This window comes from Saccostrea cucullata, unplaced genomic scaffold, assembly GCF_032062105.1.
Source record: "Saccostrea cucullata isolate Sc308-1 unplaced genomic scaffold, CSIRO_AGI_Scuc_v1 ctg6001, whole genome shotgun sequence".
NCBI classification, from domain to species: domain Eukaryota; kingdom Metazoa; phylum Mollusca; class Bivalvia; order Ostreida; family Ostreidae; genus Saccostrea; species Saccostrea cuccullata.
In genome coordinates, this window is record NW_026937515.1 from 12,162 (window position 1) to 79,844 (window position 67,683).

General features: G+C 33.8%; 5 protein-coding genes, 1 non-coding gene and 1 pseudogene across 7 annotated transcripts; 6 read left to right on the forward strand and 1 right to left on the reverse strand.

The window, feature by feature from the left end:
• The first annotated feature begins 12,555 nt into the window (after positions 1-12,555).
• On the forward strand, positions 12,556-20,920 carry LOC134248313 (uncharacterized protein DDB_G0279899-like). The gene is made up of 4 exons (XM_062730722.1): positions 12,556-12,663; positions 12,798-12,927; positions 19,994-20,016; positions 20,123-20,920. The coding sequence occupies exons 1-4, from the start codon at positions 12,556-12,558 to the stop codon at positions 20,918-20,920; spliced, it is 1,059 nt and encodes a 352-aa protein (XP_062586706.1).
• A 4,294-nt stretch (positions 20,921-25,214) lies between these two features.
• LOC134248314 (inverted formin-2-like) lies at positions 25,215-29,825 on the forward strand (annotated as a pseudogene).
• Positions 29,826-32,830: 3,005 nt separating this feature from the next.
• Positions 32,831-41,399, forward strand: LOC134248317 (inverted formin-2-like). Of its 2 annotated transcripts, XM_062730726.1 has the most exons (11): positions 32,831-32,951; positions 33,133-33,212; positions 33,296-33,693; positions 36,762-36,889; positions 37,869-38,033; positions 38,173-38,430; positions 38,608-38,792; positions 39,013-39,133; positions 39,407-39,571; positions 39,922-39,970; positions 41,174-41,363. In XM_062730726.1, the coding sequence occupies exons 1-11, from the start codon at positions 32,889-32,891 to the stop codon at positions 41,239-41,241; spliced, it is 1,680 nt and encodes a 559-aa protein (XP_062586710.1). In that variant the 5' UTR covers positions 32,831-32,888; the 3' UTR covers positions 41,242-41,363. The 2 variants fall into 2 exon arrangements, with proteins under 2 accessions (XP_062586710.1, XP_062586711.1); XM_062730727.1 differs by lacking the exons at positions 39,013-39,133; positions 39,407-39,571; positions 39,922-39,970 and having other exon boundaries at positions 41,174-41,399.
• An 8,882-nt stretch (positions 41,400-50,281) lies between these two features.
• LOC134248315 (uncharacterized) lies at positions 50,282-51,049 on the forward strand. The gene has a single exon (XM_062730724.1). It carries the CDS (start codon positions 50,282-50,284, stop codon positions 51,047-51,049), a length of 768 nt encoding a protein of 255 aa, XP_062586708.1.
• Positions 51,050-52,508: 1,459 nt separating this feature from the next.
• On the reverse strand, positions 52,509-52,581 carry Trnak-cuu (transfer RNA lysine (anticodon CUU)). The gene has a single exon. It is a non-coding gene; the product is annotated as a tRNA-Lys (tRNA).
• Positions 52,582-54,787: 2,206 nt separating this feature from the next.
• On the forward strand, positions 54,788-56,530 carry LOC134248316 (E3 ubiquitin-protein ligase Trim36-like). The gene is made up of 2 exons (XM_062730725.1): positions 54,788-54,801; positions 54,905-56,530. Exon 2 carries the CDS (start codon positions 54,923-54,925, stop codon positions 56,528-56,530), a length of 1,608 nt encoding a protein of 535 aa, XP_062586709.1. The 5' UTR covers positions 54,788-54,801; positions 54,905-54,922.
• A 3,113-nt stretch (positions 56,531-59,643) lies between these two features.
• Positions 59,644-60,648, forward strand: LOC134248318 (uncharacterized). The gene is made up of 2 exons (XM_062730728.1): positions 59,644-59,801; positions 60,069-60,648. The coding sequence occupies exons 1-2, from the start codon at positions 59,787-59,789 to the stop codon at positions 60,630-60,632; spliced, it is 579 nt and encodes a 192-aa protein (XP_062586712.1). The 5' UTR covers positions 59,644-59,786; the 3' UTR covers positions 60,633-60,648.
• Positions 60,649-67,683: the final 7,035 nt, after the last annotated feature.

Sequence of the window (67,683 nt, forward strand, 5' to 3'; positions counted from 1 at the left end):
CAACGTTTAATATAAGTTTTTATTTAGTGATGGCCTTTTTACCTTGCTACGAGTTAAAGTTTGGATCCTTAGGCTGACACCTGAAAACCGAGGTCCTTTGTTGTGGTCGTCGTTGGAACGATAAACATCGATCCTTACAAGGGTACCAATAGCGCGAGTTTTAATTTAACACTTCCGGTGTTTTGCTTGTGACGATACTTTATTCAAGATAGGTTTGAAAAAAAAATGGAAAATGATATTGAATAAAAAATAAATACCATCAAAATTATGCATTTCTCAAACTACAGTTAATTGATTGGCTGATTGATTATATGTTGTTTTACAATTCAAAATTCGAGAATTTTTACTCGTAAAGAGACTTCACCATAAATACCGGCGAAGGGTTTCAAATTTTGACCTGTACTCGGCACTCACTCATGTCCACTGAGCAATCAATGATCTTTTGCCAACTTTATGGTTTAAGGTCTCATCCGAAGGACCCGCAGCTTTCACTTCAAAGTGTCGAGGAATGACAAAATCATCGATTTCAGTCGCGGCCACTCTCGACCTTCCGACCACGGAGCGAGCGCTCTACCTACTGAGCTACCGTGACGGTTATCCATATACAGTATTAAAAACTGGAATGTCATTTTTTAAAATATTTTTGATAAATTCTTCATATTAATAAAATATTTACCCCATTTTTAGCTGAGTATGCTTTGCGTATACAACAAAACTTCCGTCTTCTCAAAGAGGAACTTCCAGTAACTAGAGATGCTAAAATAATGGTGGATCAGATGTATAGCTTCCTGGACGATACAAACATTTCTGATATCTATTACTTTACCGGTGCAAGAAGACAGATATCTAAACTGCTGAAAATTCTTTTGCTGAAAGGGAAAATTGCATGCAAGGAACTCTTCAGGGTCATGGAGGTAGATTTAAAGAGAGAAGATCTGCTCAGCAAAATGGTGGGAAAAAGTGTTGATCTGATAAAGAGAGGTACATTTTTTGAAATTTTGTCCACCGCTTTTGCGAAGGCAAGGAGACATTTAAAAATCGCCATCATCTGTCAGTCTGTCCATCTGTTACAAAACCTTAAACATTGGTCATATATTTTGAATAAGAAGAGATAGGACTTTCATATTACAAATGTGTATAATCTGCGACAAAACATTTCTTTCTCACTTCTATTAAGGTCTCTCGTCTTCTACGGAAGACCTTGTGTTTCTTTTTTTCAGTTTTAGTAATGTTTTTGTCATCTACGGAAGACTTAGTTATTCTTATTTCTTTGTCTTTTTCATTTCTTTTTTATTATTAAGATCTTCTGTATGAGCGAACGATCTTGTTATTTTCAGATTTCTTTCCAATATTTTTATAAAGGTTTTCTGTTTTACATTATTACCATAATGTTTTCAACGAAAGACCTTATTATCATTGTATTCTTTTCATTTTTATTAAGGTCTTTCGTCTTTGTCGAAAACCTTTTGGGGATTCTAATGTTTCATATTATTAAGGTCGTCCGTTTTCACGAAAGACCTTATAGGTATTCTACTGTTAAAGTCACCCGTCCTCATGGATATGTTTCTTATTAAGGTCTTCGTCTTCTTTTTTCCTTTAGAAAATAATGTCCACAAATTTTTCTTATTTTCACATATAGTAAAGTTGTCACATAAAGATACAAATTGAAAGAAATTGAATTTGCTCAAATCTGTACTTAGATTGGAAGCTAGCCTAGCTCTAGTTTGTTTGAAAAACCGTATTTATTACACCCCCGCTTGAAAAGTACAGTAATCGGTATGTCCGTCCGCCTGTCTGTCACGCTTTGGAGTACCCATTTCTTATCCGCAACTCCTCCTATACCACTGAATGAAATTTAATGAAACTTTCACGGAATCTATATTACATACGTATTGCCATTGTGCATCTTCTATTTTACTTTTTGATCCGACACGTATTTTAGGTTTTCCATAGCAAACATGGGTATGCCATGACGTAAGATATGACGGCCTCTGAATTACATTAGATACCACGAGTTACTATTCTTTACACGTTACCGAAAACAATAGAGCAAATCATGTACATTAAGAGAGGCGGGGGTATCATTTAGTGAGCTCATTGCTCTCTAATTTGTACCTCTAATTTGATATATTTTAAAACTTTCGTCCCTTATCATTAATTAAACTTACTTTTGTATATTCCTTCAAGTTTTTGAATGTCACACACACTCACTCAGTCGTCCTTAGACGACCAACGACTTGACCACGCCAGTTCTTCCTATCAGCCATTAGGGAAGCTAGCTCATTTATATCCCTTGTCTTTGTGTCACGCTTTAGTGTGTCTAAAAACGTGGCCTTGGGTCTACCTCTCCTACGGCGTCCGTGATTTGGCTCCCACAGTACCAAAGATTGAGCGCTGAGCTCTGGATGACGGAAGCAATGCCCAGCTAGCTGCAATCTCCTGGAGGCTATCTTATCACTGACCTTTGGGAGGTTACCATATAGGAACTCATTGGGAATCTGGCTTGACCAGTGAATGTCTAGAACCTTACGGAGCATGCGTGTGTAGGTTCCGTCTAGCGACTTCTCCTGGGCTACAGTCAGGGTCCAGCTCTCACAGCCATGCAGCAGAATTGACTCGATTGTGGCTATAAAGAAACGCAACTTGAGATCACTTCGCAATGTTGAGCGCCATATTCTGGACATCTTGTTCAGAGCCTGCCAGGCTAGTGCTTTCCGGACAGCTATGTCCTTTTCTGAACTTTCGACCCAGGAACCAAGATATTTAAAATTTTCTACCCATTCGATTTCAGTGCCATCTAAGGTTTTGAGTGGAGTAGGGTTATCAGTATTGAAGGGGAGGACTTTAGTCTTCTTGGCATTGATACATAGCCCAACTTTCTTACACTCCCTCTCTACTCTAGATAACAGTTCCTGTGCTTGGACAATTTCATCTGATAGTAAGGAAATGTCGTCAGCAAAATCAAGATCAGTAAGAACTTGTTTTGGGTGTCTTCTGGATTTTCTAGGCAGTATGGTTAAACCCAATTCCTCTTCATTTCCAGAGATGGCTTTTGTCGGGCATAGTCCAGTACTATGATAAATACATACCGATTACTGTACTTTTCAAGCGGGGGTATAATAAATACGGTTTTTCAAACAAACTAGAGCTATGCTAGCTTCCAATCTAAGTACAGATTTGAGCAAATTCTATTTCTTTCATTTTGTATCTTTATGTGACAACTTTACTATTTGTGAAAATAAGAAAAATTTGTGGACATTATTTTCTAAAGGAAAAAAGAAGACGAAGACCTTAAGAAGAAACACACGATCTGTTTGAATGTGAATTGTGCTTTAATAATTTTGTAACTTTTAGATCTCTTACACCTAAATATATAAGACTTATAAGCAAATATACTTTGGTAAAATCTAATTTAAAAAGTTTGTTTTGAATATATTTCTATTTAGACAATTTTTAACATACATTGTATTTAAAATTTAGAAAACAGTTTGTGGATACAAATCTGATAAATATAGTTACATAGGATAGTTATAATTAATCATTTGCTAGAGAGAAGGTGAGAAACATTGTGATAAGAATTTTGCACACAATGCATTTTGTATTTATATAGGATATTGTAGCGAAAAATTATTACCTGATTAAATCACAAGCCTTTGACCTCTTGTCCTTAAATTTCTTCAATTAGATTCGCCTGTATTGGACTCTAATTTGAGAAGCCTTCAGATTACTTGTCTTGAAGAACATGAAGATTTTCTACTTGAGGAATTAGAACCTCTTGACCTCTCCGACATTTTGTTCGAGGAAAGCGCAATTGATATTCCTGATCATGACAGGATTACAGAATCAAGAAAAATTTCTAAACAAGTGGAACGTTTTCTAGAGACAGTGAAGAAAAACGAAAATAACTGCTTTTTCTTATTTTTATGTGCTCTGAAAAAGAATGGGTATTCTGAAGTTCTTGCGGAGCTTGCAAAGTCTTGCGCCAGGGCTAAAGGAGCTGGTAGGTATCTTCATATAAGTTTGTAGATATAAAATAAAAATGTAAATGCTTGAGCCGTATATGTCAGATACTTTAAATGGTGTTACTCAGCATATTCTGGGTTAGTCATTGTTAATGTATAATGAGTGAAAATTCACTATTTCCAGCAAAAATAAAATTTGAAACTCTTTTTGATATTGATTAAAAGGAAAATGTTGGGTTTTTTCAGAATCAAATACAAAGTTTGAATGGGGCGCATCACACTGTTTTACTGCAGTAGCTTCAGGTAAAGACATGTGAACGTTTTAAAAATTAAATAATTACGAAGGTCATTCAAAAAATACGTATACAATGTTCCTAATTATTACATTATTTTTACAAAGTTTAATATCGGCACATTTTTATATGTAAAAACATATATTTTATAGATTTGTGAAGTTTTATTCTATTTGATCGAATAGAACTCATGTTAGCCAATTTTAAAAAGCAACTTGTATTGTCACCACGGAGCACGGTTAAAACATTGTACATGTAACGTCAAATACAACGTCGAGAAAGTTTCTCAAACGCACTGTGCCTTTTCATTTTATACACAGTTTGTAGCGTATTCCTCATTCATTAAAACGAATCCATAACACATGACACCTAGTATGCTAACAATAATTCGAGTACCTTAAATAAGAGTGTTAATGTTTTCAAATTCTTTACCGTGTAACTTTGCTTTCTAATGTTCTGCAAAAGTGAAGCGCACATCACGTTTAAACACATTACTAACTCTTTTGATAAGCTTTTGAACTGTAATCTGTTTCTTTGCAGACCGCCCATCGTCTAATTCAAAATCTTTACCCCTCAAAAATTGTCTGTTCCATTATACGTATATACATTTTGTACACTAACACTGATGGATGTTAACATATCTTGCATGTAGGTTGTAAAACTAGTAATTTAATTTATAAGTTATACAAAACTTTTGCATATATAAAAACTTATTGTACCAATAAATGCTTAAATATTTATATCCACAAATTAACCAACAAATGACGAAAACTACATTACATATTATTATAACTTATGAAAGATCGCTAAGAAAAATTAGCTTCCATTCAATTAGTGTTGAAATATGTTTTTAAAAGCCGCTTTTTAGTTTTATTTTAGAACTCGATTTATAACTTTCATTTCTCCCTGTGATTTTTTCAGAAATTGTACAGAATAGGCCTGTGAATGTAAAACTAACATTGGAAGGCTCCACGGGAAGGCAGCTGGAACAAGTTCTTCATCAGCAGGTCCACTCAACACACACATGGATTCTTGAAGAGGCCATTACACATGGGCAAATGATGATTGAAGATATTTCCACTGGTTCTGTGGTCATACAGTTAAGGCCGATTACTGATCAAGCGGTGCAAACCTTGCTTAATGCCAGGGAAAACAATAGGCTGGTGGAGCTTATTCTGGGGATATTGAAAACTGTAAATTTTCAAAGTATTCAGACTTCAAAACCGCTAGAGGTCAGAATACAGGTTTCTTATGCACAATCAGCAGATTCTAGGCAGGGTAAATATATGAACAGAGCATTCAAAGTGCCAAAAATAAATAATTCAAAATGCAATTGCACAATATCTATTTTTACATTAAGCACATTTTACAGGGTTTAGCTAAAACATAAATAAATAATTATCACTCTTTGTCGTCTTCAGATATTTCTAGGGCCGAACTAATCAAAGAACGAATGAAAGCTTATAGGAATGAGCTGATCTCTGAGTTAGAACCCAAATCTTTAATTTCTGTGTTGGCAAAATCAGACTCATTTGCACAGTGTGCAATCCACTCTATACAAAATGCCCCAACTACTTCGGAATGCACAGAAAAACTTTTATCATTGATTGAGAATGGACATCCAAAGAACATAGAAGATTTTATTCTTGCATTGAAGGACAAGGGGTATTGTGAAATTGTGGAATTGATTGATCCCAAAGATAACCATAGCAAAGCTGGTAAGTGTCTAATATCTATCAGACCCTTTTTATTTAATTATCTCTCAAAGTATGGGCTAACTGATAAGGGAGCAGTACATTAATTCTTTGAAAATTTTCTTCTCTAACCTTGGGTATTAATCAAACTAAAAGAATACAGTTGTAAAGAGCAAGAATGCCTCTTCCGAAATTATGAATTTTATGCCCCCAGGGTCAGGGGTTCTGGTGTAAGGGCGGGTGCTGTATTGATTAGATAATGAAAATCGTTAATTCTTTAAAAATCTCCTCCTCTTCTCTTGGGTTTTAAATAAACTAAGTATATTACATAGCTGTAATGAGCAAGAATGCCTCATTCAAAATTGTGAATTTCATAGTCCCTGGGCCAGGGGTTCTGGTGCTTAGCTATAACAAATAAGGGTGAGTATTACAGTCTTTAAAAAAAAAAACTTCCTGGTCCCAGGGTGAAGGGCTTTTGTTTTTTCATGGGGGAGGGTCGATTAATAATAAAGTGAAATTTTTAATTCTTTGAAAAAAAGTCAACTTAGTGTAGATATATGCTGATGAAGGTCCTCTTCCAAGTATAGTTTGTGAAATCCATGACCCTGTGTCATGGGTTTTAGTGTTAAGTTGGGCTTGTATGTAGTTAAAATCCATATTTCTTTGAAAATCTCTGCTCCTTGGCATATCAAAAGCAAACAAAGTAAATGTTTTAATAATCAAGGATATTTTTACTAGATTTTTAATATCTGGACCATTTGGTCAAGTATTCTGGTCCTGGCCAGGGTTCTATAAATTTGTATTCTACTGATATAATGTAATCCCCTTTGCAATTCAGTTAAAATTTTTTATCTAAAAATATTGTATTTGAAATTTACAAAATAAGATAATTATGCGATCAATCTTATTGTATGACACGAAAACTTCTTTCATAGTTTAATGATAAGATAGACTTGTAAATAATAGATAAATAAAAGTGAGACAAAATTTACTAATTAAAATGTTCATCAAAGACCAAGAGAGGCCAATGTGAGATACTACTTACTAGTATTCTCTTGTTTTTATTTGCTTCAGTGTATGCATTTAATAATTTTACAAATCCTAGGAAGGTTCAACCCCCCAATCTGAGCATCCTCCTCTTTAAATCAATGTTTGTTTGTAAAGAAAGTATTAGTGAGTGCGCATTTTTTTTTTTAATTGAAGCATGGAGTTATGAGATTTAAAACCTTTTTTACGTTGAAATTTCTCTCGGCAAGTACATTTTAATCAGTACTATTTATTACAATAATGCGGTTACGGTCCGTGTAACTCTTAATCCAAATTTCTAAAATGATTTTGAGTTTCAGAATGTTAATATATTAGTTCAAATTTCTAACTTTCAAAAATTCAAACTGATTTGGTATATTGAAATCTAATATTTTAGTTCAAAAATCTAAATTTTCAATTTTCAAATTTCCAAACAGGTTTTAGAAATTTAATATTTTAGATTTTTACCTTAAAATCAATTAACACGAACCGGTTACGGCTATCTTGGGGTTGGAATCAAAACGATTAAAATCACGTTGTTGGATAGAAAAGGTTTTTGCTCTATTTTTCAAGGCACCCGAGTCACGCGGCTATCTGGTTTCGTCCGTCGTCGTGCGATGTACATTAACATTAACATTTGAACATTTTCAGCTTTCTCTCTGGAAGTTGAACCGATTTTGGTACATAGCATCTATGGGTAAAGGGGAACAAAACTTTTCACCAAAATTAATGCATTTTTTAAAAAATCTTCTTTACTCCTGGACATATCAAGTAGTCAAACTTCTTGCATGATTGTAATAGCATTGAGTTCTATACTAAAATTGTGAAATTCATGACCAAACTTGTGAAATTCATGGCCCCAGGTTTAAGTATTCTAGTAATAGGGCAGGGCTGCATAGGTTATTTTATAGTGAAAGTTCGTTATTTCTTTGAAAATCTCTGCTTGGTATTAAACAAACAACTTTATAATGAGGAAGTTGTCATTTCATTTCCGGAATTTTTAGTAATTATCAACTTTTCATTTCCGACATTTTTTTTTTTTTTTTTTGGTTTTCATTTTCTACATTTTTCAGATACTGCCTTTAGTAACAGATTTGAAGACTTTACCAATGAAAGAATTAAAAGAATACAAATCATAAATCAATCATTGAAATCCAATTTCTGAGTTTTGTAAAATTAATGAAACGACTGTGAAAATGCATGGAAATACCTAAATTAAAGATCGAATGATTGACTCAATGTTAACTCTGCGCAGATGTAAAGCAGAAAAAATAAGTTTTGTGTAGAGTAGTATGATAAATGCGTTATCAACCGCAGTAAAAATTCGATTAGAGTACATCAAGTGTCTTGGACATAAGTGCTGTCACTGACATTTATTTTAGTGCACATTAAATGAGGTGAAAAGGTTGTATGTTCATTGAACTCTTTTACCTAGACATAGTGCTACATATATGCATATATGTATGATAAATGATGTTTTCGTATATTTTTTATCAATATTTTGCTATAGATACTTTAAAATTTCATTTTCACTCAATAGGTTTACATTAAATTACAGCACAGGTAAATTCCGGGAATGAAAACAAAATATTGTCGGAAATAAAATTGAAAAAAATGTCAGAAATGCTAAGCAGGTTTCCGGAAATGAAATGCAGCGGTTTTCAAAATTGTGAATTACATAGCCACGGGATATGGATATTTCTGTATTTTTATTAGTTCATTTGATTGTAAAGTGTTTAAGATCATTTTTCGTACCGAAGAGATTTCATTTTATTTCAAATATTTTTTTTTTTTAGAAAATATCAGAAAGGCGATTACCTCTAATTATAAAGAAGTTCTGGATGAAATGCAAATCGCATTAGCGAGAGAAACTTTGTCTACGTGCATTGGGGACGTTGATACTATTCAAAAGAAAATATTACCAAAGAATGGAAAACGAAGGCAGAGAATGTCCCAATTCCTTCAGTTTATTCTACAAGAAGATCACAATGTAATTCAATTCGAAAAAATGCTGGAAAATAATGGATTAGAAAACTTACTGAAAGTGAAAGAAAAAACACATAGAGAGCATATAAATACGAAAGGCATACATGTAGGTAAGTGAAAAAAGACTAACTAAATTACAGAATGATCATTTCACTTGAAAGTAATCGTAAAAAATATATTTTCAATGCAAAAGGGTTATTAATAAACAATTGTTATACCTTAAAAAATTTGTTCCCATACAAATGTATACGAAAAACAATCTAACATTCGTAATGTTTTACTGAGCGGGTATAAAAATATCGATGTTTGACCGCTGAGTGAGATGTTGGACCGGTCGATGAGATGTTGGACCGTTTTCGTTACACAATGGGTGGAGCTCTATCTGGTATTAAACAGTGACGTATTAGAGGTTTATATCACAGAAAACACTACAAGATAGATGTATGTAAAAAATATATATATATCAAAGTACTGAGAGTACTGATAGGCGGAAGCATGATTGCAAGTTCTCAGGTGACCAATTTGACTTCCCTAATATTTTTGTTGTATTTTTTTTTCTCTCGCCTACTATTCATCATGTATTTGCATGTATTTAAAAAAATGAAAAGAAAATACCCAAGTCAACAAAAATAAGAAATGTCAAAATATACTTTCAAAAATAGTATTCGGTTCATTTTTGCCATCATGACAGTACAAGAACATTAATTCTGTTATGCTATCAAAAATATGTATCAAAACTTATGAAAAAATTTTTCCACAAGAAATATAATAAATTGATGTTAACTCACCTTCAGAAAAGTTTTTCTGGTTGTGCAGAGTTGAGTTTGCTGCTATTTAGAGGTGACACAGAGCAAATTCACGATTCAATCTTAATTATATCCTACTCTCTGTTAGCTGCCTCCGTAGGGACACATCTATTCAGGCTAAAATACAATGTAGTTAATTCTCATGCTTGTGTCTTAATTTCTGTCCAAATTTTACAGTTTTGGCCCATCCTTCAACACACATGTATGTATTTACATTAAATGAGATAGGATATATAAATGCATACACAGACTCGGCATGATAATTCCTCAAATAATTTCTCCCAGGCATGTAATCATGGTAATTAAAGAGTACACTCTCCAGTTTGTTCATCTTCGATAAGACCCGACCATAACAGCTATCATATTACGATAGCTAAAGCATGCATGCCTGCATAGGGAGGCGACAAGTTAAAACAATAAAAGATAAGGGTGACAATAAAAGATAGGCTAATCACACATCGTGAGTTACCTTGCTTATTTTGAAAAGAGGGCCTGTCACTTCCATTCAACCATTGTAAATCATTTGTGCTCCACGTGGGTTTGTTGACAGTAATTTCACGCTGAATCGTCTTGTGTTAGATTATTACGCGAATGTAGTACTTATATATAAATTAACAATTGATAAAAGGAGTGACATACCTCTTTTCTTCTATTTTATACAAGATTATTGAAAAAATTAGTTCCTCAGTAGCTATGTACCTGTCATTAATTCTGAAATATAATTACCTACTTGAACTATTTTGTCCCTCGTAGTATTTCTAAAGATCGCGTCAGGATCCCGTGCTAATCAAATGTTGAACCCGATTTGTTTAACGTAATGTGTTCTCTCAAATGTGAAACGTATCAGGAGTACTAAAATAACTGTTCGTTCTATTATTAGGCTATTATTTTTATTGGACTTTTTTACATTAATCAAAATAAAGTTTTCAAGTAAATTACGCTTAACACACGCTTTTTGATATGATAATAACGATAAAGATTGGGAAAGGGGTCGAATATGATTTAGCGGGTTGTGTGCCCTTAGTTTAAGATACATCCGTTTGGAGTACCATGAAACGGGGCAAACATCTTGAGAGGTCGAAAGGTCAACAATGAAAATGCAAAAGGCGGCTTCCGCCTAAAAATTAAAAGGTGTAACAAAACATTTATTGTGTTTATACTGTGTTCTCGGGCAAAATGCGTTTTGTCGACCCTTGAACAGAACTGTCTTCCTTCGGCTTAACGGCCTCAGGCGGACAGTTTGGTTCTTGGGACCGACAAAACGTATGTTCCCCTAGAACTCGGTTAACAAATGTATGATACAGTCTGGGTTGAGGGCAACATTAATTTTGTTAGCCCCTGGGGGATGAAATATTGATCGGCGTAAGGGGGCTACATAATCAATGTTGCAAGAAAACACAGTCAATAACTGTTTAGATACATTAAATACGATACAGAATTAAAGTTTCATATTCTTTTTTGTGAAGAAGAATGTCAAAACAAGACACAAAAATACCGAAAATGGTCAGTATTTTTTAAAGATTACAATTAACATGATTAACGTCTATTCAATCCTAATTGTACGTTTTGTTTCTGGTTATAGAGGTGAAAATTGCCGAGGATGCAGCTCGCTTATCAGGGGACGTTCTGTTTGAGTCCCTCCTAACACTTTTCCCCACTGGTAAGTCCTAACACTGGTCCTCTAAGTGACCTGTAAAATTAAACTCAAAGTATGTTCGATGTCTGTAAGTCTTTAAATAATAATAAAATATGATATTCAGATGATATTCAGATATCAATTACATATAAATTAAGATATTCTATCCACATGTTGTAAACACGATGCGCCAAAACGTCAAAACACGTGAAAAAAATCTGCGTCGAAGTTCACCGTCAGTCAGCAACGTCACATCTTTATGACGTGATTTCTGTTTAAGTACACATACCATAAGGCACTTTTGTCATGGGTCCAATCATATGTTGTACAAACATACAACCTGACATGGCGTCAGAAGGTGTCTACGCTCGGGTTCAGGTGGACAGGTGTACCGATTGTAAAAAACCGCCCGTGTGTACATACTCGACATGTGACACAAAAATATGTAGAAAACATATAGATATCCATATCGATATGGTTCACAAGTTATCAGAGAACGATAATAAAAAATGTTCTCAACATGTGAGAAACCCATTACAATATTTCTGTAGAAGTTGTCGTCTGCCTCTATGTGATAAATGTGTTAAATTGACGGAGAAAATGCTGCCCAATGAAAAAAGTTAAAAACTCTCTTGGAATTTCTTACGGAAGCAATATCAAGTGAAAAAATGGAATTGACAAAGTGCATAAAACCATTTTAGCAAAAGATTTTGGACAACATAGAAAAACAATTAAGAGAATTAACTTCTGTCTATGACAAGATGAAAAAGGATATCAAAATTTTTGCATGGGGAAATTGATGTTGAATTGACATTTTGCATACCGTCTAGGACGACAAAAAAATGAAAGATAAAGAAGACTTACTAAATCAAAAGGAAGCTTATTGAGAAAAAATGACGACATTAGCTCACACTATTTCGCAAAATGAAAAGTTAATTGGCTTTTAAAATGTAAAAGAAGTGGTGGATTTTAGATCTAGCACTGAGAGCTTTTATTCGAATCCTTGCCAAGTGAAGCTGCAGTAACCCTCTTTCCCATCAAATCTGAATGATCCAGAAATTCAAAAAAAAAAGCTTTGGCACTTTTTGGAGAGGTTCACTATACTTCTGATGAAAGTGGTACTCCTGATTTAGAATTGGACAAGGGATTAAAATGCAACTACTGGATCAGCCAGGTGTTTTAAAAGTCAACATAGTGCAGGAATCCAATATAGCAATGGCCAGCTTTTATGAGCCGTGTTTATCTGTTGCAACCAAAACGGTGACATTTGCACAGCTGACTATAAAAGAAAGAAGTTATTGTTGTGAGTCAATTTGGTGCCTTTCTGTATTCTTATAATGAAAGCACGACAACAACATACATTTATACATTTACTCCGTGTAATATGGTTACAGATCACCTGTGCAATTACCGATTTCGAAAATAACAATATCCATCTTTTGGACAGACAAGGACAACTTCTTCGATATCTTATCCCAGATACGGGGGTCAGCCGTCCTAAAGCCATTGCTATTGACAGTGGCGGTAAAATGTGGATTGGAGAAGAGAAGAGCGGAATCATTAAAGTCCTGCAGTATTTTAAATAACGTATATCAAGTATACTAAACTGAATGACTATATGTAGCATTTTTTTAGTCGTTCCTTAACAAACTGGGATATTTTTTTTATATATACGATTTAAATGTTTGATACATTTTAATAAAGAGGAAACTCCGACATTTTATTTCATAATTGGAATAAATGATGTCTCAGATTGCTGTAATATTTCACAATCTAACGATGTTATTGTACAGTTTTTTATGTGTTTGTGTATGTAAGATATCTCCTGATTGCAACTTCTTAATAAAAAAATTTTCCACTGTGTATTAAGTATGAGACTTATGTGCCACCTTTCTTGCAAGATCTTTTAATTGATTTGACATTATTTCAAAATTTGTGAAGTAGAGTTCCAGTCATAGAGCTTTAAATTTCGTTAAATAAACCTGGTCATTCGCCATGTTATTTTCATATCAACATTTTAATTGTACATGTACACACAGCTGAGACAAGTTGATATTGAATAAAATGCTTTAACTTCTGTACCTTTTGGAGATCAAGTCTTAAAGCTTCCATCTATCTTTCTGAATGCCCAAGGGTACCAACTAATATTAGTATTTATATGAAGCAGAATTCATTCAAAACTTCTACATTGAAGGAGGAATATTTACTGTGACCCCCAATTACACTTAAATACTTGTATATATTCGGCGTTTTATCTATAAAGAGTATTCATATGTTTACTCACATTAATTCGATAAATCCATTTAAGCTAAAACAAAATGAGTATGGAACTTCTGTTTCATTGGATATTGTCCTATAGAAGGCGTTGATAATAACCTTTTAAAAAACTTACGGATGAACGTGATGACTTCCACTATTCCATAGTACTCCCTTTGTTTGGTAATAAACCATTATTACCAGTTTGTGGAGTTTACGTCTCCACAATAATAAGATGATTAGGTATGAACTGGCATGATCTGCGTATTGACTTCTGAAACAAAGCAATTTACTGACAAATAAGTTGATGTATCAATATTCTTGGTTAAAATCAACATTTCGCAAATTTTATGGTTCATATAATGAACTCGTCAGAAAGTACAATTTATCATTATGTCAAATGCTGACTAACATTTCTCTTACAAATTGTTAGGCCCGCCTAGGCCATTATTTTTATACTGAATTATCTATGGATTTTCCCGTTAACCCGATCTTGACAAGGAGCACACAACAGGTATGGCCAGTCGATGGCGAATGCTTACGCCTCAATGGCACATGATCCAACCTGTGATTTTTTTTTATTGAAGTCCGAATTTGCTCTGCTCTTGATTTGTACATATTTATTAATCCACATTAAAGTATAGTTATTAAATATAGATTTCTATGTCTAAAAATAGTGTCTAAGTTGCTACCAAATATCTCATTGATATCTCCATCACAAAAAGGTACGCCGAAACGTGATGCTATAAATGTCAGGAATGCGACAGCATTTTGTGACCTTCTGAAAATTTAATATTTTTTAAATATACCAAAATATATCTATAAATTACAGGGCGTGTCTATGTTTAAGATCTATATTTCTATCGTCAGAGGTTCAATTCATGTTCTTTTTAAAGATTCATGTTATATGATGAAAATACTTCTATTCATGCGAAGATGTATTCATTACCTAAAATGACCTATTTGTATAATTTAGTATTAAATTATTGACATTTTTATTATTAAAATCCTTTCTTATTCTTATTTTATGAATTCAGATGTTTTTTTTAATTTTTATTTATTTGGTGATTTTTACGAACGTTGAAAAACACACAAAAATTATCATAGAATTCAAGTAATCTTATCTCATAGAGTAGAATGTTTTTGTGAGTTATAATTTTTAAAACAATGTTCAATAAAATACGAGATATATCAGATGTCAACACAAGAATGTAAAATGGGGTCGCTTCAATTTAAACTTGTATGAAAACTTTTTATTAGGTTTATATTTGAATTGACTTAAATAATCCAAAAAATTAATTTAGGGGAAATTTATTGCTTCCTATATTTTTCATTCTAAAACTTTTTCAGACCAGAATTGAACAAAAAGGGTAAAATAACAACTTTTTTCCAATTAGGTATTCTATTGTCAATTTGTAATTTTTTAAAACTATGATGCATATGCAATATGATAAGACCACGAAACGTTAACTAGCAAGATTGGAAATATACACCTTACTTCATTTCTATTTGTTAAAATCAAAACTTTTAATGAAAGACAAAGAAATGAGCGGGTACAATTCGACGGGGACAGCCTGGAACACATTGGATTGAAATTCTAGTTTGAAATTCATTTTCAATCCACCTGAGCTGTTTTCAAAAGCAAAGTGTGAATGTATGTTCCAAAAGACAAATACTTATAATTCCCCAAAATCATACATTTTCCCCTTCATATATTTCTTTAAAACGCTGGACAGAAAATCCTGATTTATATATCATTTTCAAACTATACCATTATTGACATTATTTGTCTTCTGGGTCAAATAAGTTATATTGTGTTTTCTAGCGCAGCTGAGGTGGATTGAAAATGAATTTCAAATTAGAATTCCAATCCAATGTTTTCTCGGCCGTCCGCATCGAATAGTACCCGCCCATTTCATTGTCTATCATTAAATGTATTGATTGTAAAAAATATTAGGGTAAAATATGCAATGAGTATTTTTTTTTTAAATCCAGTTTGGTGGGGTTTTTTTTATTCGCCCATTATTTCGATTGGCTTTTGAGCAGGATAAGTGTTCGTTATCTTTAAATTCATTTGCGCCATTTTAATCCAACAAAATCATTTTTAAATATATTCAAGTAACAGCTTTTTAAAAAAGCTTGCCTGACTATTTCAATAAATATCGGCATTAGGAGTGATATACCTTTTGAGCAATACTTTTGTGGGTTTAAAATATGTCCTTACTTTTTATTTTGAGAACCTTGAGTAAATGAAACTAACTTGTAGAAGAAGCATCTCTATATTACATAGTAAACAGTTGTATTTCTGTGGCGGGTTTTCTGCAAATAGGAGTTGCCCTTGGTTCTAGCACTGGGGTGCGCTCAAATGGACAACAGATTGAATTTTGCGCGGAATGACGTCATCAAACTTTGGAAAATCAGAAGACAGTATTTGAATTTTGGTCACGTGACCCTATCCTGGAAGGCGGGAAAACCCCGACTTTTAAATCACACATGTTTAGCCCTGAAGTCAAGTGCAAAATTAAAAAGTTACCCGAAGGGTATCATGTAACATATCCATTTGATGGTCTCGACGAGAAGTCAGCCCGGAGGTGGTCCAAGGTCATTGAGTACAAAATTAAAAACGTTGCCGGAGGGGTATCGTGTGACCTATCAAACGGAAGGTGTCGACGAGTAAAGTTTAGCCCTGGGGCATTCCGGGGTCATTGAGTGCAAATAAAAAAAGTAACCTGAAGAGTTGAGTGTGACATATCAAATGAAAGGTCTCGACCAGTAGAGTTTAGCCCGGGTGTGTTCCGGGGTCATTGAGTGCAAAATCAAAAAGTTACCTAAAGTTATCTTGAGTTATATCAAATGAAAGATCTTGACGAGGAGAGTTTAGCCCGGGGGTGTTCCGGGATCATCAAGTGCAAATTCAAAAAAGTTACCCAAAGAGTATCGTGTGACCTATCAAATGGAAGGTGTCGACGAGTAAAGTTCAGCCCGGGGATGTTCCGGGGTCAATGAATCAAAATCCAAAAGTTACATGAAGTGTTGAGTGTAATATGTTAAATAAAAGGTCTCGACGAGTAAAGGTAAGCCTGGGGTTGATCAAAATAACACATTGTTTTTGTCCATATTTTATTGCAAGACATGAAAAGTAACATTTTCTACATGAATCTGTATACATTTAATTTCAATGTAAACGATGATAATTGCACAAAATTATGCAGACATATCATCAGCATTTATCCAAGAATTATACTTCTCTGGCCAATACAGCCATTTGACAAAATATTGCTTGTTTGGTCCTCTTCCACGGGTCTTGAGGATCTTTTCAATCTCAAACGTATCCTCGTCTCTAACGTCCACTTTTTGGAGTTCCGTTCGATAGAATGTCCCCGTAATGGCATCGTCATTGTAGTCCTTGAGTTTGTACACTTGAATACCGTTCCTCAGAAAACGTCGAAACACGATAAAAATTTCACTAGACCACTTTTGATCGTGTTCAATGTCAAAAATGGATGATATTTTTAGGTCACCTGACTCACTCAGATGACCTATTGCTATCCGTATTCGTCCGTCGTCGTTCGTCGTGTGTAATGCGTCGTGAGTCGTGTGTTAACATTTAAACATTTTCAGCTTCTTCTCTGAAACCACTGAACCGATATCAACCAAATTTGGTATACAGCATTAATGGGTGAAGGGAAATGAAATTTGTAAATTTTATGGTCCCTGCCCTCCTGGGTCCTGAGGGGTGGGGCCAAAACCACAAAAATTGATGCAATCTTTAAAAATCTTCTTCTTTACTCCTGGACATCAAGCAGTCAAACTGTTGGTATGAATGTAATGAGCATTGAGTCCTCTACCAAAATTTATGGGGTAATTCATGGGGTTCTAGTGCTAGGGCGGGGCTATTATAGATTATATAGTGAAAATGCATTATTTCTTTGAAAACCTTCTTCGTTGCTCCTGGGTATTAAATAAATTAGATAAATACATGGTTATGATGAGCAAGAGTGCCTCTTCCAAAATTGTGAATTTTAATGGCCCAGGGGTCAGGGGTTTTGGTGGTAGGGCGGGGCTCTATTGATGATATAATGTATAAAAAATTAATTCTCTAAAAATCTTCTTCTTTGCTCCTGGGTATTAAATAAATTAACAAAGTACATAGTTATGACAAGTAAGAGTGCCTCTTTCAAAATTATGAATTTTATGGCCCCAGGGTCAGGGGTACTGGTGTTAGGACGGGGCTCTATTGATTATATAGTGAAAATCCATTAATTCTTTTAGAATCTTTTTCTCTGTTCCTGGGTATTAAGTAAATTAACAAAGTATATAGTTATGAAGAGCAACAGTGCTTCTTCCAAATTGTGAATTTTATGGCCCCAGGGTCAGGGGTTCTGGTGTAAGGACGGGGCTCTATTGATTATATAGTGAAAAAATTAATTCTCTGAAAATCTTCTTCTCTGCTCCTGTGTATTAAATAAACTAACAAACTACATAGTTATGATGAGCAAGAGTGCTTCATCTAAATTGTATGTTTAGTAAACTAAGTACATAGTTAAGAGGAGCAAGAGTGCCACTGTCAAAATTGTGAATTTTATGGCCCCAGGGTCAGGGATTCTGGTGTTAGGACGGGCCTATATTGATTATAAAGTGAAAATGCACCAATTCTTCCGAAATCTTCTGCTCCTGGGTATTAAATAAACTAACTAAGTACATAGTTATGATGAGTAAGAGTGCCTCTTTCAAAATTGTGAATTTTATGGTCCCAGTGTCAGGGGTTCTGGTGTTAGAGAGGGGCTTTATTGATTATATAGTGAACATGCATTAATTCTTTGAAAATCTTCTCTGCTCCTTGGTATTAAATTATCTAACTTAGTATATAATTTTAGTGAACAACCAAATTTGTGAATTTCATGGTCCCTTTGTAAGGGGTTGCGCCATTTAGTGTGAGGAGGGGGGGGGGGGCTTTTGATTATATAGTGAAAATACATTAATTCTTTGAATATATTTTCCTCAGCTCCAGGGTATTATGCCAATGATCTAAGTATATATATTTTTATAATGAAAAAAAGGTGCATCTAGCAAAATTTTTAATTTAATGCCCCCTGGCTCAGGAGGAGGGGGGGGGGTACATGGTCTGAAAATAAATTAATGCTTTGAAATCTGCTCTTTGGTATTATTCAACAATTTATGATGAAATAAAATTCATGATAAAATTTCCAATATTTGAAATATGTGGCCCCGGGGTCAGTGGTTCCTTTGGGATTGGTTGCATAACTGGTTTAAAGAGGAAGTGTACTTTTTCTTTGTTACTCTGATCTACCTCTGGGTATTTAGTAGCTAGAGTAAGAATGTTAAGTGTATAATTATTATACCCCCGCTTGAAAAGCGGGAGAGTATATAGTAATCGTTAATTCCGTCCGTCTGTACGTCTGTCCGTCTGTTACGCTTTAGGGTTCCCATCTCTTATTCACTAACTCCTCTTATACCACTGAGTGAAATTTAATGAAACTTTCACAGAATCTTTATTACATATTGCCATTGTGCACCTCCTATTTTACTTTTTGATCTGACACATATTTTTGGTGTCCCGGCCAAGGCAATACATGGACTTTGTCATCAGTTATAACGATATGGGAGGCGGGGGGTATTATTTAGTGAGCTCATTGCTCACAGTACCTCTAGTTACAATGGTGGTCTTTAAAAATTGTGAATTTCATGGCCTCTGGTTTAAAACAGGACCAAATTTAGTTGTTCGAAAGTTGTTACATGATACTAATGTGATCTATAAGGCCCGTGGGTCTCTTGTCGAAATTCGCACTTTATCACCCACTTTGAACTTGTAGGTACGCGCACTTCTTCTTCGTTGTATGATCTTACCAGTTCAGGTTCAGTGTCAATGGAGAAATACCGGGGTAAATCGACAAACGGCCCACTTTTCTGTGTGCAATAAATATACAATTTCTTCAATGGATGGCGCTGTAGCTCTCTGGTGTATCTTTTTTTTGGGAGAGCTACAGTTCTGCAGCTATTTTAGAAAGGGATGCTGATAAATTATTAATCTAGATTTAAACACCAAGCTACATTTCAAATTACCGATTATCATGATCAGTAAAGATTTCATACCGTATAAGTGGAAATTTTAGCGAGACGCAAATAAATTGGTATTTCATTTTTAGCGAGATGTAATTTTAGCGATTTCAAAATGCTCACTAATTAAGCAATTGCAAATGAAACGCAATTAATTTTTTAGCAATATTCAATTTAGCCAAAATTAAATTCTCGCTAAAAATTCTGCTAATACGGTATCTAGATAACATTTTCACGGACTTTCTTATTCATTCAGATTCATCCCGTCATCTGCTGAAGGTATGTACAAATTAGTAAAGTTCTTTTAGAGTCAACTTTACTTAAAATGTTTGATAATTGAAACAATATACATATGTATAATTATTTTCTTCAAATTCTTATACAGGACATTTATCACAATATGAGCAGGAATATAGGACTAGGGGCTCAGGCTGCCATGAACACTTGCGCCGACTGCAGTGAACCTTCTGTGTGTACATGTTCTTTATGTAACACCAAAATATGCAGACATCATTTGATTACCCACATGGACACAGTTCACTTCCTAGCTGATAATGATTCAGACAAAACAAAATGTTCTGTTCATTCCAAATATTTCCTGAAAACTTTCTGTAGAACTTGTCGTCTGCCACTTTGTGATGTCTGTGTGACAGATGGTGGCCATGTTTTTCACGAAAAAATTGACCTCGATGCTATCTTGGAATTTTTCAATGAAGTGATTTCCGATGAAAATCAAGAGTTAATAAGTTACATAAGGCCCTTTTATCAGAAGATACTTGACATCACAAACGAAAGGAAAAAAGGAGTTCCGTCTAACTATAAAAATGTGAAACATGAAATCAAACAGTTCGCTGAATCCTTACACAAAGAAATTGAGAGTGTAGTTCAGATATTGTATGCTGAAATGGATGAGAAAGAAAAGACTGAAACGAAACAATTGCAGGAACAGGATGATATTTATTCATTGAGAATAAGCAAAGTGGATGAAACTGTTTTACAAAACAGGCAATTAATGAGTTCCAACAATCCAATCGAATTAACGAAATTTAGCTCCAGTCTGGCTTATTTCCACGTAAATCCGAGTCAAGTTAAAGAAGAGTTGCCTAAGTTCTCTCCTATAACAAACAAAGAAGAAATTAAAGAAAAGTTATTTGGACTTTTTGGAGAGTTTTGTTCGATGTGACCGACAAACATGTGTCTGATTTAAAAGTGGAGAACGACGTCAATGCAGCAAAAGTGCAGCTTTTGGAGCAGCCAGGAGTTTTAGATATTCTCGAAAACGAATTTCCTCCTGATGCAAATAAAAATAAGTTGATTAATTTGTGTTGCATAGATTCCAAGAAAAGTTTGGTCGGCGGAAATGATTGTTTTCTTCACGTAATAGAGCTATATGACGAAGACAAAAGAGATCCAAAAAATTCAGTTAAAATGCGAAGGGGTTTATTTTGATCTCTCGTCAAAAGACGTGCTCTTTTATACAAGTAAAATGGACAAGACCGTGAAAAGACTAAAATCCCTTCATTCCTCAGGAAAAAATAATTTGTGACATGCAAAGCACATCCATGTTAGATGTGACATGCAGATCACATCCTTGCCATACAACTTCTGTTACATTAACCAATCAAACAAGGCGTGAATCTAAGAATTTTCACAATTTACCAAAATTAATCCTACCGGAAACCTCCAAATTAGTTGTCGAATTCAATACATAAAAACAATTATTATTCTAAAAAAAATTGTGCTGATTGTAAATACGGAAGATTAAGAAAAATTTAATTAATGAATACCTGTAAAATCTCATCTTTTAGGGGTTTGTGAGAAAAAAAGAAAATACGTGGTAAATTTATTATTTGTAAATGAGAAGCGTGAGTTTACAGTTTACAATTTCACCATGTGTTGCAGGACAATTTGTTCTTCAATATATTTTCACTTTTTCCAGCATCGATAGACATCATTTAAGCTTAACTTCTGGTCAAAATCTCAAAATATTCAAAAATTGTCGAGCTCCTTTAGATGGACGTGCAGAAGACATGAAACCAACATAAATTGAGTTTCCGGATGTGAATAACAATGCATAAAATAGCTCATATATAACTTGTATAAGTTCGTAAGAAAAAAAATTTTTAGTAAATATTGTTTTGGATACATTAATTACATATGACAAAACGATGTCTATTTTGATAGAACATCGGCATTATCACAAAATATGACAAAAGTAAATGATATCAGCATCCTCATCCTCGCAAGCCAGGGGTCCTGCCTGTTGACTCAGGACCTTCTATGGCTTGTGAGGATGAAGATGCTGCTATAATCTTATATACACGAATTTATTTACTTCGTTTCATTTTAATTTACTTTTATTTTTACTTCGTTTGATCACATTGAAAATTAAATTAAGATATGAGCCATGCATGGTACATGTATTTCTTTTGGAATATTTCCTATTTATTCGTTGTGAAAATTCTTTATGAATTCTAAAATCATTTAATTTTTGCGGCCGTTTTGACGCTTAATTAGCATCAATTTAAATTTGTAAATTTTGTATCACTTTAAAAGGGATCATTTTTCAATGGGGGTCAATTTTAAAAGGACTCGCATTTAAAATAATGACCCCTAGGGCTCTTTTTCTACAAAATAATTTTTCCACAGCGGGGGTCATTTTTGTCGTTGAAAAATGACCCTCCGCCAGTCATTATTCGATGGGGGTCATTATATACGCATATAATATAATTGTAAACCCAATAGCTGGATAATGTGACTGATACTTTATGGACTACTTGCCGATGAAGACCAGTTTTGGTGAGCACCAATTACCACTGGTCTACGACCAACGGCCGAGGAATGTGAATTCGGTATATATTAATAGGTTTAATATTCATATGTCGGAATATCATCACCCAATCATCGATTTTCGAGCTACAGATTGATTTCAATTAACCAGACCAAAAATTTGGAAACCCCTTTTTATTAAACGACTGACGACCGACTTTATAAACTGACCGCCGATGATTGGACGATAATCGAAGGTTTGTCGACGGATTGCTTCAATTGAAGAAATCGACAACCGACCAGAAAAATTATAACTTGGACCGATAGACAAAAGAATTAGTCGACCGACGAAAAAAAAGAGGTCAAAATTGGGCAAGAAAACGGTCGATGAACTGCTGAACGTCACCCGAAGAATCACATTTTTGCTTCAAATCCGTTGGCCGTTAGTCGTTTTTGGTAATGTGACTATATTTATAATGTCCTAATCAATACATTCTACCTAGTCTACACAACTTTTAACATCATTCAAAATATACATGTATTTATATCATTGAATAACTTTCCTCTTTTATTTCCAAGAAAACTTTTCTCATTATTTTTTTCCTTAATATTTTAACAGTCCTATTTAAAACATGCCGAATACTTGTTAACCATTGAAAAAAACAGGGCACCCCACTTTTCTGTCAATTAGCTATACTCAGTCAAATATTCAAATGTGAAAAAAAATGGAAGACGGTTATAATGGGAAATTCTTTAAAATCTATAAGTAATAGTTGCCATTTTACGATTTTCAATATGTGTTTAAAATATAAAAATATGCATATACATACGTAAATCTAAAGCTATTTTATTGCATTTTTAATTGCGTGTTCGTCTATTGTTGGTCAAAGAGAACATAAAGAAGAATAAGACAATGAGGTTCAAACACTCTGTTAGAAAGGGGTCATTTTTCAACTGGTCTCAATGTTTTAGGACGATAAAATGATCCCTAGGCCTACAATTTTTTTTCAAGGATGGAGGGGGGGGGTCATTTTTTTCCTTGAAAAATGACCACGGTCATTATTCTATGGGGGTCATTATTTGTTTTAACACAGGCATTGGGAGAGTCCCATTCAAGGTCCAATGCAAGCATTGAAACTCTCTTCAACTTCCAATGCAGGCATTGAATTCCCATTCAAGGACCAATATAGGCATTGGGAGACTCCCATTCAAAGACCAATGTAAGCACTGAACTCTCATTCAAGTACCAATGTAGACATTGAAACTCTCATTCAAGTAGCAAATGAGGCATTGAAACTCTCATTCAAGGTCCAATGCAGGCATTGAATTCCAAGTCAAGGACCAATGTAGGCATTGGGAGACTATCATTCAAGGTCCAATGCAGGCATTGAATTCTCATTCAAGGACAAAAGCATTGTAACTCTAATTCAAGGACCAATATAATCATTGGGAGACTCATTCAAGGTCCAGTGTAGGCATTGAACTCCCATTCAAGGACCAATGTAGGCATTAGGAGATTAAGGACCAATGCAAGGGTAGATAAGTGTGAATCCTCTGTATTTGGAAAACAGAACAAATAACATGAAATATATTTTTAACAGTATAAAATTATTTTTACAAAATTGAGAGACTTCGTAGTAAATGTACACATTAAGAGGTCCCGACCCTCTGCTATCAAATTTCACTCAGAAAATTTAATATTTCTAATGTTGATTTTCATGAACAACAATAACATAAGAGTCACATGGAAAATAGTTTGATGTAAGAAGCGCAGCTTATTTTTTCAGAAATGATTTTTATATCAGATCATGATATGAAGAAATTTCACCATAGAGAACAGAACCAGTAACGATTTATTATCATAACATTTAATTTGAAATATGAGGTGTATATGAAAATAAATTTTAGTATAATACCTATTAAAATCATGTCAGAAAACATCAGGAAGCGATGCTTCCTAAGTCAGAAAATTACAATGTTGTATGTGGTTGTAATAAAAAAAAACACATCTGTGAGGAAGAGTTATCTTTCTTCTAAAGATTTCTTCATATGAAAAAAAAAATGTCATACTTATAAAAATTCTGTATTAAGTACTTGAAACATTAAACCATTATTAAAATGGTCTTTTAAAAATACAACTTATTCAATTTAAAGTGCTTTTGAAGTAGGATTTAAATGTTTTATTGTTAAATATAATAAAACAATTAGTAAGAGATTGGCAAAAGAAATAGAAAGTAATGTTTCCAGCACAGGTTAGATTTCATCTAATTGACTACTCAGAGGTCTAAATTAGGAAACTCTGATTAAGAAAACTGTGAGTAGTATTTATATTTTGTACTCTGACTGTCTCTGATAGTTATCTGTCAAATCAGAGGGTCGGTACCCCTTAAGATACGAAATCAACAAAAGCGATCAAAAAAGATCCAAAACATAGCGTTAAGTGAAGTCATCCTTTAATTTGCCAGAAGAGAAATCACATTTCAGTTTAGAACCCACTGCGCTTTTATTATCAAAAACGGTGATAAGTATCGACAATGGGCTGGACATAAATATGTCCCTGCATAGCAGGTGGGTTCGAATCCTGGAGACCAGTCCTTCCGTATGATACCATACAAACCAAGGTCCTGTGTCACAGGTGTTGGCACACTCACTGCTCAATGACCCTAGAGTCAAATACAAGGCTAAATGTGAAGCTCTTCACCGCAAATATGAGTAAAAAGGAAAATCAAATAGAAAGACGTAAAGGGTGGGTTAATATCCCTGATTTGAATTGTTTCAATTGACATTTAAGTATAATTAATCGTTATCTTTAAATTTATATTTCATTTCATTTTGTGTAATTGAACAAGAAATGTTTTGAAACGTGCAGCAGTATGAAAAAAAGGAATTTGAAATCTCTCCTTTGAAAGAAAAAGGAAAATGGTTATCTGTAGTGAGTGGCACCATCTCTCCCACCACCTGGTGTGAGCGCACCTCAACCACCACCACCTCCCCCTGGTGGTATCCCACCTCCTCCTGCACCACCTGGTATTGGAGGAGCACCTCCACCACCACCTCCTCCTGGTGGCATACCTTTACCACCTGGTGCTCCTCCAACATTAGGTGGTGCCATAAAAGTTGCTGAGTCTCTACCACCACCTATAAGTACACCGGAGTCACATTGTAAACTCAAACACATCATGTGGAATATGTTACCAAACGCTGCATTCAAAAGTAAGTTCAAAGGATTAATAAGAGTTCTATCTGAAATTAAATACATTGACATTGAATTAACACATATTTCTTCTATATGAAAAAACATCATTACAGACATAACATTACATTTAAAAATATATAATTATGCTCACCGAAAGTTATTAAATCATGATGATTATTTTGGTGTCCGACAGAGGAAAGTATTTGGGGTAACGTGCTGAAAATGAAAGACAAAATAAAAGTTGATTATGCTGAACTGGAAAGATTGTTCGGCAACAAAGAAGTAGCCCTTATGAGATCATAGCTGCAAGTAGATTAGAACAAGTCACTTGTAAAGCGACTGTCTTCTTCAAATGAAGTAAGTTGGGATCTTCCTTAAGTTTCTAATTAAGACAATAAATTATGTACGTTGTTTATTAGAACGGTTTTTAAAATCATGACAAAAGATTAGATAAAATAAAAATAAATTGTTATCTGTCTTTGCAGGTTTCGCTTTTGGATCCAAAGAAAAGTATGAATGTCAACATCTTCCTAATCAATTCAGGAAATCTATAGAAGTTATCGTTGAGTTACTTGAATCTGGCGATCCTAGAGCCTTTGGAGTCGAAAAGCTGGAACAACTTGAGAAAGTTCTTCCCCAGACGGACGAGGTTATAAAAATCACAAATTTAAAATAATATAGGTGTAGTATCTTTGTTACATTTAATTAAAAGTGCAAGGAAGCAAAATAAATATAAATGCCTTTCTTTCTAAAAAAAAAAAAAAAACCAGATTGAGTTATTTCAACACTACGATGGAGACGTAGAAAAACTGGGAGAAGCTGAGAAATTTTACTATTATCTGATACAAATTTCAAATTTTAATTTTCGAATTGAAGCCATGATTCTTAAGGGCGACTTCAATGCACAGCTAGGAGCCATAAGGCCTAACTTTCAGGTTCTTCATACAATAAGCCGAAGACTGTTTGATAACCATGCACTCAAGACGTTCCTGAGATACGTTTTACACACTGGGAATTTTTTAAACAAGGCAATTTGTAATTCTAATGTACTTTTATATACCGTAAATCTGGAAATTTTTACGTCGATTTTATTTTGCGAATTCAGGTCAAAATGGTGTTGATTAATTTTTATGTTTCAAAATTTTGCGAATGACCGCTGCTTTGTTATCATTGTCTTATTGGTGATTTATTTTTAAGAAAAATATTTTTGCGAATGCAATGCACTCGCAAATTTGCTAAAAATTTATCTACAGCAAAAATTTCCAGATTTACGGTACCTTATAAACTCTGGTCTTCTTATCACATACTTATCTCTTTTGGTTCAACTAGAAATGTGCTCTTTTATATCATCACAACGACTCTAAAATATCTCCTAATCAAAAAAAAAAAAAAAAAACAGAAAAAACGTATAAGGCGCCGTTTTGGTATTTACTGGCAAAAGGTGATATCATTATTCGAATAGGTGATATTACTTATTCGAATTTTTGATATCACCTATTTATTTCATGTTGGTGATATCACCTATTTGAATAGGTTAAATCACTTTTTCGAATAGGTGATATCACATATTCGAATTGGTGATATCACTTATTGGAAATGAATAGGAGATATCACCCATTTGAATTTCTTAAAATAATAATGAATGCTCCCTATATAAGATACAGATTACTACTGGAACCAAGAAAGTTCGGGTTACGTAGTTTTCATGCATTTTTCACGATTTTTCTTATAGTATACATGACATATAAGTGAAATAAATTAATTTGTGAGCAAAACAAACTCTACAATTTCTATCGGGGTTGCTTAAAATTAAATGCTAAACTGTAATCCATTGTCTTCTAGAATGATGAGTTATAAAGCAAAAGTGAAAGCAAGATATAGGGGCCTATAGTCTTGGGAGCCGTTGTTATTTCATAAACAATTTGAGTAGGTGACATCACCTATTCAAAATGATATAGTGAAATGGTGATTTTCGAATAGGTGATATCACCTATTTAAATTAAATAGGTGATATCACTTATTCGAGTAAGTGATATCACCTATTCAAATAAGTGATAATCACCTTTTCGAATAGATTTAAAGCAATATGAGCTGCATTTTTGACATCGGAAATCTTTATAGCAAATTTGTGATTAACTAATTCAATGACAAACAAATAAATTATTTATAAACTTCTGTTGTTCATATTCGTGAGGGAAATTTTTTATTAGCTTTGATTGAAGCAAAATTGAATTATTGTCGTCCTGTACAATAACGATTTCTTATATAAAAATGTATGTTCGGTTGTACAGAAATATTTCTCTGAAACATTTTTAAACTTAATTTTGGACCTATTGGTCATAAGGGTTTAAATTACATACAAATTAATCATAATAGCAGGTTTAACCAGCGAAATAATATTTTCGAAGATACAGCTCATATTGCTTTAAATCAAATAGGTATCACATATTTCGAATAGGTGATATCACTTATTCAAAATCTGAATAGGTGATATCACTTACATTGTAATTGAATAGGTGATATCACCATTTGAATAGGTGATATCACTTTTTGGCAGTAATACCAAAACGGCGCCTCATAAGACGTTTAGAAATAAAGTATTGTCTTTTTATGTTAGGGAAGTGGTTCTGGTAATGCACTTGCTATTCGAGTAAGTTCTCTTGAGAAGTTAATCAACACCAAATCAAGTTCCTCCAAAAGAACTCTCCTCCACTATCTGGTGGAAACTGCAGAGGAAAAGGACCCAGAAGCTCTCAGCTTTGTGGATACATTACTGGAACCTCTGCAGAAAGCGGCAAGGTTAAAGTCCTTGATTAATTTAATGTAAATGAAGAAAAATTAAACGAAGTAGTATTGATGAACATTGTCATTTTTTCTTTACTTACCCGATTTGTTTTTTTTTTTTCTTTTCTTTGAAAAGAAATATATTCCAATAAATAATGGTATTTCTGCCAAAATAAAAAAAACTTATGGGGGAAAGCGAGTAATGCTGAATGTACATTTTTAATTACGTATACATTGAAGGTTTACAATGGAGGGAATCACCACTGAATTTAACCAACTAAAAAAACTGGTTCATAGACTCAAACGAGAATGTGAACATGTGGAAGACGATGTGAAAGCACAGTTTGCTGAATTTTTAGAGGTAAGATGTCTTCAGAAACATTTTCATTACAAAATAAACATTATTCACTGTTCTTCAAAACACAGATAGTCCATTTTACTTTACAGGAAGCTGATGCCGATCTAGAGGAGACTGAAGACGTCATAGAGAGGATACGTAAGCAGTTCTGTCGTCTGGCACAGCACTTCTGTGAGAACGAGAAAACCTTCAACTTGGATGAATTCCTGAGCACCTTCAGACAATTTTGCGAGAAAATCAAAGCATGCCAACAGGTAATATCTAATTCCAAGTCAAACTTCTCTGATAATTATTACATTCATGTAATATCATGTTAATATTTATATAGCAGAAAGAGAGTAAACACTTTTAACAAAATAAGGTTATGGATTATTTACAGGAACTGGAATCTCAGCGGCAACAAGAGGAGTCGGCAGAAAGACGGAGACGGGCACAAGAAGGAACGTCCGATAAACGCAAAGGTTTGTACTCGCATCACCAAAATAATTCAATCTCATGTATTATACAAGGTTGTTACAATCCCTACATATTCTAGAAATTTAATCAGGTATTTTTCTTTTCATCTTGTCATCCTTGTGCATCTTTTTTAGTTTCCTTTAATGCCTCTGCTAAAGCAGAAGACAGGAAGATCGTTGACAACATAGTCGATGAGATACGCCGTGGTAAGGTGTTACGGAGACTATCTCTGAGGAAGAAGACGTCTAATAATGTCACAGGAAGGGTGGGTGGACTGTGAACTGTGATATCAAAAAATAAGCGGACTGTGATGGGACACAGGGAGGAGCAATTGGAGAGAGCAAGAGGAAATTACTAATATCAATTTCTAGACCAGGGAGAGAGAAAGAGAAGTGAGAGAGAGAAAGAATAAGAGAGAAAGAGGGACTACATTTGCGTGCTTGTGTTTTTCCGTGTATTTATTTCTGTTTCGATTTCCATTTAATTTGGAAATTTAATGCTGAATAAAAAAAATTTAAAATGTTACATTTTATTGACTGTAAATCAAGTATTTATAAGTACATATAATATGAAAAGGAAATTTTACTCGAACACTTCAAGTATAGCAAAAGTAAAAAGTACTAGTTTTGCTCTTGATAATAAGTATTTTATCACTTAAATAAACATAGTTTCCAGATAAGATAAATAGGATGAAATGCTTGATAAAGACAAGATGTGTTGGTGAATCTCTGAAATCATGGGGGCAACTCAGAGTACAGTCAAACTTCAAGGTCAAGAGATTAAAAATTATGGTACATTGAAAAGGCATTTTCACAATAAATACACCTGTGAAATATAAATGCTAACTGTTCAATGTTATGACCAAAGTTAAAAAAGCACATATAGGCCATCCTCCATTGACCAAGGTCAAACGGTCAAAACAAAATGAGCCTAAAAGAATTTGCCACAGAAGTATTCATAAGAATTATGAAAGCCAGTCAAAAGTAATACCAAAGATATAGTTTTTCAAAAGAAGGTCAAACTCCAAGGAATCCAAGGAAAGCTAAATAAGGAATGGAAGCTAAAGAAGGACAGGTCTCTTCACAAGCTAAGCATTACACATGTTAAATAAAACAACCATAGTTGTTTCAAAGTTATGCCACGCTTAACGGTTTTCAAAAGTAGGTCAAACTAGAAAGTCAAGGTCAAAGGATCAACACATATGTTTATACCCCATATGGAGGACTTGTCATAAAATACGCAATAACATAGAGACCTTTGACACCAATAATATAATTCATTCGAAAGATCGGTAAAATTTTATTTTGCAATAATAGACCCAACTCTGAGGTCAAGGCCAAGAGGTTAAATAAGAAGGACTACACGTGTGGAACATGATACCCTAAGCTCTAAGAAATCAAATGTTATGGGGAAGGTCAAATTTTTAAGGAATCACTGTCTAGTTAGGAGAGTATGCCAGGGCATCAACAATAGTGGGAAACATGGGGTAATTTGCATAACGGGCGAAGCCCGTTATGCTAAAATTATCCCATGTTTCCCACTATTGTTGATGTCCCTGGCATACTCTCCTACTAGACAGTGAATCCTTATATTTCCATTTCATTGTGAAATAAAATTGTAGATTAAGACTTTAAAAATGTAGACTAATAGATTTAAATTACACGAGGACTTCCATGCCAATTTCAATAGTCCTCGCACACTGACGTCAAACACAAAGGCAGCCGCACGAGATTTACATGCATATTTGGTCTCCTTAGCGTCAGACACAGAGACAGATGCGCACGAGATTTGCATGCGTATTAGGCCTCCTTAGCTGCTGACCTATCGACCTGCCTAATTTACATGCCGGCAGAATTATCAAGAATATTCTCCCAAAACTTTCAAAGAGTTATCACAGAGAAAAAAAAATTAGAAATGGAAATATTTTATCATAGAATGTGAAAGCTACCCGTATTTGGAAACTACCTACCAGGTAGTATTTAATTTACAACTACCTACCTTATGTGTTATTTTGATTACTGAGTATCAAGAGCTGAAAGATATTTGGAGACTATTTAAGCTCACACCTGGCAGATCTGTTGAGTTGTTGTTGAATTATGTATCCCAAATATCCTAGAAAATAAAGGAAAAAACTTAGGCATATTTTGATGTTTATTACAGAGTCATATGGCTTGAGATCATTAAAAATAAAGGGCTTGAGTCAAAATCTTTATCTTTTACCGAAATGTTGTAGAAGTCAAATGATCCAAAATGAATAGTAATATATTATCTATCTAAGGTTACACCAACGGTTTAATGCTATTTGCAAGTTTTATTGACAATTAAAACAGCTTACATGTGATTGATAGTTTAACTTAAGTCTAAGTCTACTCCATGATATGGGGCCTAGTCCCAGAATCATGAAACAGAATTGAACTTGAGTCAAAATTTTAAACATCTGTATAGTGTTTAAATCTAATTTTAAAAATAAAACTCTGAATTTGAGCATATCAGCAGACTACTGATACAAAACAACCTCAGTGGATCCAAGATTTTGGCTTACTTATAGTTTTGGACACTTTCCGCCTTACTCTGAGTGTATTTTAGAAAATGTATTCGACCGAGTGACTAAGGTAAGAGTTTTGCTTTAAAAAATCTTGTAACTATAGATTTTTGCATAACTCAACCTTATGTCAAAAATGTAAACAGACAACGATATATTTCTCTTAAACAAAACTAGTTGCTTAAAATGCAATCCATGACAGTGTAAAAGTTTGTACAAAGCCGTAATCTATCGAACAATTTTATATACTAGTATTAACATATCCCTGATCTTTGACTGTCATGCAATTTTCTATTCAACAAGAGGTACTGCTACAGTGTAAGTGTTTTTAAATTTATGACAAAAACATGCATGTTTCAGTCTATTTTCAAACCAAGCCAATATTGTGCGTTCGTAATGAGTGAATTATTATTGCTAGATAACATAATAAAAAATATCTGAGCAGAATTAATTTTAGATGATTGACTTTTACATATAATATCAAAAAGACATTTTATACGAACATTTCAAGTATAGAAAAAGTAAAAAGTATTATTTTGTACATGTGTTCTTGATATTAATTTAAGTAATGCAATCCGTATTTTACAAAAAAATAACTTTGCTTATAACAGTCCTATACTGTAAAATCGTTTTAAAATTAAAACATGAAAATAGAAGAATATTTGGGTGTTTATCAATCCGAATATTAATTAATTAATTTATTAGGATTTCATAGATAAGTAATGAAATAAACATTTATGTTGCTTTTTTTGCCCATGCAATTCAGAGCACAGTGAAAATCTTATTGGCTTTCCATATAGTTTAAGTGTTTATTATGAAACCTTCGGAAAATAAATTACGTACACTTATTTTTAGATACTATCTTGTTTAAAAGGAAAGTGTCCGGAGATTTTCAAGTTCTCTTTTATATAATTTATTGTACTGTCAGTGTTCTGGACCAGAAATAGAAAAAAACCCAAAAGTTTTTATTTCAATAATACGTATGCGCTTTGGGGAGTCATTTCAATATAATATGTGAAACAAAAAATAGTCAACATTTTCTGACAATGGAGACAATGAATGCAGATATTGGTGACTCAAAGGCGATCTTCAATGCATTACACTCACGGGTAAGTTAAAAAAAAAACCAAAACAGAGATTTATTCAGTTCGTGTAGAAACTTCTAATTTTGAAAGAAAAAACCTCAGATATTTATCAAACAAAATATTTTGGGTATTTTTATCTGTACATAAAGCAACTTTCCAAGAATATAAATTTTTTCTCAATGAATTTTTCTTTTCCATTTTGCAGGTAGAAAATTCACCAGTTTATTCTACTTTTTATCGTGTTTTGTACAACCTATATCTGATAGAGAATAGTCAGTCTGACAGGTAAGTGATATCACACCTCCATACTTGCCTGTTCATATTACCTTTTCATACATTTTAACAACATATTTTGTTTGGTTTTAAAGTGGCCAAATTTGGTACTCCATCGAAAAAATTGTAAAGGAAGTTACAAAAGCAGAATGCAATGAAGATCCACAATCTCTTGTTGGAGAAACCCACCCACTTCCTATCCATACTCTGGAGAGCAAGGAAACTCAGACAAGTTGGGATACCAACACCTTTCCAAATCTTTGTAGTGAAGGCGATGAAAATACACTGAAGGATGCGTTGAATGAAAACTCGGAATCTGGTGGCGTAATGACAGAACTAGCTCCAGCACCCCCTCTGCCACCTCCGCCACCTCCACCTTCTGCGCCACCTCGTGTCCCTGAAACGCCTCTTGCACCCCCAATACCTATACCAGAACCAAAGTGCAGAGTTAAACACATAATGTGGAATAAAATATCAAACGTTCCTTCCGAAAGTAAGTACTTGGTTTTCATTCCAATGCGTTTTACCTTTTATTAGTATAAGTGTTTTCTGTATGAGCATGATAACCTAGTCATGCTTAAATCAATATTAGGCGATCAGAAAGGTTTTGGCGGCGACTTTAAAGTTTTGTAAGTCGCTCGATTGCTACGTTACTAATGAACCTCGACCCACTAATTTCCACAAAAATATTAGATCAAAAAGATCAGAATGAGTACGAAAGCCCAGAAGGCTCATTCGAGATTCGAGTTTCCAAATACGAGATTCGAAATTCGAGATTCAAAATTCGAAATTCGAGATTCAAAATTCGAGTTTCGAGATTCAAGATCCAAACGAACCAATCAAAAGTGGGTTCAACATTTGATTATTTCCCTTTATTATGTTTTTACTATCAAGAAATAGTTCAATATAATTATATCAAATGGGTCATTTGATTAAATTACAATGCAAGAAAAAGTGTTATATACATTAGAGGGAAATTTAAATAATTAATGGAATTTTGATCAGCAAAAAATATTTTTATTTATATTATAGATTCTTAAATATTAAATAGATTTCATATATCAGGAGTATATATATTTTTGAATTGTCTACTAAACTTAATTTTTATGCATTTCCTGTGTTAGGAAAACCTCAGGTACTTGTGAAAGGTACCACCCCCCTCCCCCTCCATATTCAACCCTAGGGCTTATTGGACATTTTTTTCACAAGTTTTATGTATTAAAGTGATGCATCATGTATACAATAACAAAAAATTGTAAAATCCCCAGAATAATCGCTCACCACCCCCCCCCCCCCCAAATACCCACTATACATTATAAGAGAAGGCATATACTCCAGTCTGTTTACGTTGTACCCCCACTGGTGTTAAATGCATTTATTTTGTTTTAACTTTATATGTCGATTCACACTGTCTCTACATATACAATGTATTTCCAGGGGCGGATCCAGGAATTGAAGTTAGGAGGGCGCCAGATTCAGGCAGGGGGTCTGGGGGTGCCTTGAGGCCCCCAGTAGGTCCAGGGCAAAGCCCTGGTGGGGGCCCAGGGGGCGAAGGCCCCGGAAGCTCTTGGATTCTAGAGGTTTTGTAGGGTAAAAATGAGGTCTACCGAGTAGACATTTAAAACATTTTCTCGACAAACTATGTTTTATGCTAACTTGGACAATTTTAAGGGGGCGCGCGCCGGGTGCGCCCCCCCTTAAATCTGCCACTGATTTCTGTCTTAGTCCATGCTATCGGACTGACTCTGCATCACGTAATAATCCCACATTTTTTCCGTAAACAGCTTTCTTTCTTGTAAAGTGGGGTAATAAATAGTGTTTTTTTGTTTTGTTTTTTTTGGTTGAGCGATTATTCTGGGGGTTTTACGCCAGCGATTTTTTTCGTATTGTAAGGCTACACATAACAGAGAAATAAGCCCCGGGTTCAATATCAAGGGGGGGGGGTCTTGTCCACACGTACCTGTGTTTTTCTAAAAATTAAGACAAGAAACATGTATTGACGTAAGCGTCAAAAATCGGCCGCAAACCAATTAATGTTCCTTTTATGAAGCAACTAATTATAAAGACTATGGTGGTCTGTTTTTAAAATATCTTATATTTATCTTTTAATATATATCCTCGTGATATTAAAAGCTTGTGCTCTACATTGCATGATTTTCTTAATTATATAATGCATGTTCAGTATTAACCCCTGGAACTCTGCGTCAACAACTTTTGAACCGTGGGCCTGTATGGCATTTACATTAAAAGTTTAAAACTAAAATTAAATGTAATCTACAACTAGATATGCAGTGTAGTTTAATTTAATAAAAATGCAGCAAATATGTTGGTATCCTTGCTCTGTCTTAGAGGAAAAAAACTAAACTCCCTCTAGATCCGCCACTTCATTTCTTCTCTTTGAGTTGTAGCGGGAAAATTCTTGGCACATTGTAAAACGTGCATTATCCTCGTCTGCTAAGGGCCAAATCTTGTAATATTTTGTAGCCTGTTAAGTCTTTTAATGAATTTACATTTAACCATATTTTTCAAAATGTTTATATGTGTACATATGTACACGTCATTTTAAAATAAATACAACAAATCCCGTTTGAATAGAGAAAGTAAAATTGTGTAATATACATAACGCGGTCTTTGATTTAGACTACGCCCCACACATGTCTTAATTTTCTCCGCACTTCAAACATATCTAAATTTCTAAGTCAGTATTGGATGAATTATTTACCTCATTCTTCATAAGAATTTTTAATTTTATGTTTATTGTGCGTTTTTCTTTAACCCTAAGACCGTCTTTTTAATATACTATTATATTAATGTTAAATATTTTTAACCGACCATCTCCTGGCGGCCGTTAATTTGTCATCAATACAAAAATATAATTATATACTCCTGATATATGTAATCTATTTAATATTTAAGAATCTATAATATAAATTGAAATATTCATTGCGGATCAAAAATCCATTAATTATTTAAATTTCCCTCTAATATATATAACACTTTTTCTTGCATTGTAATTTAATGAAATGACCCATTTGATATAATTATATTGAATTATTTCTTGACAGTAAAAACATAATAAAGGGAAATAATCAAATGTTGAACCCGCTTTTGATTGGTTCGTTTGGATCTTGAATCTCGAAACTCGAATTTTGAATCTCGAATTTCGAATCTCGTATTTGGAAACTCGAATCTCGAATGAGCCTTCTGGGCTTTCGTAGAATGAGTCAGAATGATGCGCTGACGGCTTTCAGACATACCCTCTGAAAATGCCATTATAGTCATAAACCAATGATCGAGGCATTTAAGGTTTGTCATTTTACCCAAATACTTTGTCAATGGTCATTGGGCAGAAAAAAACATCGATCCGCATGATCTAATAGTGTACAATGTTGCCGAAGTTCGTTGCAGTCCTGAAAGGGGAAATGGTTAGATAATAATGGATAGGAAGAGAAAAAAAATAATTTCAAGCAAACATCTAGCTCATTTTTTAATTTACATGAAGTGTATTTTTACCTATTTAGTGACTTGCTATTGATTTTTCAGTCTTTTTTTATCGTTTAGAAAAGAACATTTGGAGGGATATCCTTGAAATGCCAGACAAAATTGAAGTTGAATATGCTGATTTGGAGAATTTTTTTGCCAACAACGAAAACGAGAATGCATCTCCCAGGACAGAATGCAAGAGTAAAGTAAGTATTTTCTCTTCTTAAAATAGCAGAGCAAATTAAACACGGACCTCCAAAATATCAGAGATGAGACCAGGTGCCATGGAGGAGTAAGCATCCCCTGATGAAAGTTCACACCCGCCGTTTGCTCCTTGTCATAATTGGGAAATAACGCAAAAATTCGTCGACAATTCAGTTTGTAAATAAGGGCCTAACAAATAGTTTGAAAAACGTCAGTCAGCATTTGATTTGCTTACAAGGTCACTGTATAGACCATATGCATAGAACGCACGATTTTAAACAAGATTGCTGATATTCTTGTTTCATCAACTTGTTCGTCAATACTTAACTCCTTTTAAAAATTGTACATAGATGTACATAGATGTACGAAGAGCATGTTCTTGTGTATCAAATCATTTGAAAGATATAAAACGAGTATCCAGGTGACGAAGGTATATTGCTGCATAAGTATGGGAAGTTGACGATTGAGAAGTTCAAGACATCCCTTTTATTATACAGATTGGTTGTTAGATTGGCGTTAACATCTTTTTCAAGTAAAATATCCAAATATGAAACAAACTCTGTGGTATATCTTATCTCAAGCTCACCGGGATAAATCGTTTCCACGTGATAGAATGGAAAAAAAACCATTGTTAATTGACAATACGTCGTCGATATATCTAAATGTCGAGTTGAAGGCCACAGGAAAAGTGTTTTTTTTTTCACGTATAAGATTTTGGACAAAGTCTGCTTGCTTCATATGAGAATAGAAATAAATCTGCTAATAACGGGACCAATTGTTCCAGTCGATTGGTGGAAGATATTGTCAACAATTTAGAAGCAATCCTTGTAGTCGATATATATTTGTAGGAAATACAAGTTGTAGTCTTTAATTTCATATATGGTGGAATACAAGACTGGACCTTTATGTGATTAAGAGTATTACTTATCAGTAATTTATTGTACCAACAAAATAAGATTCACTTTCTGTTTTACTTTGAAGGTACCACCTTTGAATCAGAATAGAAAACTAAATGTAGAGATCTTTTTGAAAAACTGCGGAAGACCGATAAAAGATATTATTCAACTTCTGCAGTATGGAGACTACGAAAAGTTTGAAGTTGAAAAGTTAAAAAGACTGAAAGAAGTTCTTCCACAACGTGACGAGGCTTGTTGACATTCTCTTGAAGTCTTCAAAATTTAAACATGCTTTTGAATTTTTCGCTAATCATCTCAAATTAAAAACAAAACTAAAAAAGAATCACGATTAAACATATATCTTTAAACGCTTTATTTTTATTTTACAGATTGAATTTTTTCAGAATTTTGAAGGAAATGCTGAAAACCTTGAAGACGCCGAAAAGTTTCTCTTTTACATGACACATCTTCCAAACCATGAATTTCGAACTGAGGTTCTTATTCTGAAGGCTGATTTTAACGCACAACTCAAAACAATAAGTTCACAGTCTGAATTTTTTCTAAAGACTTGTGATCTAATATGTGAGGATCAGTCACTGAAGATTTTTCTCCGATACGTTTTACACACAGGAAATTTCTTGAACAAAGTACGTATATTCTCATCTTTGTACTATATATTTATTCTATAAGAATCGGATCCATTAAAAATACAATAATAAACAAACAATTATGTATGTACGCTTTGCATGTATAAAACTACAACTGATAATGTCCTTGGTTGCACAAAACATTACTGAATACACTCAGATTATTCCTAAATATAGGGAAGTAAATTTGGTAATGCACGGGGAATTCGTATACCTTCTCTCAAGATCCTAATGGACACCAAGTCAAGTAGTACCTGCAAAATGTCTTTCCTCCATTACTTGGTGGAGACATCGGAACAAGGGGATCCAGGTGCCTTGAAGTTTGTAGAAACCTTGCAGGAGCCTCTAGAGAACGCGTCAAGGTGACGAATTTGATTTTTATTACCACGAGGCATTTTTGTTCTTCTAGTTCATTCAATATATTGGTCACATCAATTTTGTAAAAAAAAAAAAAAAAAAAAAAAAAAAAAAAAAAAAAACTATGATACTAGTATCAGACAGTGGATATTTTACACTGTTTCTTTAAGACATTTTAAGAAATATATTTAGAATAACGATTTAGAGCTTTTGACTTTTTGAAAGATTTCCGATGAATGGTATAACTGATGAATTTAATCAGCTTAGGAAGATGGTTAAGAGACTTAAACAAAAATGTGAACAAACGGAAGATGAAGTGAAAACACAGTTTACCGATTTTTTAAAGGTAAGGTTCAGAATAAGTTTGACTCAAACCAACTATAAGGTAAACAAAATGCAATATTTTAGTCTTGGAGGTCATTTTCATGTTTTTCATTTTGTTCATTACTTAAAAATGTGTAAAATTGCTAGTATATTTATTTAGAAGATCTGTAATGTTCAACAATAAAAAAAATAAAAATTAGACTTTGTGCATATGTTCTCCCTTTCTACCCTATATTTGAGTATAAAGACCAATTGAAATAACGAAAGTGACATCAAATTACACCACCATTGATAGAAAGCTGATACTCAAATGAATGAGGCAGATGACATTAAAGAGAGAATGCATAAACAGTCTACACGTCTAGCCCAATATTTTTGCGAAGATGAAAAGAACTTCAACCCAGATGATTTTCTGGTTGCTTTCAAGGAATTCTGCAAGAATATCAGAACCTGCCAACGGGTATAAAAGATATTTTGTGAAATTACGAATTTTCATGGAGGTTCAATTTTCGTTGCTTTCGAGGTATGAAGAGACCCATTAATTTATTACCATCACGAAATTCAAAATCTTAAATGCATTGCAGCAAACTATTCTCCTACCATGAAATCAAGTCCCCCAAAACAAATCTTTTTTCCTCAAACCTCGAAAATTTGACCACACGATAATATATTATTTTACAGTTGTTTTATAACTATGATTTAAGTCTATTTAGATTTTTTGTTCATTTTTTGGCGGGTTTCTGGTTTTCATCATTCACTGTAGGGCTGAATGATTTTCTTTAAAAAGTAACTGAACAAAATTAATTTCAGGATATCCAACAGAGGAGAGCTGTAGAAGATATGACCAAAAGACGTAGAGGTTATCGCTTTTGCCTTTCTATGCTTTGAATGTTGATGGTGCTTATATACCTAGGTGTAAATTCCAGTATTAACCACCTAAACAATTTTTATATTGAATGTCTCATTGATATGTCGACGAAAGATAGAGACTGTTGTAAGGAGGACATTCTGAATGTCTTTTAAACTCACTTACCTATTTTTTCTACATTTGAAGTTCGGAAAAAATTCACTGACCTGTTTTTGTTTAATTGATACTCAAGAGAAATTTCTTGATTTTTGTTAACTGCATTCGCAACCATTTTTTTGTTTCATTTAACTCATATTTGATGCAAGCTGGACTTGACTAACGTCTAGTTTATTCAGCTGTCTTTCAAAACTTCAGCTGACGTTTTGAAAAATCCTCGGTGAACAGTACGCACAAAAATACATGCACATAACAAGTTGATTGATAATACTATCATGTTGAAAATACTAATATTTGAATCGATAGGTTGAGTGATTTGTAATGTCGCCCTCAGCAAAAGCAACACACTTTTCGAGTGGTAAACAACGATTGTTTCCCTTACGTGTTAATTATGCACGCATGGTTCGCGGGAATTACTTTTGTGAACTTGAAAGGAGTCAAACAGACTTGAAGTCAGAAAAAGCTTGCGTCCGATGTAGCTTGATTGAAAACAGAAAGCAGGCGAAAAATGCTTGAGAGCTCAGATCTATATGACAAAATTTTCGATGATAAAGAACATCCGAGAATCAAACAAGTAATAATAAAGAGATCAGTAAATCTTTTTCGATGTTTCCTTATTCAGAAAAACAGAAGCGAGGGGTTTCAAAGCTTTCAAAACTGTAAGCCTTTCTACGATATCTTTGTTTGCCAACATCCTAAAGCAATAGGGCATTCAGTATGATAAGAAATGTGCCTTTTCTGAGGCATCCTCAAAATCAAGAGTTTGTGATTTTGGAACTCCTCACGATTTGTGTGGAGATCCGATAACAAATACCCTTGACATTGTGAGGATGTTTCTGAGGGTAACAATTGAAATTGACACCCCAAGAAAACCTTGACAACCGACTTTTATAGTGTTGCTCGAGCTAAGCTTGTTGATAATCCTTAAGGAAATTTCAAATGTTCAATGCATCTGAGACATTATGGTTTTATAATTAATCATGAAAGAATAATAATGCATATAATTGATATTTATTAAATTTTGCTAATTTTATATAGGTTCTTGGAATCCCTGTACCAAATCCCAGGACAAGGATGTGAGGGAAAGAGCATCTACCTTGCATTAACAGACAGATACAATGACAAAATGTGAAAAAAGGAAAGTTACATATAATTTATTAACAAACAAACTTAGACGTACAAATGTGAAGCCAAATATTTTTTTCCATTTGAGCCTTTAAGGTACTTCGACATTCTACATTAAGATTGCTTGAGCTGGGATAAAGAACAATCCGTGTACAATTTTGTGTGTAAAAAATTGATTAATAATTTGTGTTAAAAAGCCAGAGAGCATTATACTAAAGAATAGATGATACATTCTTTTGTCAAAACTGGAGGATAATAACTTGAATCATGTTTATATAAGTAAATCAAACAACAATATAGTTTTAATTTTTTTAGTTCACAAGAATCCTTACAAACAAAGATACATTGCGGGTTCTAGTAAATGTTCAACCAAGCCTCTTTCGTTACTCCTCACTAAGATATTGACAAACTTACTGTTACCATTACAGAAGGTACTTCGACATTCTACATTAAGATTGCTTGAGCTGGGATAAAGAACAATCCGTGTACAATTTTGTGTGTAAAAAAAAATTAATAATAATTTGTGTTAAAACGCCAGAGAGCATTGTACTAAAGAATAGATGATACTTTTTTGTCAAAATAACTGGAGGGTAACAACTTGAATTATGTTTATATGAGTAAATCAAACAACCATATAGTTTAAATTTTTTTTACTTCATAAGAATCCTTACAAACAAAGATACATAGCGGGTTCTAGTAAATGTCCAACTAAGCATCTCTCTTTACTCCTCACTAAGATATTGACAGTAGTAAAGGGAAAACTTCAAAAGGACGGGCGTACTGTCACCGTATACAACGGATACATTGTAACGCGGGGGAGTCGCTCAAAAGTATGGGGGAGTCGTTTGAACGTATGGGGGAGTAGATTTTCACCGCTTCGGAGTCAGAACCGATGTAGGTCAGGTCTTTTTTCGGTATTTGTAAGATGTATTTTCAAAAAACAAGTATCCCACGGAACATAGCAATAGCTGAGCTTTATATTGGTCCTCAGTCCAAGTGTCATATGCGTCTAGTATTCTCAAACACTTCGAAACTATTCGACAGATTTCACATTTACGATGATCGCGTGGTCAAAACATGCATGGTTTGCACAATTTACGACTTGCATGGGGCTTGTTACAGTTAAAACAACAAAAGCGAAGGTTTATCTTTTAGATCCAATAATTAAAACTTGACTAGACTTTGCAAAAATTAATAATTAAGACATTTTCTCTTCAGTCAGTAATTGTAACGTAGGGGGGAGTCGTTTCTTGAAAAACACAACGCATAGGGGAGTCGCAAAATCAAATCAAATGTATACTTGGGTTTGTTGTTTATGCTTTTGTTTGTTCTACCAATACATTTTTATTTGCTTGTAGATATCTATAAATCGATATTTAGTTGTTTATTTAATAATTTGGGAGTTGCAATTAGTTGCAAATTTGGAGTTGCAAAATCGTACATCATTTTAAATTTTGAATTTTCTATCGCTGTTTGCTTTCTTGATATGCTTCACTTGATGATTTTTTCACTGTTATAATGTTACGTATAAAAATTAATGTAAGCAATATTTAGAAATAAAACCATGCATTAATCGTCCCCTACTGTAAAGTGCATGAGTGTGCTTCATAAATGTATAATTTCTACATTTGATACATGTGCATTTCAATTGGTTTCTACGCGGTCGAGCAATGGAATATAGAGTTTTTCAGTATATGATAACCTCCCTAACCTTTTTGGAGCCACATACATGTGCATTTCCTCAGTAAAATTATGATACCCCTCCCCCATCCCCTTCGCTGTTTCTGAAACACAGAGTAGCAGTTTTGTTGGACTATGCTCAGTTATTTTGTCATGTTTTAATTCTGTATTCACTATAACTTACCCGGTAAATTCAAAGTTTTTAACATGAAACATATGGAGATAACGAACAGTATTCAAGATCAAATACAAAATATGAACAGAGAAAACAATAATTCCATCGCAAATATGAACAAGAAAAGTTTATTAACGTTATTGTTGCTGTCATCGAAATAGATTTTTACAATTTGCAACAAAAATGATCACATAAAAGTTGCAGCTCATATTGCTTTAAACAAAAAATACTTAGAGCACAGGGCTTACTAAAGGGTACACCCCCTATGGAATGCCATATACGACAACCAACTGCTTACTGCCAACTGCTCACTGTTTACTGCCAACTGTGCACTGCCAACTGCCACACATATTTGAATAAAATTTACTTTTATATTGATATTTATGTAAATTTTCAAAAAAAAAAAAAAAAAAAGGCGCGGATCTACGACATTTTTTCCAAGAGGGTCACTCTGGTAAAAAAAATCAAACCCAGAAATTTCTTTACAAGAAAAAAGTCCTTCCCTAAATGTGAAAATTTATTTCGGCCGGGGAGAGGGTTTCTTATGCGTCATAACTTCATGTCTATGACATTTTTTATACCAACTTAACATGAATCCGCATATTCGGGGGGGGGGGGGGGATGGGTCTAATGTCCCTTTTAGTTAAATTTTTTAATGCATTAAATAACTTTTAGTTGGTTTAGTTTGTGCATTAAATTACTTTACAAATTTCAGAGGGGTGGTCCGGACCCCTCTCTCTAGATCTATGCATGTAAAACATATCTTATTTATAAAAACAAAGAGATATAAATGTTTGATCGGCATTGTCTTGCAGGATCCAAGGTCAGTTTTAGTTTATTTAGCTCATACATTAACCCATGACTGTACAAATTTTAAATGCCCCCCCCCAAAAAAAAATCTATGCATGTGAAACATTATAACACATAGAGATATATACCTTTCATTTGAGGAAATTTTTAACTATAGAATATAATGGAAAAATGTTAATTTATTTTCAAAACATCTTTCTCTGCGAAACGACAAATCTTTATATTTTTACTTCTTTAAAGACTAGAAGCAGAACATAGTCATTTTATAAACTATTTCAAATAAGCAAAAAAAATAAACAATGTACTTTATCAATCGCATAAATTTTATAAATATAACATAAGATTAAAAAAAAAAAATATTGGTCATTTAATCAATTTAATTTTACCAGGGTGACCCTCTTGGAAAAAATGTCCTGGATCCGCGTCTGTTTTTCCTTCTTCTTTTTTGTGAAAATTCACATAAATATCAATATAAAAATAAAATTTATTCAAGTTTGTGTGACAGTTGACAGTAAGCAGCTGACAGTTGGCAGTAAGCAGTTGGCAGTAAGCAGTTGGCTGTCGTATATGGCATTCCATAACCCCCAGATGACATTATATAGGAAAAAATCTCTGAAAGTATCATTAAATTTTATTCAGTGCAAGGAGGAGTTGCGGATAAGAGATACATGTAGGTACCTCTCAGTGCTATGAAATAATAACAGTGTCCATGTTTTGCTATGGGATATTCAGAACATGTGTTCCATGAAAAAGTAAAATAGGGGGTGCACAAAGGCACTATGTAACAAAGAATCTATGGACGTATCATTTAATTTCTTTCGGTGGTATAAGCAGAGTTGCGGATAAGAGATTGGTGCATTTATGAAGTATACTCATGCATTTTACAGCGCGGGCGTAGGGGACGATTCATGGATTTATTTCTCCATATTGCTTACATTGAACTTTATACGTAACATTATAACAATTCCAAAAAACACTTCAGATTAAGTATTTTAAGAAAGCAAACAACGAAAGAAAAGTCGAAATTTAAAATGATATATGATTTTTCGACTCCCTAAATTATTTAAGAAAGTTCAAGAAGGATATGCAGATAACGAACAGTATTCAATATCAAAGTCCATTAAACAATACAAAATAGGTGCAGAGCAAACACGAACCTCCAAAACATCAGAGGTGGGATCAGGAGCCATGAAGGAGTGAGCATCCCCTGCTGACCGGTCTCACCCGCCGTGTGCTCCTTGTTATGATCTGGTAATAACGGAAAAATCCGCTGTCAATTCGGTGTATAAATACTGGACTAACAATTATAGTATGAAAAACTTCAATCAGCATTTGACTCAATGATAAATTGTATTTGCTGACAAGGTCATTGTATCGACCGTAAACCTTACGAAATGATGACTTTAAACGAGTCTGCTGATATTCTTGTTTCATCAACTTGCTCGTCAATAATTTTCTTCGTTTTAGAAATTGTTCGTACGTAGAGCATGCTCTTGCGTATCGAATCAACTGAGATATATATACTTCGTATGCAGCTAAATATCGATTTATAGATATATATATATAAGCAAATAAAAATGTATTGGTAGAATAAACAAGAGGCCCATAGGCCATAACCTGAGAATCTTTTGTCATGTTGTTCTTTACCAGATTTCCCCCTTGTAATACATATTGTGGCCCCGCCCTACCCCCTGGGGTCATGATTTGAACAATTTAGAATCTACACTATCCCAGGGTGCTTCCACATCAGTTTCAGCTTTTCTGGCCCAGTGGTTCTTGAGAAGAAGATTTTTAAAGATTTTACCTATATATTTCTATGTAAAACTTTGATTCCCCATTGTGGCCCCGCCCAACCCCCGGGGGTCATGATTAGAACAATTTAGAATCTACACTATCCCAGGATGCCTCCACATAGGTTTCAGCCTTATTGGCCCAGTGGTTCTTGAGAAGAAGATTTTTTAATGACCCCACCTTATTTTTGTCTTTTCTTGATTATCTCCCCTTGTGAGGAGACTTGGCCCTTCATTTTAACAATTGAAATTTCCTTTCACCCAAGGATGCTTTGTACCAAGTTTGGTCAAAATTGGCCCAGTGGATCTTGATTAGAAGTCGAAAATGTGAAAAGTTTACGGACGGACAGACAGACAGACAGACAGACGGACGGACGACGGACAAAATGTGATCAGAAAAGCTCACTTGAGCCTTCGGCTCAGGTGAGCTAAAAAGCATAAACAACAAACCCAAGTATACATTTGATTTGATTTTGCGACTCCCCTATGCGTTGTGTTTTTCAAGAAACGACTCCCCCCTACGTTACAATTACTGACTGAAGAGAAAATGTCTTAATTATTAATTTTTGCAAAGTCTAGTCAAGTTTTAATTATTGGATCTAAAAGATAAACCTTCGCTTTTGTTGTTTTAACTGTAACAAGCCCCATGCAAGTCGTAAATTGTGCAAACCATGCATGTTTTGACCACGCGATCATCGTAAATGTGAAATCTGTCGAATAGTTTCGAAGTGTTTGAGAATACTAGACGCATATGACACTTGGACTGAGGACCAATATAAAGCTCAGCTATTGCTATGTTCCGTGGGATACTTGTCTTTTGAAAATACATCTTACAAATACCGAAAAAAGACCTGACCTACATCGGTTCTGACTCCGAAGCGGTGAAAATCTACTCCCCCATACGTTCAAAACGACTCCCCCATACTTTTGAGCGACTCCCCCGCGTTACCCGTTGTATACGGTGACTGTGCTACAATATATTCAAGAAGTGGTGTGAATCAGATGTGAATACTCAAAAATTCCAAGGAACTTTTGGACAATTTGAAATTACAAGATTTTATCAACATTAACAGCTTAACTACTTACGACTTTTCAACTTTATACAAAACCATTCCCCTTGATAAATTAGTCCAGGATTTCTAATATCATTGACAGGTGCCTTTTCAATAAAAATGAAACTCGTAAATTTACGTACTTGGTCATTGATTATTGACAAAATTATTTTGTTAATATACATTCTGATTGTACACACAGGTACTCTGAAGTTGACATCAAAAATATACCTAAGCTTCTGATGAAATCCCCATGGGTACCAATTGCGCTATGTTATTAGCAGCCCTATTTTTTGTATTTATATGAAACAGAATTTGTGCAAAATCTTATGCTTGAAAAGAAGAAAATACTTTCTGTGGCCTTCAACTCAACATTTAGATATAGTCAATTAATAATGGTTATTTCTATTCCTTTGTCGATACGATATATCCTGGGAAGCTTGAAATAAAAGATACCAGAGTGTGACACATCTGTTTCATACTTAGATATTGTACTTGAAAAAGACTTTAATGGTAATCTACATTGTAACAACCAAGCTCTATGATAAACTTGATGACTTTAACATTTCTATCGTCAACTTGCCTTACTTATGCAGCAATATACCTTCTTCACCTGCATACGAAGTTTAGATATCTCAGTTGATTCGATACGCAAGAGCATGCTCTACGTATGAAAAATTTCTAAAACGAGGTAAATTATTGACAAACAAGCTGATGAAACAAGAATATCAGCAGTCTTGTTTAAAGTCATAATTTCGTAAGTTCTAAGATTGATACAATGGCCTTGTCAGCAAATACAATTTAACATTGAGTCAAAAATGCTGACTGACGTTTTTCATACTTATTGTAATTGCTTATTTATACAATGAGTAGCAGATTTTCCCGTAACTTCCCGATCAAGACATGGGGCACAAGGCGGCTGTGACCGATCAGCAGGGGATGCTTTCTCCTCCATGGCACCTAATCCTACCTCTGATATTTTGGAGGTCTGTGTTTCTGCTCTTATTTTATATTGTTTTATGGACTTTGATATCGAATACTGTTTGTTATCTCCATATCCTTCATTTCACCTGCATTGCAATATGTTCAGTCAAATGTAAATTCTCTTTATTTGGAAATTAGTAAGGACAAAAACCGACAACATAGAATTTTTTCACTAAATCACAGTCTTAAAATCGTTTTAACATTTAACTTTTGTACGGCATTGAAAAACTTCTTTAATAAATATACAAATTGAAATTAGGGTAAGATATAAAAATAATAAAAGTCACCCTAAAGTCCAAAGTCCAGTGTTAATTCCAGTCATCCTTTGTATTTTAGTTGCAACAAAAAATTGAAATGTCAACCTTTAATTTGTTTTCGATATAAAGGAGATAAAAATGTTCTCTGAACGATTCGGCAAGATAAAAAAAAATTATCTCAAATTGTTTAAGATTATCGAAGCTATTTTTTTAAACTGGAGTCATTTATGTCAAAGTTTAAGAAGGGGTTTTCATGAACGCCTACATAACACATTCGAGTTTGTTTTTCCAATTACCGAAAGGCCTGTTAAGTTGCGATTGATATGTTACTTGACGAAAGTCGATGAAGAACGCATGACACATGAAAAAATGATATCAAGTAAGAAATTGATCAATTAAAAGATTATAAAAGACATTTTTGAAACGTCCTTCTGAACACAGTAGCATATTTGGTAACAACGCTTTAAAGATCCCAAAATTAAGAGAGTTAGATTTTCAGTTTAAAACCATAGACGGGTAGACCTGGGTTGCAGAGAAATGCCAGAAAATGTACAAATATAAGAATATAGTGCAAGATTCAACCTGGATCGATTTTATTTCAATAAAGAACAAAGTGAAAAATCTCTCCTTTGGCGAGAAACTGTGACTCGAAGCTTGAAACAGATATTACACATTAAGATTTCTCTGTATCTTCCTTTTGTTCTTTCAATTTGCACGAATTGTTTTCCTGTATTTCCGTTCATGTCATTTAGTTTCATAACATTTTTTGCCAAACGTTTTGATTTCAAATAAAAATATGCTTAAAAAATGTAATTTTAAGTCAGTGTGTTTGATCAGCGTTAATAAGAACGATGTTTCTTGATCAGGTACATTGCGTACTTACAAAGCATAGATATTTTTAATTGTTCTGTTAATTTTTATAATTCAAATTTTTAGATATACGAGGGAGGTACATTATTTTTTGTCCCATATGGTTTTCAATATAAATTAGATCGCTCCATTCGGGATTTGGTCATACATGAATTTGGAACAAGTCCGTACATACTGAAACACAGGCTTACATTTGCAATTGACCTACCCAAATGCAATGGACATCGATTTTAGGTAAAACACAAGGTATTGAGTCACTTGAAATAAGACATATTCTTGCTCGTTGTGTCATTGGTATACGAAATGAAATATATGAAGAAATTGTTAGGATATATGGTGGGTCTTTTGTTTCAAAGAAGGCAGATTAATGTTTCAAAATCCGTGATAATTGTAAGAAAGACGCGCGAGGTGGATTCCACATGAACTTACCAAAGCTTAGAAGAGGGATCGCTTACAAAAGTGCTAAAAACTTCTAAAAATGTTTAAAGATGAACGCTTATGGATACTTAGGAAGCTAAGTGGGATTGTCCACTTTTTCTACCCAGAAAGAGAAGTACAAAATTATATCTGTATTGGAAAGAATATGAAGAGGCCAACAATTACAATAAGAATTCATCCAAACTTATAAGGAAGCTCTATATGCGATATTTTTAACTCAAATGGTTTAATTGGTAGCCCACAGAGACGGTGTCACAGGAAATATGTATTCTTCCAGTATGAAAGAAGACCAAATACCGGTTTGAAAAGCATTAAACTTCTGCATAACAATGCTCCTTCTCATAAAGCAGAGTTACTCAAGAATATCTACGGTGACGCAAAGTTGTTGAACTTCTGAATCCTGCATATTCACCTGATCTTTCTCCTTGTGATTTTTTCTTGTTTCCAAAATTAAAAAAAAGCTCTTTCTGGAAGGCGTTTTCAATCGCGGTCGGCACTGATATCAGCTATTTTTCAGTATTTAAGTGGTATATCACAAAAAATAGCAAAAAAAGTGTTTTTGACTGGATTAAACTTCATCTCTGTATTTAATATAAGGGAAGCTACTTTGAAGGAATGCAATGAATAATAAAATCATTTCGTTTTTGTTGCTGTAATATGGGTGGCACAAAAAATATTGAACGTTCCTCGTATTAAAGGGGTATGATAAACCTGATAAAATACGTTATTTAAACAAACTACTTCTAATCGAATATATAAACAATCTTTTTATCTATGAAGGCGGGTGCTATGTATCACATTTTGATCAGCTACACGGATCCTGCAAGAGGGTATGTATGATGTCTATCGATAAAAATCCTCACAAATAGTATATTGCAAAAAAAAAAAAATAAAATAAAATAAAATAAAAATGAATGAATAAAATATTCAAATTTATTTAAAATTATTTTCTTCCGACAGTAAACATGGCATCAGAAATAGGTGTCAGCGCTCAGGTTCAGGTGGATAGATGCGCTGAATGTAAACAACCCTCTGTGTGTACATGCTCTATATGTAACGCTAAAATGTGTAGAAAACATATTAATTCGCACATGGATAAGGTTCATATGCTATCAGAGAACGATTCTCACAATACAAAATGTTCTCTACATGTGAGAAACACGCTAAAATCTTTCTGTAGAAGTTGTTTTGTGCCTCTCTGTGATGAGTGCGTGACAGATGGAGGTCATGTTGCCCATGAAAGAAGTGAACTAGGGGATGTCTTAGAATTCCTCAAGGGAGCAATATCCAATGAAAACAAAGAATTGATCAATTGCATTAAACCATTTTACCAAACTGTTTTAGACACTACTGAAGAAAAATTAAAGGAAGTTCCGCTTAAATACGAAAAAGTAAAGAAAAATATAGAAAAGTTTGGGAAAATATTGCACAGGGAAATTGACAATGCTGTAGATGATTTATATATTTCCTTGGCTGAGAAAGAGAAGAACGACAAGAAAGAGTTAGAAAATCAAAAGAATACATACTTAAAAAAGTTAAATGATTTAAAGGAAATTATTGCGCAAAACAATTCGTTACTAAGCTCCAAAAATTCAAAAGAAATTGCAAATTTTAGTTCTTGTATTGCATACTTTCGTCTCAATCCAAACCAAGTGAAACTGGAATTACCATCCTTTAGCCCGAATACTATAACACAATTAGCCAATGTGTTTGAATTGAAGAGACTTTTGTAAGTTTATAGTTTTATTAAAAAGTCACAGCAAAGGTAACAAACAATGATACTTGAAAAGTTCAGTCATAAAGATCTCGGAGCCAAGATGGTGAAAGCTCACATAGTCATTATGTCACATAGGTCTCGGGGCTAAGATGTTAAAAGCACTCATGGTCAGTCTCGGAGCTAAGATGTTAAAAGCTATTGATACTCAGTGTGCACATCTTTTGTACAAGAAGCTGCATCACATATTCACATATTTGGTAATAGCAATTAGTTAGTTAGAGTGTCACTTCATTAATATTGATATTGTCCGCCCCTCACTGAAGTTCTGTCTCCCATCTCCTTATAGGATACAGCAATGTCCTTTGTTTACATTCACATACTGTAAACGTATTACATTTGGCGATGCTTTCTTTTTAGCGCTTTTGGCGGAAAGATACTTCCGCTAATTCAAGTTCATCGCTAAATGTCTGAAACTTTGATGCATGAATAAGAACATTAAGAAAAGCGCTTAATCAAATCTACGCTAACTTGTTTAAAACTCATTTTCTGCTAAATATTGTACACGCCAAATATAATACATTTACAGTATTGTGCATCTTGCACATTCTTCAGTTAAAAAGTCTCATTGGAAGTGTCAATGCTCAGGAACAACACATCGTAAAAACTAATTGTCCGTCAAATGAAGACGCTCTGTTATTGTATTCTATCTCCCAGAGTTTGTAAACAAGTTCGTAACTAAGATATTATTGTCCGTCACTCTACACACTGATGGTATCAATTATAATTCATAACACAATATTAAAACATAGATAAATGTACTGTACAAATTAATATATCAATTTAACTTATAATTAATACGCTCATTGTGTTACAATACCAACAGTCACCAAATGAAAGAAAAATGTTTAGCACTTTTGGGGGAAATTTTATACACTCCTGAGACAAGTGTTGTTCCTGATTTAAAATCGGACCATGCAAAACAGATGAAAATGCAATTATTGGAGCAACCGGGTGTTTTGAAAATCCTTGAAAACGATTTCCCCCAGATTCCCGTGAACATAAATTATACAGTTTGTCTTGTTTGAACTCGGAAACAATTAATATACTTAGCATTCGGAGAATCTTCTGTAACAATGTCCATCAAGCTCTAGTTTGCTATAACGTCACTATTGATCTCAATAAGTTGTGCATTCAAAACTTTATAGTAATAACGAAATTTAAACACTTTTTTATACAAAACATTTAAGGAAATCTATAATCAGTTTAAGTTCTATCTATGTGAGCGGATCAAAGGATCTAATTTTAATCAGACTGATGGAAAGAAATGTTGTGCCCCATTTTCGTGACGTCACAATATGAAAATAAGGTCATGTTGATAACTTTTGACAAAAACGGGTGACTAAGTTGAATTAGAGCATATTAAGGAACGGCGGTAAAAATAAATGTTCACACGCATGAAAAAGGTAAAATATTAACGCCCAACGTGGGGCTCGAACCCACGACCCCGAGATTAAGAGTCTCGTGCTCTACCGACTGAGCTAGCCGGGCTGATATATTTTTTGCAAATTACGTAACGACAATCTGTCACATGTATGTCTCTGAAATTCTATGCAGCAATATACCTTCATCATCTGCATACGTAGTTTTTATATTTCTGTTGATTCAAAACGCAAGAGCATGCTCTTCTAAAACAATTTCTAAAACGAGGTAAATTATTGACAAACAAGTTGATGAAACAAGAATATCAGCAGTCTCGTTTAAAGTCATCATTTTGTAAGTTCTATGGTCGATGCAATGACCTTCTTGGCAAATACAATTTATCAATTAGTCAAATGCTGACCAGTCTGGCGTTTTTCATACTATTTGTTATTTATACAATGAGTTGATGGCGAATTTTACCGTTATTTCCCGATAATGACAAGGAGCACACGGCGGTGTGACCGGTCGGCAGGGGATGCTCACTCCTCCATGGCACCTGATTCCATCCCTGATGTTTTGGAAGTCCTTATTTGCTTTGCTCATATTGTTGTTGGACTTTTGATCTTGAGCACTGTTTGTTATCTCCATATATTTCATTTAGTGAAGGAAGGGAGATGTTTAAAAATGATGTTTGTTCTATTGCCCGGGAAAAGGCTAAGCAAGTTGTGGAAGAGATGTGTCCTTTGTTAGGCAATTTGATATAATATACAGTTAGAAAAATACTTGAATATCTTTACAATTAGTATTTATAAATTAAATCCCCCAAAATATCATTTCCATTAGACTTTAAAACATATCAGATATGATAAAAAGAAGGTACCCATATTTTTCCACATTGAGTTAACGACGCTCCAAGGACTTGGTTTTCGATTGTGACCATGACCATGATCATTCTGGAAGAGGATAACATTATCTACCCATACTACTGCTGAGCTTTGGTCATTTCTGACAAATGGACTGTTTTTGTTATAAATAAAAAAAATTGCATGGTAAGAAATATAAGAGTTTGAAAAATCATTAAGTTTCTGTGCCAGAACGCAACTGGGTATGTCACGTGACCACCTATATCACGTTATCCGCGCATGTGCAGAACGGTTGCAAATGCGCGTTAAAATTGGAGAGGACTAAAATTTTTTTTAACACTGAAACCTTATATCATTTCTTTTTGAAAGTTATTCAATTAATTGGCAAAGTTTTTGATCAACCGCCGTATAGTGAAAACTTTGAAATTTTGATTACTATAGTGAAAACTTTGGAACTTGGTCTCCGAAAAGTATGTAAATGTTGCCAAAAGAACTCCTACATCCTGAATATTAACTTCGAATACTTTGTGTGTATAATCGAAGCTATGCTTAACAAAGTAATTTTGTTGATGGCCAATCTCCGGTTGAAGTTTTAAATTTATCATGAGAAATGGTAGTAAAAAGGGATAAAAATAATTGACATTTTGATGTTGGCGACTTATTGAAAAAAATTCCAATTTTGAATTTTCTAAAAGTTCTCCAGTCTCACTTTTCCACTATTTAATCCTTTGGAAAAAGTGGGTCTGAGATCAAGAGTGAGGTCGTCTAAGTTTGATGGACCCCAGGCCTTTTTGGGTGGAAATGGTATATTGTTACAAAAATAAGGAATATTAACGATAAAATGGTGTGCATCAAATGCGTTGATAATACAACATTTATAAAAGATTTCAATCTACCCAATCAAACAAAGGGGTCATGGTAGGTATAAACGGTCGACAAGGGGATGCTTACTCCTCCATGACATCTGAACCTGCCGCTGATGTTTCTATGGGTCAATATTTGCTTTGATCTCAATTTTTTTAATGTTTAATATGATATTTGAGCATGATAAATATTCGTTATCTTCATAGTTCCTTTGCAAAGCAAAATTGAATTTGAAGTTTGTATTATGGAGTTTCAGTTAGATAAAAACCTAGATGCATGTAAGCAAATAGAATTTTTTTTTATGAACAAAGATTTGTTTTCCTAATTGTGCCTAATATATGTAGACACACCTAAAGGTCTTTACTTCGATGTTTAAATCAAGGTTAACAAGTCTTGTATTAAAGATGTCATACAGAACCTATGAAGATTAACTTACACTCAGAATATATTTTTTTCTTTTTAAAGCGTAACTCTTTGAGTATATTAAAAACAAGACTAAACATTTTGATAAATCACGAGCAGTTACATGCTCGTTATAATTGATAGCTTATCTGTTTAATACACATCATATCAGTATCATATTTTATGGACTTTATCATTCTGACCCACGAAGCGTTAAGAAGTAAGTGTATCTGTTTTTACTATTAATCTGTAAATGAAGGACATAAATGACAAATTATATAGAAAATTCAAGAAATAAAAAATTTTTTCTCTTTTTTCTTTAGGTCACTATATCTGTTAACATGTCTGAAGTAGGTGTAGGAGCTCAAGCTCCATTAATAACGTGTTCCGACTGTTGTGAACCTTTTGTGTGTACATGCTCTCTATGTGACACTAAACTGTGTAGAAAACACATGAATACTCACATGGATACAGTTCACATGCTATCTGACGGTGCCACCGATAACACAAAATGCCCTATTCATTCACAAAACTCTCTTAAATGCTTCTGTAGAACTTGTAGCCTCCCTTTATGCTATGAGTGTGTTACGGATGGCGGCCATGTTTCCCATGAAAAAAGTGATCTAGAGGCTATTTTGGAATTCTTTAAGGAAGTAATTGCCAATGAAAATCAAGAATTAATGAATCACATAAAGCCATTTTATCAAAAGGTACTGGATAATACAGAGGAAAATCTGAAGAAAATGGCGATGAGCTGTAAAGACGTGAAAAAGGCCATCAGACAGATGGGAGAATTTTTGAATAAAGAAATTGAGAAGGCAGTTGAAAATTTATGTCAGACTATAGATAAAAAAGAAAAGGAAGAAACAGAACAGCTTCTGAGTCAAAAAGAGACGTATTCGAAAAGAATTCACCAAATAGATGATACTGTTGCAAACAATGAGCAGTTGATGACTTCCAAAAATCCTGTGGATATAGCATCTTTTACCTCGAGCACTGCTTACTTTCATGTGAACCCTAGCCTAGTGAAAGTACAGTTTCCTCAATTCACACCAAATGAAAACTGCAAAATGATTCAAGAAACAATTTTGGTACTTTTAGGAAATTTTACTTTCCATGCCCCAGACTGTGAGGTGCCTGATTTAGTATTTGACAATGCTAAATGTGTGGAAATGCAACTCCTAGAGAAACCAAAGGTTCTGAAAAGTCTCAAAAATGAATTTCCTGTCGATAAAAATAATCACAAATTATACAATTTGTCTTGCATAACCTCGGATGAAGCTCTCATTGGTGGAAACAGCAAATCACTTTTCTTAAGGAAATGTTCTTCCGAAGTTTCTAAACAGTTCCAGACTGTCGAAATTACTTGTGAAGGTCTCCATTTTGTGGTATCATCCAAAGGGATTCTTTTTTACTCAGACAAAACGGATAGGTCTATTAAAAGGATTGCCTCAAAACAAATTTCTACTTTCCTGAAATTTGAAAAACTGGAACCGAAAGGATTAAGCCTGACCTCCTCTGGTCATTTGCTTGTCTGTCTTTACCGACGAAATGGGTCCAAGGTCGCGAGATACAATAAAACTGGACAGATTGTACAAGAAATCCAATACAATAGCAACCAAACGCTACTCTATGAACATCCCAAGTTTATATGTTGCAACAGGAATGGAGATATTTGCACAGTAGACTATGCAAAACGAACCGTTATTGTCGTTGATCAATTTGGTATCATGAAATTTTCCTATACTGGTCGCAGTGTTCTCGAAAAAGGCCAAACATTTAGCCCTTGTGGTATAGCTACAGATCATCTATGCAACATTTTAATAACCGATCTTGAAAACAACAAGATTCATCTTCTTGACAAATATGGGAAGTTTATTCGTTTTTTGGAACCAGATACTGGGATAAGGAGTCCAAGAGCCATCACTTACTCGATTACATGTAGGTGATAGCATCAATTTAAGCTGAATAATATTTTTTTCAAATAAGTGATATAACCTACAATAATTTCCAATAGGTGATATATCACCTATTCGACTATAAAGGCGATATCACTTATTTGCATTTATTACATTATTATGAAATAATTTAATTCTGGTTGCTACGCTGTATTTGATTGGATAAAAAAAATTACTATATATCTTAAAAAATAGGTTGCCTACGTCACAATGACTTGCGTCAGAAACATATTAATCCGCCTGACGTTACTTTCAAACTTTGTACATATTGAAGTAATTTTTAATGACAATCGGTTTTTTCTTACACCAAATGAATGAAAAATAAATCATAAGGAATGAATTTAATAGCTATCAATTTTATACGGTGTAAACTGGGTTGGAACAGTTTACGCCTTTTATAAACGGCTTCGCGGCTTATAAAGTGTCAGATGCCCCAACCCAGTTTATACCATATAAAATGGGTAGCTATTAAGGTATGTCACTCGTGAAATTTGTTGAATCAAGATTTTTTTTTGAGAAGTATATTTTTGATAAGCACTCATATAGTGTAACTCAAAATCCCAGAGAAAGTAGGGGTAAGTGTGCATCTTACTGATCTACGGTACAATTAAGTTGACCCTTTTGCACTTAAATTTTAACACTTTGGTTAATTTTTTAACCTTTATTATATTTTATCAGATGTAACCATGGCATTAAATATAATCGTATTTTACGTAAAATGGATTGAATTATTTTTACCATTGAAAAAAATGCAGCAAATTAATTAAATTTTTGTGTGAGGTTTTTGCACTAAAAAGTAACATGTTTTAATTTTAAAACTAAATAAACAATAACACATTTTCTTATATTAAACGTTTTACGACTTAAGTGCTGATCAGCCACAAGTATTGAGTAGTTCAAAATAATGAAAGAAAAAAATTGGGATTGTGATGTTAATTTTGATATATTGGTCAAAATGTGTGATTTTCAGGCGAAAAATGGAGTAAATTTTATCATGACTTCCTTAACATATCTTCATATTTTGGCAAAGTTTGTTGAGAGAGTAAAACTTGTTCTAAAAATATGAAAAATATATTAAATATTCCTAGCAATATCACGGAAAAAATCCTCATCTTTTGAAAATGAGATGTTAGATTTAATAAATGTGCAGATTTGCAGAATTTTCTGCTAAATATCCTTCCACCACAAAAATAGTCCCTCCTAAATCTGGCTTCTTTGTAGATTTTTAGCAGTTATTTCGTTTAATGTTAAAAGAATTACATTGTTGAATTTTAATATGTCAATAAAAATTGAATTTTGATAAATAGTTTTGAAGTAAGAGGTTCTATTAGCTCTTGAGTGAACTTTTCTAAAAAGTTAAATTCATTCCTTAGAAACAGTAGATTGTTGAATAATCATGATGGTTTTATTTTCGCTATACTTGTGGTTTATCATTTTTTATGCGAAATTAAACCCACCGTGAATGCTATTATTAGTTTTTAAAACGTTTAAATGCTTATACAGGGTGTCCCAAAATATATGATACCATTTCATGATTATATAAAACACAATGTAATGAATTTTGAATAACAACCAACGCACCATAAACAATGCATATATTGTCCAATTTTATTCACACAATTTGGTGGTCATTGAAAGAAACACGACAAAATGAGTTCACTTTGAAAAATGCTATCAATCCCCCTACATGACGTCAAATCTGGGAAATGATCATGTCAAGATATTGCACAGAATTCCATAACTTAAAGACAACAGTGCGGTTTTCTTTGGTTATAATCTGGATTTCCATTGGAAATATATCTCTTTACAAATTAAAGATTTATATTTACGGTTAGTAATAATATCTTTAGACTGGGTTTGATAATGAGTTTTAAAATGAGGGTATACCCAGCTTGTTTGTCAAAGATTATCGTTAATCTATTTTGCTTGACATGCATTTTTAGCAATTTTTTGATGAAATTATGTGGCTAGATTATTACAACTAAGTGACAATTTTAACTGAAATCATTTGTTGTTAAAAATTGTATTTATTCAAATATTTAATGAGACAAAATTCAAAGAAACTGGTCAAGTCTTGCGTTTATGACAATAATTTAAAATGGTATTTTGAATGAATTTCTCACAACGTGAAATTTAACCATCGCAATTGGTTCTTTTTGAGATTTTAACACCTTGGAATAGTAACAAATGCTCCCTTCCTCAAAATTATCTATATTTCCATTGGCCCCACGGGCTGCCCAATTAATCTGAGATATTTTAAATATCTTTTTAATGTTATCGATCCCTGTAAAGTTAGTAGTATATGAATTTTACTTACTGTATTATTTATTGATAGTTTCTCTCAGTCATAAGTATTCAAAGAAAATGAACTGCATAAGCCTACAGAAGCCAGTATTTGCCAGGTAGAAAACATATTTTATTTTGTGGCCGCCAGATAATTTTCTTGTGGGCGCCTAATATTTATCTGGCAGCCGCCAAATAGTTTTCTGGTGACCGTCATATAATTAAATATGGGCGGTCATCAGACAAACTACATTTGTATTTTTTCTACCTGGCACCTACTGGATTCCGTACTTATCACTTGACTCGCGAGACTTTCCTACATTAACTAGTAATAACAAGTTTAAAGTCATTGTTTTGCAAATTCTCTTTTTAATACAAAAACAATAAAGGTCTAAAGTTGACTTGTCATGCAATCTAGATGAAGTTCAAGTAATTATTTTTACATTGAATACTCTACTGATTTTCCCTTTCGCCCAATTATGATAAATAGCTCACGACAGGTTGATCAATCGACAAAAGATGCTTACTCGTCCTTGCCACTTAATTCCAACTTTGATGATAATTAAAAGTGGTATGTTTTGTCTTTGCCCTCAAATTCATATTGTTTTAAATGGCCTTTTTAGGTGAATTAAGTGGAGTACCGTTCGTTATTCTCAAATATCACTCTGAAATATCAAGTCTTATGTCTTCAGATGTTCTCAAAATTGTCAATATTATTATATGCGTATTTTGTTCTGCTACTTTGTGATGCTAAATTCATATACTCAAGTAATGAAATATTGCTTCATAGCATGCGTGACTAGAAAGGCATATCGTGCCGTCATATGTTTCCGATAGTCATATGTTTCCGATAGTCTATTTTCGTCGCGCGAATTTTCCCTAAAATGACGTCATATTTCTAATTACTAAGGACACCTGACGTAAGGAATCTCGAAACATAAAACAAAAGCAAAGAATCAAAATTATGCTGCGTGCAAAGGTAAATATCATAAAAACAATGCAATCAGTGATAAAAATACTAATTTTTCTTATTGCCATAAGTTGTAGTTATCAAAATCGCCTGAAACCCTTTTGATTCGCACTGCACCTACAGACGCTCATCATCTGTTAAAATACACTTCCGGTGACGTATTCTGGTATTTGAATTAATCATGTGACTCTATTAGTTTTTCTATGTATGGAAGCTCTAAACCGTCATAAAATTAGCTGATTCGTGTGAATAACGTCATTTTTTGTAATATTTTAGGCAGTAACAAATAAAAGAAAACGATGTTATTCTCCCTCTGCACTTGTCAGGGCGTATCAGGCAGTGAAACAGGATGGAGTCCCTGTATATAGGGCAGCTAAGGAACATGCTGTTCCATTAACAACTCTTAGAGACCGTGTTGACAATAAGGTTGACATTGACTGTACTAAGACTGGTCCAGAACCACTTTTGTCTCAGTTTGAGGAGGCAAAACTTGTAAATCATTTGAAAGAATTAGCTTCTGTTAGTTATGGTTACACAATGGCAGAAGTACTCAGCATGGCAACAGATTATTCCATTCACCTTGGAAAGAAACACATTAAAGAAAAATCTTTAAGCATGCAGTGGTTTTACAGTTTTATGGGAAGATGGCCAGAATTAAGGGTTGTTAAACCATCAAGTTTGTCGGAATTAAGGGCCAAATGTGCGTCAGAAACTTCAATAAGATCATATTTCTGCAAACTCGAATCAATTCTTGACAAATACAACTTAAAGGACAAGCCCCACTTAATATATAACATCGATGAAAAGGGAATGAATACAGAGTTTAAGCCCCTAATATAGTGGCAGGAAAAGGATATCATCCTCAAGCAGTTATGTCAGAAAAGAGTAAAACAATTACTGTAATTGGTGCAGGGAATGCACTAGGAAATCAAATCCCACCATACTTTGTGTTTCCAGGTCAGCGGATGATGCCGGAACTTTTAAAAGGGGAATCTGTTGGTGCTGAAGGAACAATGACACCTAGTGGATGGTCAAATTCTGAAGTTTTTCGTTCATACATGAAAAACCACTTTCTAAAGTATGTTCAGGGTCGGGATCAATCTGACACTATACTTGCCCTTTATGACCGTCATAGAAGTCACATTTCATTAGATCTTATAGATTGGGCTAAGAACAATAACCTTATTCTTTTTGTTCTGCCCCCACACTGTTCCCATAGTCTACAACCAATGGATGTGGGTTGCTTTGGACCCTTTCAACTAAAATACAATCAGGAATATCTTTTTCCCGCTTAAACCACAAAACAGTTACCCGTTATGATGTTTGTTCCCTTGCTTGTAAAGCATACACTGCTGCCTTGTCCCCGACCAATATTCAGTCTGCATTTTCAAAATCTGGCATTTATCCTTTTCAATCAGCGGATAGCATGATAGAAAAACTAAAACAGAAAATTACTCCATCTATCCTCTATCAAAATGAAACAGGAGATAATCTAAATATGGAAACTGAAGAAAAAAATTCCACTGAAGAAAATGAGCTTGCAACATCTGCAAAACAGCTGAAACCTGCGAATTCAAGCACAACCGGCTGCAGAGAGAAACACACAGACTGCACTGGAGATAGTAATCTACCAAATGATGAAGATTTCTTTTTGAAGAAAGGGGGAGAAGTTCAATGTAAAATTGAAAATTTAAAAAAGAAGAGAAGAAATATAAGCCATGTGATTGGAGGTAAAGCAGTAACTGAGGACGAGACACTCGGAAAAATGAAGGAATATTTAAGCAAATCAGCTAAAACAACCAAAAAATCATCCAACAAATTAACTAATAAAACTACAAAAACTGTAAGAAAACCACCAAAAAATAAACAGGAACCGAAGAAGAACAAGAAATGCATTGCAACTTCCTCTCAACAACCTGGACCATCTTGCATCAATATTTCCGATTCAGATGATTATATCTTTAATTCAGATGAAGAACAAGAACATGAATCACAGATAAGTGACAATGAAAAATGTTGTGTATGTAAGAATTTTTATGTCAAGTCTAGAAATATATATGAAATTGCTATTGTGAAATGGGCTCAATGTGATTCCTGTGGACATTGGGTCCATCTGCAGTACTGTTCTCCCGTCCGTGTTGTAAGAAAAAACACACCATTTAATTGTCCTTGCTGTTCATAGATGGGTCTACAAAATATAACTGCAATTGAAAATAGTGAACTTAGAGGAAATGGTATATATAATCACTGAAACATTTATTTTCCAAGCACAGAGATTAATCTTGGATTAACTAAATATTATGAAATATTTAGAATTTCCTTTTTAATTAAGAAATTAAGACATGTATACATGAATAAATATATTAAATATATTTTTACAATAAAAAAGCTTTTTATTTTGATTATTGCCCCAGTTGTTCACCATACTTTAGCAAAGAAATATATCACGAATCAAACTATCGGAAACATTGACGCTCGTTTTTTTATACGCGTATCCGTTTTATTTACAGTCAGAAAATGCATATGGTGATGACTTAATGTCAATTTATTGCCGGTGATTTTTAATGCATTGCCTAATGTTAAAAACTAATAAGGTTTGAAAATCAATAAGAAAACTGGGAATTAACTCGGACTGCGATTGTTGTTAGACTATCGGAAACCCATGACGCATATAATTAGAAAATCAATAGTTTACCTTACTTATTCACTATGAAGAAAATTACTTTTTAGAAAATCAATAATGGGTAATACTATTAATTACACATTCAATGGTTATCTGATTGCGCACTATGGCTCATTCTTTTTCTTCTTGTCTATAGATAAGTTCTATTTAAATATCTTATAATTGCTGAAACGCGATCTGTTGGTTATAAATTAATGCAAACAATGCAATGTTACCATAAAATGCCTTAGAGAAAGTTTATAAAAACACTCATGGAAAATCTTCTGTGTAGAACGGTTCCTGATATTTTCAGGCAGCCAGTAGTGTGTTCATGCAGGTATGTTACAACAATCCGTAATAACATTTATGATATACTAGTATCCAATTATGTGTTTGTTTCTTACTTTTCTTTTTGTAATTTTTAAAAATCTATCATTCATTTAATAAGTTTGAAGATTTCACATTTAGATTTACCTGTAAAACTTTTGGCGCGATTTTCCTAGTTTACGCTTTTGTAAAATTTTCATGAGTGAGAAGAGTAATTGAGGATAGAGAGATCAAATATTCATTGAATACTTTTTACATTTTGAAATGGTCACCCGCTTGGAGCAGTGGTCAGAGCGTCTGCTCTAGAGGCCCTAAAGAAGCAGTTGATCCTTATATTGCGAGTTTGAATCCCACTGTGGGATGTAGAGTGCTTTTCTTCGGATGGAAACAAAGGTCTTGTAACGTAGTAGGGGCTGGCATGGGAAAGATCCCTACTGCCTTATGGCCCCGAGTGCCGACTTTAGGTTTTAAGTTGCAGAGAGAGCACTCCTCCTCTGAGTACTCTTACTCACTAAAATAAGTTCACAAAATGCAGAAATGTTTTCTGCAGTATAAAATGTAATTTTTTTTACTCATGTAAGTAATGAGTTACCGTTAATCCAAATATATATACAATTAATGTCTCTTTTGAAACAAATTTATATTTTTAAATAAGCCATTTCTATCAAATGGCCGGGTAAATAAATTCCAGAGAAACTTTCGTTGTCGTACCCGTCTTTTCCTTTTAGGAAAAACTCAGAGGGACAACTGTTCATTTTTCATAGGAATTCGTATTTTAAAGTGATTCTTAATGAGATATAATAAAACACTCGCTCATTTTTTCTAGTCAAAACTTGTTTTAGGCAACAAACTGTAATCGCTAGAGCACAAGCCCAGGATGTCATCCGATGTCAGTACTGTGAGGACGAAGCCGCTGTCTTCCAATGTGTCCCATGTGGAGATGAACTGTGTCCTCGATGTAAAGTACTCCATCTTAAAAGTAAAGTTCCATCGGGACACAACATCATCCGTCTGTCTGAAAGACTTCATCCAAGCAATCTGGTCAAAATGTGTGAAATCCACTCATCTAAAGTGTACGAAGCTTGTTGTGAAGATTGCCAAGTCCCCGTCTGCATTCTGTGCATTCAAAAAATGCATGGCAAACATTCTATCGGAAGGATACAGGATATTTTCGAGAAACAAAAAGCCGAAACCAAAGACGAATTGTCTAAAATAAACACACAATGGAAGCCAGAAATCACTCAAAAAATAGAAGATTTCAAAAAGTGGGAACAAGAAATAAAGACCAATCATAAAAATATTAGACAAAAGATGAGGAAACAAGCTAAGGATTTTATAGATAATATCAAAACCATTTTGAAAGAAGCTATCCGCGGATCTGAAGAAGATGAAAGAAAACAATTAGAGGAAATATATCGAAAGAGAGCAGAAACAGAGAAATTTAAACAAGACTTAGAAAAATTGAATGAGAAATTAAAAAATCTCACCCAATCAAGTCATCCTGCCGATCTTTTATCATACCAAAAACAAACTCAGGATGTATTTAAGGAATTAATGGTTCCAGACAAACTTAACATTGTTATGCCTACCTTTACAGCTGGTCAGTTAAACACTTCTCAAAATGAGCATCAATTTGGTACATTCACCACAGGCTGTGTTAACAATATAAAATCGCATGTTGATAGCTTACAACCTAAAAAGTCGCCTTGGACTGCACAAAGAAAGGTATCTGCAAAAAAGGTATTAGAACGTCCTGTAAAAATAAGCGAAAGGAAAATTAAAGACAGATTAATTCATATTTATTGTGTTGGTGACGAAACATCTTATATCATCGGTTTTGATTCTGGAATACAGCTGATAGACAAATCAGGGACACAACTGGATAGCACCAGCACTGAAAATCAAGCACACTCTCTGGCTTTGATGCGGGACGGAAGTCTTATTTATGCCGACTGCGACAATAACGTAATTTATAAAGTGTCGCTCAATAAAGAGGAAGAACTTATACACACTCAAGATAGACGTCCAGAAGGACTTTGTTGTACCAGGTCAGATGATATTGTGGTTGGTCTGAGTGATATAATTTCAGCAGTTGTGATCAAATACAACAGCAATGGAAAGAAAATGAAGAGGTTCAAACCGATTCAGAATGGGGAAAGAATTTTTACTAGACCACATTTTATCTGCGAAAATGTTAACGGTGATATCTGTATTTCCAATTCGGGCTACATGAACAATAGAGTGGTTGTCTTTAACAAGTCTGGAAATCTCCGGTTCAGATATGATGGAAATGTCCTGGCTAAATTGTTTAGAAATGACTTTGACCCCCACGGAGTGGCCACTGACAGTCTTGGTCATATCCTCGTTGCAGACTTGCAGAACAACGCCATACACCTGATCAGTAAGGATGGAGATTTTCTTTCGTACATCCTGACAAAAGGAAATGGGATATCAACACCGTACGGAATCTCTGTGGATACATCTGACAATTTGTGGATTATAGAATACAAAAACCCATGCATGAAAGTGTATCAGTTTTTGTCATAAACTTGAACCACTATTGTTTCTTCTGTGTTCTGCAAGTACATGTATGTGGGTTTCTTTTTTCAACAATGTTTACAGCATGATAAACCTTGCCTTTCATTATCAAAGGCATAAACTTTGTCCATGAATTTACCCGACAACCCTCGTACTTACAATCTAGTATTAAGTCGAAATTATCGGACATTTTTTATGTAAACTTTTGGTATAAATTATCTACGATTGCCGACCGCATTTTTGTCAATTATCATTGACTAATAGCAATTATAAACTAAGTGGTAATATTACATGTATATACATCTGTAAACATGTACAGTTTTTACACTGACAATTTCCACCAGCGAAAAACATTAAAATGTTCTCTTGTGATATAAAATTAACATACACAATAGAGGTGAATATAAAGAGGTACTTTTTCATGATTTTCACTATAGGATATTCAAAATTTATTGAAATCTTTTGTTAAGTAGTGCTTTATTATGTGATCAGTTACCTTTAAAATTGTTTTATCTGATTAAAGATTATGTTACCCTTTCATCTGTTAAAAAACATACAAAATATTAATGAGGTTTGGACAAAAGGTAGGCATCGATTTGGATTAACAATCACAGTCAATTTCATGGCTAAAAAGTATAATATGTCGAAAAGGAATTATCAAGAAGCGCCAAATAGTCTGTACCCAATTTTTAAAGCTATCACAATGGTTATCATGCAGTTTAAAAGAAGTGGATGGATTTACTTTTGTGGAGCCTCATTTATCCGTGACGCTTTGGTTCCCATTACTTAAATGTGTCCGGATAAAAGTCATGATACCTGAATCACCAGTTAAACAAAACATAATAGGTTTTAAAATTTGTTCCGATGAAAATCACGTCCGGATACTGATAGCATCCGGTATTATAAAGCGCCAAATAGTCGTCCGGATATCTAAAAGGTCCACTGTATTACATTTATCTCTGTTGGAAACCTTTACTACAAAGGAAAAAGGCCTAACATATTGTATAGAAATAAAGCTGGATTATACTTTTATGAAATTTTAACAAGGCCCGCAACTAATCGTCATACTGGAACCTATAACGGCTTTGAGGACTAACAACCATTTTTCCACAACAAATAAATTCCAAGCATTTAATGAACAACAAAGAGAGGTTATTGATAGTTCATTTTCATGTAAAAATGGAACCCCTAAATTTACTGCCCTATTTATCGATTATTTTTCAATTTTTATTGTATACAGAACTTTAGAATTAAATTAAGAAGAAGCTAGAGGGTCTGATTGACAACATCTAACTATTTTTTTCTAGGTCAGGTCTTCAAACAATCTGACGTTATCCCAATGGGTACAACTTGCGATCTTTTTTGTATTTATGATGGGGATAACGAACAGTATTCAAGATCAAACGCTCATTAAAAAAAATAAAATAGGAGCAGAGCAAACATGGACCTCAAAAACATCAGAGGTGGGATCAAATGCCATGGACGAGTGAGCATCCACTGCCGACCAGTCACACCCGCCGTGCTCTCCTTGTCCTGATCGGGAAAAATTCGTCGTCAATTGAGTGAATTAATAATGGACTACCAATTAGTATGAAAAATATCAGTCAGTAATTTAACTCAATTGTATTTACTTACAAGGTCAGTGTATCGATCAAAGAACTTACGAAATGATGACTTTAAACGACCCAGCTGGAATTCTTGTTTCATCAACTTGTTTGTCAATAATTTACCTCGTTGTAGAAATTGTTCATACAAAGAGCAGCTCTTGCGTATCTAATCAAATGAAATATATTAACTCCTTATGCAGGGAATGAAGGTATATTGCTGCATTAGTAAGTGACGTTGACGATAGAAAAGTTAAAGTCATCACGTTTATCACAGAGCTCGGTTGTTAGATTACCATTAACGACTTTTTCAAATAAAATATCTAATTATTAAACAGATGTGTCAGACTCTGTGGTATCCAGGCATGGGCACGAAAAATGTGATCGATTAATAATCGATTACTTAGAGGAATTTTGTCCTGTAATCGATTACTTTACACAATGTAATCGATTAATAACCGATACTTTCAATTTTCTTCCACCCTCAAATATTTAAAAAAAAATATATCTTTAAATATTATGTACAGCAGTGATGATATCCTTTGAAGTTTGAAGGTATTTACAAAGTTTAGATTTGAACCTCCATATTTAATAACTTTTTATTGTTACAGAAATTATCTAATATTTTACTGTTATTGTCAAGTAAATGAACATTATTTCTCGAAAAAAAAATAAATTAGAGCTCTTAGCAATGAACATATAAACTCAATGTACCTTTAAGTATAACTAAATAGGACAATTTCTGGTGTTGAACTAATTG

Coding starts and splice junctions, on each gene's coding strand:
- LOC134248313 (XM_062730722.1), top strand. CDS start 12,556: ATGCAACTACTGGATCAGCCAGGTGTTTTAAAAGTCAACATAGTGCAG. Junction 12,664..12,797: donor TATCTGTTGCAACCAAAACG/GTGACATTTGCA, acceptor ATATGGTTACAG/ATCACCTGTGCAATTACCGA. Junction 12,928..19,993: donor CATTGCTATTGACAGTGGCG/GTAAAATGTGGA, acceptor TTATTCATTCAG/ATTCATCCCGTCATCTGCTG.
- LOC134248317 (XM_062730726.1), top strand. CDS start 32,889: ATGGAGACAATGAATGCAGATATTGGTGACTCAAAGGCGATCTTCAAT. Junction 38,793..39,012: donor CCTCTAGAGAACGCGTCAAG/GTGACGAATTTG, acceptor ACTTTTTGAAAG/ATTTCCGATGAATGGTATAA. Junction 39,134..39,406: donor AGTTTACCGATTTTTTAAAG/GTAAGGTTCAGA, acceptor CACCATTGATAG/AAAGCTGATACTCAAATGAA.
- LOC134248315 (XM_062730724.1), top strand. CDS start 50,282: ATGGCATCAGAAATAGGTGTCAGCGCTCAGGTTCAGGTGGATAGATGC.
- LOC134248316 (XM_062730725.1), top strand. CDS start 54,923: ATGTCTGAAGTAGGTGTAGGAGCTCAAGCTCCATTAATAACGTGTTCC.